This window comes from Dendropsophus ebraccatus, chromosome 13 (genome assembly GCF_027789765.1).
Source record: "Dendropsophus ebraccatus isolate aDenEbr1 chromosome 13, aDenEbr1.pat, whole genome shotgun sequence".
In the NCBI taxonomy this organism is placed as follows: domain Eukaryota; kingdom Metazoa; phylum Chordata; class Amphibia; order Anura; family Hylidae; genus Dendropsophus; species Dendropsophus ebraccatus.
In genome coordinates, this window is record NC_091466.1 from 16,376,584 (window position 1) to 16,448,672 (window position 72,089).

General features: G+C 43.6%; 1 protein-coding gene across 2 annotated transcripts; it reads left to right on the plus strand.

Moving 5' to 3' along the window:
* The first annotated feature begins 5,273 nt into the window (after positions 1-5,273).
* Positions 5,274-47,782, plus strand: BMF (Bcl2 modifying factor). 2 transcript variants are annotated; one of them, XM_069949967.1, is made up of 4 exons: positions 5,274-5,364; positions 23,588-23,886; positions 28,975-29,129; positions 47,517-47,782. In XM_069949967.1, the coding sequence occupies exons 1-4, from the start codon at positions 5,324-5,326 to the stop codon at positions 47,613-47,615; spliced, it is 594 nt and encodes a 197-aa protein (XP_069806068.1). In that variant the 5' UTR covers positions 5,274-5,323; the 3' UTR covers positions 47,616-47,782. The 2 variants fall into 2 exon arrangements, with proteins under 2 accessions (XP_069806068.1, XP_069806069.1); XM_069949968.1 differs by lacking the exon at positions 5,274-5,364 and adding an exon at positions 19,566-19,624.
* Positions 47,783-72,089: the final 24,307 nt, after the last annotated feature.

Consider the following 72,089-nt stretch of genomic DNA (forward strand, 5'->3'; position numbering starts at 1 on the left):
GAGTAGAAGAGAAGCGTTTGTTTAGGGAGTCCTAACCCAATTAATTTAGCAATGTTCTCTGCCGGAACTTTGAGAGAATACTTGTAGAGTGAGAGTGAGCCCTACAGTGTTGAGTGTCCCGTCCTAATAGGATGATACAAGCCTCAGACGTGGTTATCTGGGTGGAGCTAAGATTCCGGGGGTGTCCCAGTTACCTGCATTGCTAGATAGGATACGTAGACCTTCCTTGTTAGCTTCGTCCTATCCAGGCTAGTTCCTCTTGTGTCTCAGGATACTGCCCTGCATTTTTAGACTCATTCCCGGCATGGACTAGGATGTTCCTAGACTCTTCTCCCTTTGTAGTGTTTAGCACTGCATAGTAGAGTAGAAGTACTGGAAGAACTAGTTGTCTCTAACTACATCTGTACACATGTTTCTTAGACTTGACTACACCAGACTAAACTGAACTCTGGTCCCAGACGAGGGTCCTGGCAGAAGCCAGGTCCTGGCTTGGCTACAGCAGGGACGTTTGCTTTGTGTGTCCTTCTCCCACGAGAATCTGGATAAGACTCCTACAAGACTTCTACAAGACTCCTACAAGTAATCTACCCTGTGAGTGGTGGAAAGGAGTGTGTGCAAGAGAAAGAAGAAAGATAATAGGCTGAGAGTAGAGAGCACCTCCTTTAGGTCAATAAGAACACATGGGAAACAATAAAACATTAACCCATGAAAACCTTCAGCTGTGCTTGCATAGAAATTAGAGATGAGCGAACCGGGTTCGAGTCGATCCAAACCCGAACGTTCGGCATTTGATTAGCTGGGGCTGCAGAACTTGGATAAAGCTCTAAGGTTGTCTGGAAAACATGGATACAGCCAATGACTATATCCATGATTCCCACATAGTCTTAGGGCTTTATCCAAGTTCAGCAGCCCCCGCTAATCAAATGCCGAAAGTTCGGGTTCGGATCGACTCGAGGCTCGAGGTTCGCTCATCTCTAATAGAAATATATAATACTGACATCCATTGGTGAAACTTTAGAAACACCTTCATCACCACTTAACCTGGAGTGATAAGCTTTTTGAGGGGTGCAAAAGAGAGACAAAGAATACCCATGGTGGGACACCACATGCTGGTGATCAGATGCCTTCTGGCTCTTCTTTGGTCCCCATCTGTGTTAGGGACCCTGTAGGACTGTGGAGATCCACCTGTGGGAGCTTTATCTCCTCTCCCTTCTGCAGGAGGACTGAGCGTGAGTGAGGCTGTGGCGCCCTCCTACTCCGGTGTTTAGGCAACCTAGATCCTGTGTGCCCAGACTTAACCCAAGCGGTGAGTGCTTTCTCCCAAGGACCCTGAATTAACTCCTTCACCGACACTAGTATCAGCAGGTACCAGCACCAGAAAGTTTGCAGCAACCAGAGGAGTTTTGTGTGAGGGGAGAGTTAACTGATTAACCTCTTCTTTACTGATAGTGTTTTTTTTATAGATACAGAAAACCTTACCTACCTTATTTTTGGTTTCTTTAACGAATCGTCTGCGTTTCAGTTATTTCTTAGCTATAGCTTTGCTATACAAGTGATTTGGATTACGAGCACATTCTCGGAACAAATTATACTCCTAATCCAAGGTTTCACTGTAGCTGACTTTTGTAGTGTAGTGCGGATTACCCGTTCTGGACCACTTTTGTTCCTAGTCAGTCTAGTTGATTTCCGGTTCATTCTTGTTTAGTCCTTGTTTCTGTATCTTAAAGTTTCTGTTGTTTTTCCCAGTTTGATCTTGAGGCATTCGCTCTTTAGTTCACTACTGCCTTGGTTTTTGTCTCTGGGTCCTGGAGTCCTCCAGTTGTTTGTGGTAGGGTCAGCTCTATAGATCTGGGGTTTTATTAGAGATTTTTGCAGAGTCAGTTATGCTAGTGTCAGTGTTTAGTGTCAGGTCTAGGGAAAGATTCAGGGTAAGCTAGTTAGGGTCAGTTTGTGTAGTTTGTTTCTATTCACCATCTGTCTGCTTCAGTTTCTAAATGCCATCTCATTAGTCATCATCTGTTTCCACAGATATAAGGGCCCTTATACACAGACCGATGTGCGCCACAAGCAAGCAAAATTGGAACTCGATTCCGCAGCCTTTACAAGGTTCCATCAATCATGCAGCCAGGCCGCAGGAAAGATCACGCTCGTGCATGCGGCAAATTAACTTCATGATAGTCGCCCACACATTACATGGGAAGTTGTGCGCTGATTACTATGACGAGACTCTGTCAGTAGGTTTATGCTGTCCTATCTCAGAATAGCATAAACTAGTGACAGAGAAGCTGAACAGAATGATGTATCACTTACATTGTTCTGTGCAGCTGATCCAGAGATATCCTCCTGAATAACATGGACAATACGTAGTCCTCTCCATTATGTGCATGAGCCCAGTAGTCCTGGATATTCATGAGAAGCAGAATACTCCGTCCACCAGCTGCTGATTGGCAGTTATCTATCCATGCTGTGTATAGGCAGCCAACTGTCAATCAGCAGCTGGAGGGCGGTGGGAGGGGTGTGGCGAGAATCCTATTCTTCTGCATATTAGGAGAACGGCTGAACAGAATGATGTAAGTAATACACCGATCTGTTCAGCATTTCTGTCACTAGTTTACGCTGCCTTCTTTTAAGGTGGAATAAACCTAGTGACAGATTCCCTTTAAACACCACCCCTAGTTGCAATCAGCTCAGTTAATCACTTTTAGGCCAGTTCACAAAGTGTATAAACAACAGCCTCTGTTTGACATGTTCCTGCGGCCGATATTACCATATATTGTGTGAGCGAAGCAGGTTCCTGCATTACCGACCGCAAATAATTGACAAGTCAATTATCTATGCGTCCACAGGTGAACAACGGCCCTTGTTCAATACAGTGTTTGAAAAACAGCCGTTGTTCCCACAGAGTACAATACAGTGCATTATTATTTTAAGGCAATAACGACCGTTTTTTTTAATCTCCAACAACGGCCGTTCTCATTTTTAAAAATACACTGTGCGAACATAGCCTTACACTGTTTTACATTGACCAGTTATTGACAGTAATGGCTGCTCCCGTATAAAAGCACCCTAAAACAACATCACTATGCTTTATATAGGTAAAACCAGAAAAAAGGTGAACAAGGTGTCGGGGTGAGGAAATACATTCACCTGTTAGAGTTGTGCAAATGCCAGGGAGCCTCATATGTTTTGTGAGCCACTGTTGGGATTTAGGAATGGCGACTGCTATAGATAAAATCCAGTTCTGTAGGAAAGAAGTTTTCACCATCATAACATGGGGATTCTTTACTGTAAGAGCAGTGATGTATTTTTTTTTTTTTTTTCTGCCTTAATAACTATGTAACTTATTCAATAATCATGGTGGTGTTGGTAGCCGCTAAAAAGTATTTAATATTGTTTTTTGTACCTAAGTTCTACCCCCTTGTATCATGCCCTCAGGTGACTAGTAGAGATGAGCGAACCTCGAGCATGCTTGAGTCGATCCGAACCCGAACTTTCGGCATTTGATTAGCGGTGGCTGCTGAAGTTGGATAAAGCCCTAAGGCTATGTGGAAATCATGGATATAGTCATTGGCTGTATACATGTTTTCCAGACAACCTTAGAGCTTTATCCAACTTCAGCAGCCCCAGCTAATCAAATGCCGAACATTCGGGATCGACTCGAACCCGAACCCGGTTTGCTCATCTCTAGTGACTAGTGGCCGTGTCTATGATCTTCAGGCCAGGCTTAGAGACTTGGACTGTAGAACGGGAGGCTATTAAGACAGGGGGAGGGGCTTTACTTACCAGCTCCGCCACATGCACGCCCTGCTTTACTGTGTCGGTAGGTGGGTGGTTGGCAGAGCATTGTCCTACTTGTCGCGGCAGCTGTCGGAGGGGTGGTCGTGGATGGCACTGTGTGAGGAGGTGTTAGAGGTGATATGCAGTGGCGGTCTTTTGCACCAAGCACCCCAAGCGATCGCTTGGGGCCCCCAACATCCAGGGGGCCCCCCACGCCCCGCTCTTGTGCTCAAGACCGCTGGACAGGGGTCGCAAACAAGGGGTATATACTACTGGGGGCAGGACACAAGGGTTATATACTATTGGGGGCAGCACACAAGGAGTATATATTACTGGCGGTAGTGCACAAGGGGTATATACTACTTGGGGCAACACACAGCGGTCTATTGTTTTGGAACGCGTGTCGAGGGGGGGGGGGGCCCAGACATAACTTCGCTTAGGGCCCCAGAAATGCCAAGACCTCCCCTGGTGATATGATGAAGGTGGCAATCCCCTCTCCTTTATATCACAGGGAGGTGGGGCATGGTTGGTGGTGCTTACCGCTTAGGCGGAGGGATACATGGTTGTCTAAGAACCGGGAGAAGCAGTATTGGGCATATTTGCCAGCCCCAAGCCGGCGCGGTGCGACTGGGGACCTATAGTTCATACTGCTGCTGGGCCATCCATGACCTCCCTGATGGGTATGTCGGTAATGTTGGTTGGAAGTTATCGGTATTAAACAATAATGTTATATTTGTCATGTTATTTATTGTGTAATAAAGAGGCTGCTGTGGCCGTTATTCCAACGTCAGCAGGTGTGGAGTCCTCATTTAGGTAAGGGGGAAGGTAAATGGTTGGGAGGGGATAAGAAGGGGTCTAGGTACGGTCTTAGACACCCCCGTAATCTGCCGTACCCCTAGTCAAGACATTGCTGGAGGGAACTGTTACCATCTACACCTGCTGTGCGAGCCCATACAACATAGAGTAACCTTGTGGAACTACTGCACCCAGGCTTCCCACAGGTTCTTCCCTCTACTGCACTGCCATACTACATATATTACATACTAAGCACTGAGATTTACATAGTCAGTGGCTTGCACTGTGATGGTAGGTGAGTTTGTCATCCGGCGCTACGCTACGCTTCTGTATCTGGAGATTACACAACCCACTGCGGTGTCGTAGATGTACACACATCAGCTCTGCTACATAGGTGAATCAAACAGTAAGTGGAAAAGGGGGAAGTAGTGACCACATAAACAATGTATAAGATCAAGCAGGGAGTGTATGCGAGCCATCCGGCAGAAGGCAAGTATCCTCATATTACTGCACACAGTGTGACTGGGGAGGCAGGGGGTAGGACATGATGACTGTAAACGACATTGTTATTGGATAAGGCTGGTTACATACACAATGTACAGGACACAATGACTGGAGGGAAGGCGGTGAGTATCCAGGACACAGTGGGGGAGATGTGTTGATGTCGAAGTGACTGCTCCTCCTGCCAATCACAGCCTGTCCCTCCCCGCAGCAGCAGCAGACACTGCTCTCTGCACTTACATGCACTTTAATGAACACAATTCTCAGCTACCAGGAGGGAGACGCTGAGGAGTGAGTACTCTGCGCAGCCTTTTATTCTTTACACCTGTATAGGAATGGAGGGTGGGGGTGGGTGGGGGGTTTTTCTATTATATTATAAACTCCACAACTGCAATGATCATTGTCACTGCATAGGGTGAGTGCCCACATTGAGGATGGTGGGGTCTCTGCTCTGTATCTTCTCTTCTCCAGCTGTGATTTATGGTGTCTTGGAAGGAGATCTCCAACTGCTCCATGTTGTTTGTGGGTTATTGGAGTTGGCGCAGGGTTTGGTAGATAACACAGGCGGCACTTCTGGTTAACCTGTTGTTGGACTGAAGTTAAAGTGTACCTGTCACTTTAAAAAACTTTTGACATGTTTAAAGTTTTTATTGGTACTCAGTGCTGATTGATGTGCAACAGTCCCATAGAGTTATGCTACGTTTACACGGAACGATAATTCGCCCGATCGTACGATTAACGATGTCGGAGTAACATTTTTTTTGTTCATAACGTTCAGCGTTTAGACGGAACGATATATCGGACGGAAATTCGTTTTGCGATCGCTTTAAGCCTATCTCACACATGTCCAGGCATGATGGGAGCTGTAGTTTTGCGACGGCTGGAGGACCAAAGGTTCCCTATCCCTGGTCTAAACACTAAGACCCCAGCCAGTCAAAACTTTTGACATGTCAAAAGTTTTTTTTTTTTTTTAAAGCAACAGTGCTCATTTATCAGCTGTACACTTCTTAATAAGTGATGTCATCACACTGGAAATGATGTCATCATTAATCTGCATTGTCAGTCCTCTCCACCTCTGGAGCGCAGAAAGGTGATGCTTGTCAGACTGTAAAATTGATCATCAAGGGCAATTTTTTATTTTGGCGATAGAAAGTACAAGATGATATATTTGAGATGTTTTGTATGACCCGCTATACTCTAACCCAGGGATCTTCGGCCCTTTAGCGGTTGCAGAACTACAACTCCCATCATGCCGGAAGCTTCGACTGTCTAGGCATGATGGGAGTTTTAGTTTTGAAACAACTGGGGGTCCAAAAGTTTCCCATCCCTGCGGCACTACAGCTCTTGCAAAACTACAACTCCCAGCATGCCCTGACCGCTAGCATGCTGGAAGTTGTAGTCGGGGGACACTGCCGTCCGGTTATTGTTGGGGTTTGATAAGTGACGGCGAGCGAAGTGACCGGCTGCCCAGGGTTGACTCAGGATAAACAAGCAGCAGATGTCGGACTGGGATCAGCTGTATCCACTCGGCACCAGGCAGCTGTTAATGTTACATCTGTTTTAGAGCTCCTAGCAGCTGATTGGGGTGATTTGCCGTATACTGAGTGCGGGCAGTGAGCCGGGATTATACCATCTACCATTACAGATAGTCATGGAACAAGTATGACGGGTGAACATAAAAAGTTACCAAGGCTTCTAATAAACCTATCACTGCTATCCTGTATACACCTTGGTAGAGATATTTCTTTCATGTTATCATGTTGTCCCATGACAAATTATAATGGTGGGGTTCTGGTCATTGAAAGGAACTTAAAGGGGGAGATTTATCAAACATGGTGTAAAGTGAAACTGGCTCAGTTGCCCCTAGCAACCAATCAGATTCCACCTTTCATTTTCCAAAGCGTCTGTGAGGAATGAAAGGTGGAATCTGATTGGTTGCTAGGGGCAACTAAGACGGTTCTACTTCAAACCAGTTTGATTAGAGGGGCTATGCAGCGCTACAAAAACGGCCACTTTTCCCCCCTCTCTTGTCTCCAGTTTGGGTCGGGTTTGGAACTCAGTTCCATTGAAGTAAATGGAGCTTAATAGCAAACCGCACCTGAACTGAAGACAAGAGATGGGGAAAAGTAGACATGTATTTGTAGCGCTGGATAACCCCTTTAATCTCCACCTTAGTGAAGTCTTCTCTGACTCCTTATTCTTTGTATATTATGCTGTAAACCTCTCCATTGACATCAATGGCATTGTGGACCTTTATATTCTACTAATATGGGGGTACCAGCAGCTCGATTACCGCCATAGCTGACCATATATATACTATAGCTACAGTATCTCTCCTGATCTTGGATGCATGTTGAGTCCGCGTGGGTTCTCAGTGGGGAGACTTAAAGGGGTACTCTGTAAAAAAAAATGTTTTTGAATCAACTGGTGTCAAAAAGTTATTCAGAGCTATACATTTTTCTGTTTAATAAATGTAAGTCTTCCAGTACTTATCAGCTGCTGTATATGCTGCAGGAAGTGGTGTATTCTTTCCAGTCTGACACAGTGCTCTCTGCTGCCACCTCTGTCCATGTCAGGAACTGTCCACAGCAGGAAAAGGTTTTCTATGGAGATTTGCTGACATGAACAGAGATGGCAGCAGAGAGCACTGTGTCAGACTGGAAAGAATACACCACTTCCTGCAGGACATACAGCAGCTGATAAGTACTGGAAGACTTGAGATTTGTAAATAGAAGTGATTTATAAATCTGTAAAACTTTCTGATACCAGTTTTAAATAGATTTTTTTTCCCGGAGTATCCCTTTAACACACAGTAGCTACTTGGCCAGTCCCAGTTAACATGTATGGCCAGCATAATATTGATATCCATGTTATATATTGTTTTCAAGAAGATCTAAATGAATTTTGATGCATCTTGACATGTAATAAAGTTTGTTAGGCCCTATATCATGGATGTCCAATTGTCAGCCCTTCAGTAGTTGCAAGAACTCAAATCTCATCATGTCTGGACAGCCAAAGGCTTTAAAATTTTACCTAGAATAAAGTGTACCTTATCCTGAGGCATTATTGTTGTTCGTGTCAGATAATAAGCACATTACAGCAATCTCCCTTTTACGTGTTTCACTATGGAGTTATTTATATGGGGTCTGCCTCTAGGTGGCGCTGTTTGAGCCAATTGTGATCGTAAAGCCAGAAGCTGGATTATTTACCTTGGTTGGTTATTTGACAGATGGTTCTTATTGAGATGTATGTAAAAACTTGAGACTAGCTTTAAATGGACTGATACAGATGTCAAACGTTTTACTTTTTTAAAGTGACAGTAATACTATAATAAGAAGGGATCCATCCCAACTCTTACACTGTCTACACACATTAGATAAGCGTTGGTCACATCTGACAAATCTCATGTGTATTGCAGCATAAACTAGTGACAGAAAAGCCGAGCAGAATGATGTATCACTTACATTATTCTGTGAAGCTGATTCGGAGATATCCTCCTGAATAAGTAATCCTCTCCATTATAAGCATGAGCCCAGTAGTCCTGGATATTCATGAGCACAAAAAAAACTCCGCCCACCAGCTGCTGATTGGCAGTTATCTATCCATGCTGTGTATAGGCAGCCAACTGTCAATCAGCAGCTGGGGGGGGGGGGGGGGGGGGTGGCAAGAATCCTATTCTCCTGCATATTAAGAGAACGGCTAAACAGAATGATGTAAGTAATACACCGATCTGTTCAGCATTTTTGTCACTAGTTTATGCCGCCCTCATTTAAGGCAGCATAAACAGATTCCCTTTAAGCAGCCCCTTGATTAAAGGGGTTGGCCACTTCATAGTAAAATTGTTCAGTGTACAATGTAAGTAAGTGTACTCAATGTATATACTGAGAGCAGCTCCCTGTGTACCTCATAGAGCTAAAATCAGGCTGTGCTGCCCTGCTCCGTGGTGAATCTGTCCATAAGATGGCTGACATAGGGGAGCATGTGACCATGCTCCGCCCCCCAGTGTCCACCATAGGCATATACAGGCTCAGTGTTGGACACTGGGGGGGCGAGGCATGGACACATGCTACTCCATGTCAGATATTCTACTCCATGTCAGATAGTACACTGAACTATGTACTATAAAGTGGCCGACCCCTTTAAATCTTAAATGGTGTAATGCTTCATTTCACCTGTGGTGGCGCTGCAGAAAAAATAAAAATCTAGTTTTAGCCTTCTAATAAAGTTGCAAGTGTTTATCACTGTCTTTACTCAAAAGCCGAAACCCACAACTTTTTCTTTTCTTTTCGCAAATAAGAAACAAAGCGTCAGAGAAGTCGGAGACAAGAGCGAGCCCCAGCGCCGGGGTTTATCTGCTGTTTTTGTCAGTGATCAGCTGCTCCCACCAGCGTGTTCTGCTCTCAGTCTCCAAACATGACTCAGCAGCGCCTGGCTGACATGTTCACTCCCACAATGCCCTCCTCCTGTAAGTGTTATGGCGTGCAGGGAGAGCTGTGGTCACAACTTAGGGAAGTAAATGATCAAAAAAAAAAAAAATTATAATAACAATCATTTGGGGGGAAAAAGATCAGGAAGTGGCCAAAGAAACAACCAAAACTTGTTAGCCATGCGTGGAAAGAGACGTAAAGAAAAAGAAATCAAAGGTTTATTATGGTAAAGTTTACTCAATGTATGGAACTCTATAATATATCTGTATCCACTCCGAAATGTTCTAGGTCTCCGCTTGTTGTTATTGAGCAGGAACGTTCACTGTTTGCTTACAGAGCCGGATTATCTGTCCCGTCATGTGACGCTCGCACAGGTGCACGGCTTGTTACGAGAGTGTGTGCTGATAAGTGGACTAAGGCGAGCGGTGCACCTGTGCGAGCATCACATGACCGGGACAGATTTTCATTTCCTGGTAGTAAACAATGAAAGCCACAAGGATGATTGACAGGAAAAGAGGCCAGTTATAAGACTCTTTTCCTGTCAATCAACTCTAACAGGCAGATAGCTGTGACTAGTCACAGCCCAGATGACTAGTTCCTGGCTCTCTGCATGTCTTGGTGTTGAAATAAAAGACTTGCAGGGAGATTTATCAAACTGGTGTAAAGTAGAACTGGCCCATTTTCCCCTAGCAACCAATCAGATTCCACCTTTTATTTTTCAAAAAAATCTATGAGGAAAGAAAAGTGGAACCTGGTTGGTTGCTAGGGGCAACTGAGCCAGTTCTACTTTACACCATGTTTGATAAATCTCCTCCTTAGTTTCAGCAGCTAAAGTTTCTACGGAAGACACAGAACACATGGTAAGGGCTTATTCCCACGTCCCGTAAATTACGGACGCTATGGATGGGGAGGTCTTGTAGTGTTTCCTCGCCCAGCATGATGTATCAATATCATGCCGGGATCAGGGAAACTGAAAGGCTGCGGCACATGATCGATAAATTATGCCAGACAGGGAAACACTCTGTTACAGGACTTCCCCATCCAAAGCACCTGAAATTTACAGGTCATGAGAATAAGCCCTTAGGCAGTGTTTTAGCTCGTCTTCCGGACACTGCTAGTAGCGTTACCCGAAGAATCTGAGTGATTGGTTTGTGTTAAAACAGCTGTCAGATTTAAGATGGATTTGAAGCCAGCTTGGAATCGTACAGAGATTGGGACTCTTGTCAACTGACAGCTGTCCCTGCTCCTGTAGATACTGAGTACCAGGCATATACTGTATTACCTTCTGGGGCTCTACACACATTTACTGGGCTAGGCTGGGCGAGTCACTACAAAACAAAATTTGCTTCATAGGAGGCCATGGAAAACATATACAGGAGCAGGGACTCCTGTCAAAGGCCGGGGTCCCTGCTCCTGTACTTCATACCTCACCACAAATAAATATAAGGAGGCAACTTACACACACCATACCAATGCACACACTACTCAGGAACTATATTTCATCATTAGAGTGTGTACATTCCGACTGTGTACATTCTGACAAACACTGACAGTGGAACACAGCATGCATCAGTATGGCGACTGAAAACGGCAAGTTATGGTGCCGACGCAGCTCCTGAACTCATGACATTACAATTCCCTAATACCATACACACAGGAACTACATAGTTCCCCTGACATGCTATTACAGGAAGGAAGGGGTTAATGGAACATATGCCGATTGGGTCACAGTGGGGAACCGCTCTGTACTGACAAAGGGCAAGAAGCCTGAAACTGCTGTCTACATATGAGTACCTTTCCCATCAGGGAGAGATTCTGGCCTGGTGACAAGCTCTGCATGGGTCAAACACTCTTGTGAAGGGATGCTAGATCCTATAGGGGGCAGTAAGGAGCAAGCTTTTTTACATTTGGTTTACTTTTTCTTAAGCTACTTTGCATAATTTCTTCCCATGAATCATTGCAAGAGTCTTCATGCCAGATTGGCAGTCTCTTCAAAGACATCAATCCCCTATCAGGCTCCTGACACTTATATACCTATTGTTTAGCATATGTGTTTTTCTCATATAATGGAGCACTAAAAAGGCTTGAAGTATAAAATATACATTATATAAGATTTTTATTGCAAAGTTAAGTGGCTGTTTTGGCAGGGCAAGTGTGCTCATGTTGAATGGAATCACTTAGCCTGTGTTCACACCAGTGTCGAGGCTTCACCTACTGACAGACTAAAACAGAAAATGGGTTCAAAGGGTCATACCTCTCCAGGCTCTTTCAATGTGCTCGAACAATAGATACTCACAGTACTTTACGAGTACATGAAAACAGTACAGTACTCTTTGTTGTCTCATTTTTTCATTACTATAATCCAAATGTACGAGTACAACAGGTTCCTTGTACTGCCGCTGAGTTCTTAGAGACAGTTCTTGCTTGGAACTTTATTGGACACCAGACCCAGAAGTATAAGATCAAGTGATCTTTTCTGTGTGAATCTGTATGAATCTATATCAGTGTGGATCCACTTTATAATGGGAGATTCAAGTGATCTCAGTCACTTGGAACAAGGCCAGGTCAATGGGGCTAGGCTAGCTAGAGCCAGGATTTTACAAACTGCCAACCATGTGGGGTCTTCTTGTGTAACAGTGTGGAAATTATAGAAAGAATAGTGTGATCGAGGAAAAACATCCCGCGAAAAGGCATCCTGTGAACAGCTCTATATCTTTGTGGAGAAACATGGCCTGGTCTGATGGATCCAGATCTCTGTGGAGAAAAACATGGTCTGATTAGATGGATCCAGATCTCTGTGCAGAAACATGGCCTGGTCTGATGGATCCAGGTCTCTGTGGAGAAAAACATGGTCTGATCAGATGGATCCAGATCTCTGTGCAGAAACATGGCCTGGTCTGATGGATCCAGGTCTCTGTGGAGAAACATGGCCTGGTCTGATGGATCCAGGTCTCTGTGGAGAAACATAGCCTGGTCTGATGGATCCAGATCTCTGTGGAGAAAAACATGGTCTGGTAAGATGGATCCAGATCTCTGTGGAGAAACATGGTCTGGTCAGATGGATCCAGATCTCTGTGGTGAAACGTGGCCTGGTCTGATGGATGCAGATCTCTGTGGAGAAACATGGCTGGGTCATATGGATCCATATCTCTATAGAGAAGCATGGTCTGGTCTAATGGATTTAGATCTCTGTGGAGATTCTTGGCTGGTCAAATGGATATAGATCTTTGTGGAGGTTAATGGCTGGTCCAATTGATTTAGATCTCTGTAGAGGTTCGTGTACTGGTAAGATGGATCCAGATCTCTGTGGAGAATTATGGCCTAGTCAGAAGGATCCAGATCTCTGTGGAGAATTATGGCCTAGTCAGATGGATCCAGATCTCTGTGGAGAAACATGGTCTGATCAGATGGATCCAGATCTCTGTGGAGAAATATGGCCTGGTCTGATGGATCCAGATCTCTGTGGAGAAACATGGCTGGATTAGATGGATCCAGATCTCTATAGAGAAGCATGGCCTGATCAAATTGATTTAGATCTCTGTGGAGATTCTTGGCTGGTTAAATGCATTTAGATTTTTTGTGAAGATTGATGGCTAGTCCAATTGATTTAGATCTCTGTAGAGGTTCGTGGCCTGGTCAGATGGATCCAGATCTCTGTGGAGAAACATGACCTGGTCAGATAGATCAAGATCTTTATAGAGAAACATGGCCTGGTCAGATGGATCCAGATCTCTGTAGAGAAACATGTCCTGGTCAAATGGATTTAGATCTCTGTGGAGATAAGTGACCTGGTCAGATGGATCCAAATCTCTGTGGAGAGACATGGCATGGTCAGATGGGTACAGATCTCTGTGTGGCAGATGAGAAGTATAAAATTTTGTGGGGACAGACATTCCCTTTAATTCTATAGAGCATCTTTGGAGTAAGATAGAACAGGCTGTTCAGAGCATGTCAGGTATTAAGGTCATTGTTATGGCTGCCAAGGGTGGGAGGTTTATATTACTATTTATTAGTATCCTATAATATGCTTCCCGTACTGGGCGCTTTTTCCATTTTAGCTGTTTGTGATAGCTAACAAATAAAACGTGACGTTGTGTTTGTCTATTGGCCTTGTTACGTATCTGTGCTGGCCCTGGTTTATAGGTAATATCTTAATTTATCTCATCTCTGTCATAGTCTTTCAATGTCTTATCTCTGTCCTGCCTGGGTTATTGACATGAGATTAGCACTTATAAATTACCTGGGGATATAGTCTATTATAAAAGGTACTTATGATGTAGTAGGAAAACTATCTGTTCAGTAAAAATACTGTAGTACATAGTGTAGTACATTAGGTCTCCCAGAGGAAGTAGTTGTGAGGGGGCGGCCCAGGAGGGGGCGGACTGGGCGGGCAGAGCTAGTGCTCCAGTCTAAGGGTGACACCCCAAATGCTCCTAAGCCCCTCATTTGCATAGGGGCAATTAAGGGCTATCGTAAGAATGTGGGGGAAAAGATCAGGTAAAGATCTTCTGCGGCATATCAGTAGGCTCACTGGGCTGAACTTGCTGATAGATATTTAAAAAAAAACAGTACCTCTTCTGCCTCAGTTTTACACATTGCCATTTTAATTGCCAACCACATGTGCCTTTTTAAAGGGACACTAAACGTGGAATTGACAGATGAAAGTAAGTTTATCAGACTGTAGGGTTTTCTGCAGCTCCTAAGGGGTGGAGCTTAGCAATCCTTGTGTATCCACTCTGTCCCCAATTAGACGCCAGGCATACTAAGCTCCGCCCCTCAGGAGCTGAAGAAAAGCCTACACAATGACAAAGCTCCTTCCACAACCAGTGAACTTATATCTAAACTTTGGTAAGTAAACAAGTCCTGAATATAATGAGCAGAATGGAAACATAAAGAAAGTTGCTTAACATTCCCTCATACAGTGAGTAATCTTTATTTACACAGAGCTGGAAACCCCCTGCTGTGCGTCTCAGATAAACCTCCTATAATGACGGAGATGCCTGGAGCTCAGTTCAGGTTATGGCCACTTATCTGCTCAGTGTAACCTGCTATAAATGGATATATTTACTTTTTATATCTTTTTTTCCTTTTTATGACTAAATTGTCAGGTTCAACAACAACATGGCCTGGACATGTGTTATCAAGTCTATGTAAATATATAACAGTGTTTCCTTTAATCCCTTCACGCTGCAAGTTGCAAACTCCATTTATATTGTATATTGCATAAGGACACAGCGTGTTCCACAATACTCAAAGAAGAGCATCTCTATAACATTAGGAATTACTTTATCAAAAGGCAACAAAACATGATTAAAGAGGCTGCAGCTTCCACTGTCATGTCATCTGGTCCCTCATTTGTCGCTCTGCTTCTTGCTTCCTGCTAACAGCCTGCTGAGCCAATCACCAACAGGGTTGGGACATTACTGTGACTAGTGATTGGCTGAGCAGAACGTCACTGCTGAGGCATGTTTGTCTCAGAGAAGAGTAAGAGAAGAGGTCAGAGCGGGAGCTGCAGGGGACCCAAGACTGGATGCATAATTCACCAACAGCTATATTGTATAATCACCCCATACATTTACGTGGTCTGTCAATGGTGGCAAGGTAATGGATGGGAGAGGTCATTTTTTGTCCTTCTCACTTCATGCTCACCCTAAGGGCCCTATTCCACGGGACGATTATCGTTCGCATAATCGTTAACAATAAACGATCCAAATGACCGCTATTGCGAAAGACCTGAAATTGTTCACCCATTTACATGGAAAGATAATCATTACTTATGATCATTCTTGCTGTCGTCTTGTCGTCGCTATTGCGTTCGTCACTACTGCGAACGACATCTTATTCAATGCGAACGATTTGCGAACCCGCAACGATAAAAATAGGTCCAGGTCTTAAACGATCAACGATTTCTCGTTTGGTCGTTAGTCGTTAACTGCTATTCAAAAGAACGATTATCCTTTGATAATCGAACAATTTAACGATAATCTGAACGATAATCGGCCCGTGGAATAGGGCCCTAGCCCACACAATGGTGTAGGAACAGAGTTGCTTCTGAAGGTTCATGTCTTCTCTATGAAAAGGAAAAAGCAGCAGCCAGACAACTCTGGTTCCGGCTTATCCCTCTGAGAACAAAAGGGTCCGACAGAAAAAATCTATCACACCAGACTCTTCTGACAGTGGCAGGTTTGTAAGACTTATGTATAAACTGTATGGTGACAGGTTCAGCCAACTTTAGCCTATGTGGTATGGGCACCTTTAGGTTACATGAACACGTGCGTAGAGCTTTCCGTAGCCGCAGACCAGTAGCCAAGTTGTGCGTCCATGTGCACGGACCCATTCATTAGAGAGCCGTACTAGGACCTGTCAGGCTTTTTTGCGGCTTGGATCATGGCCTGTAACACAAATGAATGAGGCCATTCAAATCAATGGTTCTGTAAGTGTCCTTAACCCCAAAATACCAATTGTGTGTATGACCTCAGAACATTGGGAAGAGACCTGACATTGTTACATTGCACTGTAATGTTGACCCAGTAGATGAGGATCATCTTAGGTGAGTATGGGGGTTTGTAAAGCCAGGTGTATAGATACATAGGGAGCTGTCCTTAGGACTCTGGTTATGCTTATTCAGAGTTATGGTGGATTAGTGTAGCCTTTCTGTACTGATTTATTCCTTTACATTGTTTAGAAATATTCATCAGGTTTTGCAAGATCAAATACGACCCAACGTCTGAGCCACCGCGCTTGGACAGACTGTGAGTCATGTAGAGTTGCTCAGTCAGTCACAAGGCCTGATATTGCACAGAGCTGGCACCCTTGCCTCCGGCTCCTATAAATTACTTTCACAATTCTTTCACAATCTAACATGAAGGGTGTGCAGAGTTTTAGTGTTTGATAAATTCCCCTTCTTTGGAAATGGACACATCATAGAGTGGTCTCCAGCTTAGGACCCCTGTTTGTGAACTAGAGCTACGAGGCATCTTCATTCTGAGATCTCGCAACCCATTTAGACCAGAGATTGATATGTATGTAGAATGAGCAGGGAGAAGTGCTCAGCTAAGCACTTCCTTCCTTTTTCGTCTTCTTACTGCCTGAGAAAGATTCTATAGAAAGTCTATGGAGCACGAGAGCTTGAGAAGTGTGGATGGGGCTGACATGTGGCGTGTGTTTTAAAGGGGAACTCTGGATAAGAAAAACTTGTTTTCTATTAAAAGTGCATTAAAAGTTATATAGATGTGTCTATACAATGTATGGCTATGTTCACACTACGTATATTTCAGTGAGTATTGTGGTCCTCATATTGCAACCAAAACCAGGAGTGGATTAAAAACACAGAAAGGCTCTGTTCACACAATGTTGAAATTAAGTGGATGACCGCCATTTAATGGCAAATATTTGCTGTTATTTTAAAACAACGGCTGTTGTATTAAAATAATGGCCGTTATTTACTGTTATATGGCGGCCATCCACCCAATTTCAACATTGTGTGAACACATCCTTTCTGTGTTTTTAATCCACTCCTGGTTTTGGTTGCAATATGAGGACCACAATACTGACTGAAATATACGTAGTGTGAACTTAGCCTATTACTGTATCTGTACGATTCTGCCACACTGGTAGCTGATAGAAATCCAGGAAGTGAAAAAAATGGCCCCTGGGCCAATTCACATTGTCTCCTGCTCCTGCTGCTATCCCCCCTTAGGAGACAAATCTTCCATGCCTCTGTCTCACATTGTGTGTGTTTGCTGAGGACAGACTGATGATGCAGACAGGGGGCGGGGCGTGATGTCACAGGAGGCTTGGCTTGCTAACCCAATCCCCTGAGTGATTCACCATCTCTGACCGAACAGAAGCAGCTGCTGCACTAATTTTACTGATTGTGATGGGTGGGGGCTGTGATGATCACAGGAGGGAAAGCATTGCATTCTGGGAAATGCCAAACCAGGAAGAACAGAAACACAAAACGGAGCAAAAAAACCCCCAAACAAATGGATTTTTGGTAGTTTCAACTGGGATAGACAGGTAAGTAATGCGTTATGCTTCTGCAGAAGTTTCATTTCTTTTTTTTTAACCTCTACCTGGAGTTCCCCTTAAAAGGGAACCAATTGCTGCCAATATGCCCAGGAAACTATACGCACGGCATAATGAAGCTTCCTGAGTTGTTTCCAAATATGTAACTGACACCTTTAAGTTTTGCATATACCCCCAAAAACGAAGTTTGTTAATATCCTGCGTCATATGCAAATTACCCTTAACTAGTCATGTGGGCGTTCCCCAACACTGAACTAGTCACTGATGATTGAAGAAAAGCAACAGGAATTTGGGCCATGGAGGTGAAACCATAACTTTTTTTTTCTGCCTAGAAAAACACTTTAAAGGGGTACTCCGATGATTTCAGTTCTTTAAATATATATTGCTGCCCTTGCTTAGAACACCCTCCCTAGGGGTCCCCCTTTAGCATCTTAGGGTGACTCTCTGAAAACTTCTGCTGTCATGATTTATATAAAAGAGGTAGTTCCAGAAAAATTTGGCGAAAAATCTTGAAATGAGAAGAAGTCTCACATAAAGACAATCCCTTTCATAACAGAAGCTAGACGATTGCCACGAATTTGGCGTCTATTAGTTGACTCTTGAAGCCACCTGCAGGATGAATGTAGCATTACACGTCAACCATTTAGATGAGAGGTGAACTGTGTATAGGTGGGTGGCGTTTATGTTACGAGGTCTGTATACCTCCTAGACTCTCTATATGTCTGCATAATTATCAAATATGGCCAGAGGGGTTAGACTTCCCTTCCCTCCCTTCCCTAACCCTTTTCTTTTTCCAAAAGAAGAGCTCATGGAGCCTCATTGAAGAGACTGGAAACACAGGACTAGCCAGATATGCCTCCGGGAAGGACCCAGCCAAGGGGCGGCCCCTGTAAGGAAACCACTAAAACCACCATATTAAGTGGCCCTATAAGTCAATAAGACAAGGGAAAAACCAAGGCCAGGTATCCATCCACATACAGCTGTTTCGGGGTGTTGTCCCTCATCAGTGTGGAGCAGGATTCTGGCTAGGTGGGAGCAATGCCTAGTAGAGCCATAAGAAAAAGAGATTGCTGATCTCAGGGAGACCAGCCAAATGATAACACTCCCGGCTGCTAGTGAAAGCGTTCAATGCAGTGGAATCCTAGGTGCATTGCCCCCTGGGAAACATGAATATGCAAAAGAAGAGCCCGTGGAGCCTCATTGAAGAGTCTTGAAACACAGGACTAGCCAGATATCCCTCCGGGAAGTACCCAGCCATAGGGTGGTTCTAGTAAGGATCCTGCTCCACACTGATGAGGGGCAACACCCCGAAACAGTTGTATCTGGATGGATACCTGACCTTGGTTTTTCCCTTGTCATTACATTGACTTATAGGGCCACTTAATATGGTGGTTTCGGTGGTTTTCCTACAGGAGCCGCCCCTTTCCTGGCTGGGTCCTTCCCGGAGGGATATCTGGCTAGTCCTGTGTTTCGAGACTTTTCAATGAGGCTCCACGGGCTCTTCTTTTGCATATTCATGTTTCCCAGGGGGTAATGCACCCAGGATTTCACTGCATTGAGCCCTTTCACTAGCAGCCATCAGTGTTATAGTTTGGCTGGTCTCCCTTAGATCAGCGATCTGTTTCCCTTTTGTTTTTGGGGAGATAAATGGAATTAAACCCGGAATTAACCCTACCTACCTAAAAGTCTGCCAGTATTCAGACATCACAGGTGCGCCAGCTCTTTCTGAGTAGCTCAAAAGTGGATGACCTCCCCAAAACTCTTATGAGGTCCATATGGCCTAATAGGGTAATAGGCCATATAGACAAGACACCCCCTTTAATTATTCAAATTATACATGTGCCAGATTATTGACATAGAAACATTTTGTCCATTTCCGGAGCAAACCCGAATAAGAACTTATTGAATGTTCACCTTTCTAGAGTCCTCTCCCTTCCAGAAAGCACATCAAAGAAGCTCGAGCAGATTGCAATCTAGAGTTCACTTCCTCTTGTGTCTGCTGTAAGTATACAGGGCCAGTCATGTGAGGAGAAGCGCAGGCCTGTAGCCAGACAAGCCTCAGAGCGCCGGCCCTCTACAGCCTGACTAAAGTTACGGTATGTGTTAGTGGTATTGGATCTATACATAGCGGACACCACCGTCTGTCTGTGCCGGGATACATAGGCCGGAATCCATAGTAGATAGTAATATGACAGGGTTCATCTTGAAATCTTTGTATAAGTGATGATACTTCCTCGGGCCTTGTATGATGTGGTTATTACAGGTCGTAAGTATAGGAAGTTAGCCTTACATCTGTTCCTATGTATCGTAAACATTATGGCAATAAGAACTGAACTCACTATTGTAGTAATAGAATAAACTTTTACATTTACTGCTTTATGACTGTAGTTGTATTGGTACAATTTTGGATACGTGAGTCTTTTTGTTCCATGTCTTTTGGGATGTAAAGTAGTAATGAGTGAATCTCGAGCATGCTCTGGTTCGGTGCAGAAGTTGCTGCCTGGAAAACATGGATACAGTCATAGGCCATAAGCTATATTCATGTTTTCCAGGACACTTGGGGCTGCATCCAACTATTCCTCTGGGTGCTATATGAGTACAATCATGGCAGCTATGGGGAGTTGCTGCTGCTCTAGACAGTTCCTGACATGGACAGAGGTGGCAGCAGAGAGCACTGTGTCAGAATGGAAACAATAAACCACTTCCTGCAGGACATACAGTGGCTGATAAGTACTGGAAGAGTGGAGATTTTTAAATAGAAGTCATTTACAAATCTATAATTTTCTGACACCACTTCATTTAAAGGGGTACTCCAGCCCGGGGGTATTTTTCAGCTATGGCCGGGGAAGGGGTGGATATGGACGGCAGAGGTCACCCACCTACCCCGTTCCAGCGCCGTGTCCCGGATCGCGGTGCCCCGTACCCCCATCCCACGGCCACTTCCTGGTGTGAGCTGCCGCATGAGACATGACGTCTCAAAGTAGCTCAGCCATTCTGAGGCTTTAGTAGCTCAACCAAAGTAGCTCAACCATTCTCCCGCCTCGGCCGCTGAATGGTTGAGCTGCCTTGAGACGTCACGACTCATGCGGCAGCTCACACCAGTAAGCGGCCGCGGGACGGGGGTAAGGGGCGCCGCGTTCCGGGACCTGGTGCTGGAACGGGGTAGGTAAGTGACCTCGGCTGTCCATAACCACCCCATCAACGACCATAACTGAAAAATACCCCCGGGCCGGAGTACCCCTTTAAAATACATTTTACTTTGGATTACCCCTTTAATGCTAACTATAACAGAAAGTTGTTAGACTACATAGGGCATGACAGCTAGCTTTGTATGGGGCCGTATAGCTTCAGGCCACTCAGGGCGCCCATGTTGATCTATGTCCATTGTTGAATGCCTACAGCACAGGGCAATGTTCTACTGGGAAACCTAGGGTCCTGGCATTCATGTGGGTATTACTGACATGTAGCACCAACCTCAACATTGTACAGACCTTGTGCCCCCCTTCATGGCAGTGACCATCTGTGGAACCTGGGGAAAGGATTTTGGGCAATTTGGGGGAAATAATTTTTTTCCTACAAAAATTTTCATCCACTTTCATGTTACCCACCCATAAGAGATGGACTGATTTCAATGCAGTAATTTTGTTACCAGTGATTTAACTATCCAGTTACTGACTCGCATTCAGACTTATAGTAGGGTATGTATATATCTAATGTGCGGTACCTGAGCTTCCAAAAAATTTCTGACATGGTCTGGGGGCTAGGTGTTCAGACCCCCACCCATCCCTAAATATTTGAGCGTGCAGCCTGAGGTGGCCCCATAAAGTCCATTCTAGTACATGACACAGAGCCGGGAGAGAACACACTCGGCGTGGTCTTTTCCTGGCTTAAGGCTGGGTTCACACTGTGATTTTGCAATGTATTTTTTTTTCTTCCATTTTATGAAAAAAAAAAGGGATGAAAAAACAGATGTATTTGTTTGCATCCGTTTTTCCATTGACTTTCATTATAAAAAAAAAAGGATAAAAAAACAGATCAAAACACATCAGGGTTTTTTTTGCGTACACAATAATGTGGTCAACCAAGTTTTTGTGTACTCTAAAAAAAACAACAACCGTTTTTATCTGTTATAGAATATTAAGTCAAATGGATCAAAATGGATTGCACACAATTGCATCTGTTTTTCCATAAGTTTTTTTTTGCAAAAAACGATAAACAAAACGTTTTTTGCAAAACTTAGTGTGGTCCTAGCCTTATGCTGCGTTTACATGGAATGATAATTCGCCCGACCTTACGATTAACGATTTCGAAGTAATGATTTTTTTTTTTATAACGATCAGCGTTTAGACGGAACGATATATCATACGGAAAATTTGTTTCGCAATCATTTCGCGATCGCTTAAGCCTATCTCGCACATAGGTAAAATCGGTGAACGACTGTTTACACGGAACGATCTGCGAATTTTATGCGAACAACGAACGTCGATTTAAGAACATGTTAAAAAATCAAAATGAACGATTATCGTTCGAATTTGATCGTTATCGTGCAAATTCGCACGATAATCATTCCATGTAAACGCAGCATTACACTGTAAAATAATGAGGGGAAAGCGAGCGCCAGCCTGTCAGGTCAGCGATTGCTTCCCCCTCATTCCCTGCTAGCTGCCTGTGCTATTACACGCACAGGGGAGGAGCGGGAGGGGTCGCGGGGATCTGCAGGAGGGGCTGCCCGGAAGATCCTGAGATCGTCCGGGTGGCCCATTAAAGTTAGTAGCGGTCTGCCCCTATCACACAGAGCATCGCGTAGCAGACTTTTGCTGTCATGATTGGGCCGTTTCAACATGTTGAAAGACCACGACCACCTGACCGTGCATGTCAGCTGATCGTGGTCATGTAACGCTCTATTACACCCAAGTATGCCCGATAATTATTTGGTGTAATAGGGCCTTTAGCCACAGCCTATCCAATGTTTACCTGCCCTCTTACCTGCATACCCATCAGCATTGGTGTAAAGTACTGAAGTCCTATCCCAAGTGAATGGTGCAGCTCTGCAGTAGCTTATCCTTTTCAGCAGCCGTTTTAAGAATTGGACCCCTATCGATCAAACATTGACTTCTAACCTGAGGATAGGCCTTCAGTTTGATATTACTGGATATCCTCTTTATCAAGTTCCTTTACAGAAACCTTGTTCCCCAGATCGGTGAGGGTCCAATAGTATAAGGCAGGGATAGCCCCCCCCCCAAACCACTTGTACTGTTGGATAGCTGCTTTTAATCCAAGATCTGTCCTGGGGTCCATTCGGCAGGTGATGCAGTTGTCCTAAAAACAACTTTTAAACTTACAGCTCTGTCTCAAATTGTCGTTGCCTCTCCATCCCTCCTCCCCGCCCTTTTTACCATTAGGAATGTCCCAGGCAGGATTTCTCCTAATCAGCACTTGTCTGAACACTGCGCATGAGCTGGATCGGTAAGGCCCATGTGCAGTGTTCAAACAAGTGATGAAGAGGAGAAATCCATCCTGGGGCATTCCAAATGGTGTAGAGGGCGGGGAGGAGGGACGGAGAGGCGGTGCAAGCCTAGGACATGGGTACTTTAGGCCACGCCAATTTGACACAGGGCTGCAAGTTTAAAAATTGTTTTTTAGGACAATAACTGCATCACCTGCCGAACGGACCCCAGGACAGATCTTGGATTAATAGCAGCTATCCAGTACACAGTTGCTGTAATTCTCAGGGTCGGTAAAGGATGAAGAGAACAGGAAGCAAAATGTTTTCACCTCTAATTGTAGGAGAATCCCTTTAATGTATACAGCCTACATAAAAAAAATAATAATTGTCCCCATGCAAGTTTCCATGGTAGACAACAGATGACAGACGGCGTGTACACAAGTCTGTGTATTGTGCAACATTGTGCAACCGAATTTCTAGTAATGTTTCCCCAGACATTAATGGTTTATCTGTTGTCAACAGGACTCCTGGAGTTCTTGCAATCTTGCTCTTCATCTTATATGTTCTGGGCTCCTATGTCGAGTACTAATTCATGTATCTTTCACTTCTCCAGGAGGATGGAGCACGAGTTCCTGAGTTCAGATGAACTGGACGACGACGTCTTTTACCCAGACGATTTTGAGTTTCCCGCGGAGCCGTTATCTTCGTCATCTTCGATGTTCCCCCACAGTCCACCCTATAAATGTCTCCTAGGCCGCTTCCAGCTCTTCAGCGTATCTCACTGCTGCGGCCCAGGGTGCAGGATTACCGAGAGCAAAGACAAAGCCACGCAGACCTTAGAGCCCTCATCTCTTATTGGTGATATCATGTTACCATGTGGCGTTTCGGAATCTCCACAGAGACTTTTCTATGGTAAGAGACGATTTGTCCCCAGAGTTGCCTGAATCGGTTTTCCCATTGTAATGGTAATAAAGTGCATCTATTGTATAGTGAAAAGTTGTGTAGGTGTCTAATAGGTTTGTTTTTAGCTGTGCTGGGCCGATCGTACAATGGATGTAAATGGTGACTGGTGGACTTCGTTGACTTGTAATAGGACTTAATAAAATTAAATTTTTTATCTACATAGGATTCCTGTGTAAAATCAGGATATTACAGGGAGATTCTTGCCTTATCTTGCCTTCCCAAATTCTTGCCTACTCTTGACAGCCGTAACCCCCAATCACCTATTGGGCGAGCAAGGGGGGAAGAAGCGCGGCAATGTGACCTCCTCCTGCGTCTAATTTATCATGGGCCATAAATCTTGATACAAATCTGGTTCCCTTATATGTATAAGGGGTCGTCTATCACCAGGAAGCTTTTTTTTTTTTTTGTACTTATGCTGGCTTGAAAAGAATTTAGGGATACTCACCTGCCTGATCTTTTGAGCTGTCTACAAAATCGTTGGGCCGACAATTATCTCCTCTATCATCCCCATACCCATGAATGTTTGGCACAGCCAGACTGCTCTGGCAGCAGCTTATCTCACTGAGAACAAAGGGGTCAGACAGTGCTTTTTTTTTCCATATGACCTATTTGTCAGTGGAGTATTGGGAGAGCCCCATACACTTAATACTGATGGGTAAAGATGCTGCAATCGACAGATTTAGCTGACAGAAGTATAAAGTGTATGAGGTTCTTAAAGGGGTTATCCAGAATTTCATACTTGCAGATTCTGCTGGGGCTGCGGGGGACATGTCAGTAATGTATACTTACCTGTCTCGCACCCCCGCCGCTGATGGATCTCTGGCCACTCATTCTTTCCTGTTGCTGGGGGTTTGGAAATATCCAGTGATGTCCTGCTCCTTTTGGAAATGTCCGGTCAGCATAGACAGTATAGGACTTATCGGGATGTTATCAGGAATCGGGATGTTACCGGATGTTTCCCAAACACAGACAACGGCGCAGATAAGGCAGCCGAGATGCGGCAGGGGAGCTGGACAGGTAAGTATACATTACTGACATTATCCAAAATTATCCCAAACAACCCCTTTAAATGTGCCCAGCCCCAGCTCATCGACACTTCCTGGCCGACTGCTTGACACACAGGAAATGTCCACTCAGCCAATCACTCGCTAAGGCAAGACATTGCTCTGGCTGTGATTGGCTGATTGGGCATTTCCTGTGTGTGAAGACATAAACAGGAAGTGCTGAGTAGTGAAAAATTGACTGTAGAGGATCGAACAGATGAGCCACCCCGAGCCCTTTAAAAAAAACTTACTAGTACGTTCCTTTCCACTATATAAATCATTTTTCTTTCATTTTTTTTCTGGTAGCTAAGATATTAAACTGTTGGGTTTGTTTATTGTATATATGTTTTTTTCATGTATCACAAATTCATTATGTTATTTCTATTGACTTTGTGTAATTTTTCTGCCTATAATTTTGAGTCTGTAAAATTATCATTGGCGCAGGCTGCTACCTCAGCGCAGAAATGGAAAATAATGTGGTTCTAATTAGAGACAATGGCTGTACGCCAGGATCAGTGCTAGCTATGGGCCGTCTACGATGTAGGGGAATTTGTGGCCTGCATGTGTACAGATAGTCTAATACTTTGTAAGATACACAACATATGGAAGACGCTTACTGATGGATTACTTTTCCCATACATTAGCGAACCGACATGATTTTTCCCCGAGCCAAAAGCCATAGTGCGGACTGCGGAGGCCTCATTAAAAATGATGGATGGTGTGACAATGTCTGGGGGGAATTAGCTCATGGGATCACTGTCTTCTGGGTTACCCAGGCTCTTCGGCACACTGGTACTCCAATAATTTCAGTCCCAGGAATAGGTTTCCCGTTATTTGTGTCATGTCGATACCCAGCAGTACAGAGTTCACTATGGCTCCCACAGGCTAGCATTACCTGTTCTTCCCTAAGCTGGGACCCCTGGGGGAATAGATTACATCTTTCTTAAAGGAGCTCTCACAGCTGGCAGCTATTGGGGTCTTAGACTGCTCACACCCTGAACTGTCTCCAACCTTTTTAAAAATTAAGCAGAACAGAAAATTTCCTTTTTCCACAAAAATTCATCCTGATTATGATGGTCTTCTTAAAGGGGAACTATCAGACGAATGTAACCTGCTGATGGCTCCCTATTGTGTACAGGGTGTTGAGGAGGAAGATATGTGTGTAAGTAGTGTAAACTTCGGCCTGGAGCACTGTTAGGAGCGCTGCCCCGCTCCCAGAGCTCCGATCCGGCCCACCCACTCTATTGATTATCATTAGAAGGAGGGGGCCGCACAATGGCGGTGCTCCGGACCAAGGATTACACTGCTTACAGCACAGGAACGGCGCAGAGGAGGAAGGTAAGAGACTTACCCTCTTCCTCAGCGCCCCATGCACAATAGCGGGCTATCAGCAGGTTAGATTCGTCTGACTTACTGATAGTTCCCATTTAAGGCTGTATTACACTGTCCAACCCTGCACTGTTAGCGAGCACCGATCTGCTAGATCATTGCCTGCTTACCGAGTCTATTACACAGCTGAATAATTGATAGGGTGATCTCTCCACACTCCCCCAGTGTCCTCCTGCCGTGTCTGTGCATCCCCCGCCGTCTCTGCAGTGACAACCCGCTCAGCCAATCACTGACCGAGGTGTAACAGCATCCCAGCAAGTGATTGGCTGACCTGGCTGTTGCTATAGAGACCACCTGGGACTGAGTGTTTTTTTTTTTTTTTTTTTTAATTATATGTTTTATTTTTATTAGGTAAAATTCCATGAAATCTATTTTTACCATCAGTCCCTACAGGTGCATGTCCCCTTTTAGGAATATGAGCAGTACGCTCTGGAAAGGGCTTCCACCACAACTGCCAAAAATAAGGAAAGTCCCTGCCAAGCACAAACTTCACATCAAGTTCCTCATGTTTTATACGTTTGTGTTGCACAGTTCCAATAATCAGTGTCAAATGTCGTTAGAATAGTCTCACCATTCTCAGGGTTCTTATATGCACGCATCATAAAAATTGGGACACAGTTTTAGGGGGGGGGGGGGGTCAACAATCAGGATCGAAGTGGGGAGAAGCGCAGTATACTTCCCCCTGTCTGTCTCTTCCACCTAGGCTCTTCGGCTCCAATAGACATATAATGGAGCTGTATGGATGGAGATTGCTGCAAGTTGGTGGTGGAATGTTCCCCCTGCTCGTTCTCTTGCTGGGTGGGGGTCTCAGTGTTCAGCTCAGGGTCAGTACGGTGACAGCAGAGGCAAATTTCTATAAATTTTGTCATGATTTACTACTTTTAAACCCCTAGACCCCTAGAACATTTTAATTTTTCATCTACCTAGCTGTTTTAGGGTTTGCTTGTTTTTTGCGGGATGAGCTCTAGTTTAATTGGAATCACTTTCGTTTTCATGCCACTTTTAGACCATGTTTCCACAACCGGAAAATGACATCCGTCTTTGAGCATCAAAAGGTGACCATCTATTAATTATAACCGCTGCAAATAACGTTCATGATCATTATTTACGTCCGTCATTACCAATAGACAGCTGTCTTTTAATGTTAAAATGATGGCCGTCCAGAAAGACGTATGTGATTTTTCCATTGTGGACACATAGCCCAAAGCTGTGTTTCCACATGCATGCATGCCTTTGAGGCCATGCCCCCTTGCAGTCTACAATAGCCAAGTAGTCTTGCTGAATGTCCCGGCAACATTGTGTGGCCATTGGAGAAAGCAAAAAGGGGTGCGGCCTCAAACGCATGTATTTGCATCCACAACGAACATAGGACGGGGTGCCACCTGTTTCATACCTGCTTAGATACTGCAGTCACTATTGCCCTTGATTTTCACCTACTAATCTTTTTGTTCTCGGGGAGATAATCTACTTTTAGAGGAGTCCTACAGTGACGTACTCCCGTCTCCTTATTAAAAAATCATATACGCTTAAAGGGAATGTGTAATCAAGAATGACTTATTGTTTAAATTATGTTTTTATGTTAAACATATATTTTTAAAGAATTTTTGGTGACATTTTTTTCTAATTTTCTATTTTTCAATCAATATTATAAAACAATCCTGAAATCTTGCAGTTCTCATTCACACCACTGGGGCTAAAACTAAGCTGAGACTTCCTGTTGTGTCTGTGGTGATAAGAGGAGGCTGCTGTAAAGTGATCTGTACAGCATTGCAGCAATATGCAGCAATATGTGACACCAGTAGATAGAGGAGACAATAGCAGCTCCCTGTGGTATGAGCTTTTCAAAGGTCACAGAGCACGCTCAATGATGTTTCACATTCATCTCAAGGGGACAGACTCTTTCTATTTTTGTCTATGTCCATGAGTTTTGCTGTAAAGCATGTCACTAAATGCTGTTAAGAATAGCTCAGGCAAGATGGCCGCCCCCATAACAACGTACAAAAAGTAAAATTAAATAAAAAAAATAGGAATAGATTAGAATAAAAGAACAAGTTTTAATATCTGAATCAAAAGAAAATTTAGGTGACACATTCCCTTTAAGGGTGCATATGTTTGAAACCATTCCCCATTTCCGTTCTCCAATGACCACGCATTGGCCAGGACTTTTGGCAAGACCACACGACTACTGGTTTCAAATGCATGGTCCTAAAGTATCCCACTGCACGCAGAAAAATCTATGCCTATTATAATAGGTTTTTACAATCCTTGGAACTAGTCAGAATGAGCCTAACATGTGGCCTGATGCTTACCTGGTTGTTAGATCAGAAAGAAAAAGTTTATTCCAAAAATCTGGATTTTGGCACTAGAAATTAGGAATAATGTTTAAATTTGTTGAATTTCTGTACAATTTGTTAACAGTATCAGATTAGGATTTATCAGGGGTGGGGAAGCTATGGCCCTCCAGTTGTTGTAAAACTACAATTCCCATCATGCCTGGACCAGGCATGATGGTAATTGTAGTTTTGCAACAGCTGGAGGGCCTTAGGTTCCCTATCCCTGGGATCTATCCTCCTCTTATGTCAGTAATGGTGTCTCTGTCTTGTAGGACATGCAGGATATCTCTTACACCAGTCCACGAACTTCTCCGTGCGGTTCGGTAATGGGGCAGGTCGTGTCAGGCAGGAGCAGACTGCAGAGCGGAGAATTGCTCGGAAGTTACAGTGCATTGGAGATCAGTTCCACAGACTTCATCTACAGAGGGTAAAAATCTCTTTATATTAATAGTCATGAGATACAACCAATACTATCAGTTATCAACAGGTAAATTCTTATGTGCAATATCGATGTATATATCAACCAATATTAGTATACTAATATTACCAATTTTATAAAGGGGTGGTTCACATTTTTGTTTATTTTAGATCAACTGGTCCCAGAAAGTGACAGAGATTTGTAATTTACTTCTATAAAAAAAATCTCAAAGTTTTCCAGTTCTTATCAGCTGCTGTATGTCCTGTAGAAAGTGGTGTATTCTTTTGAGTCAGAGAGACACAGTGCTCTCTGCTGCCACCTCTGGAACTGTCCAGAGAAATAGCAAATCTCCATAGAAAACCTCTCCTGCTTTCCAGATTGGAAATATTGCCACTTCCTGCAGGACATACAGCAGCTGATAAGTACGGGAAGACTTGATATTTTTTTATTAAAAGTAAATTACAAATCTCTGGCACTTTCAGTAACCAGTTGATTTAAAAGGCAATAATTTTTTAATGTGCTAAACCTATTGCTAACCGCTGGCTTCCTCCAAGTTATGCATACAACCATCACACCCATGTGTCATCAGAATTGACCTATTGTTTAAAGCAAACTTTTAGGAATTTTTTGTGATTTTTTTTTTTTGTATTTTCTTTTCTATTTCACTATTTATATTTTAAAATAATCCTGAAATATTGTATTTTTTACTGTGGCTGCCAAGGGCCCTTTTATGTTGCTGAATGAGAAAATGCTTGTAGGCCGGCTGATCGCATCTTTGTGCAACCTATAAAATCATTGCTATGATGAAATTAAAGGGCCGCACAAACAATCCACCCATCGTTTGTGTAGCCTGGCTAAGTATCTGATTGAGCCTTGTGAAGGCTGTGTAAACGAGCACAGATCTCAATGATCGACACTTGTTTGCTGCTTATTATTAGGCCCTAAGCCTAATAATAAGCGGACACTTCCTGTTCTGTAGAGAAAACTCTTCAGCAGTCTCCTCCTTATCATCTTAGACCGGATTACAGTGAAAGGTAACAACAGTATATAGATATGACAGGAATAGGCTGTTCAAAGCCTTCCCCTTCCTGCACAATGACCTTCACACAGGTCACAGAGCATGCCTACAAAACTCTCCCATAAAAGTCAGTATGGTCCCCTTCTACTGTGCCTATATCCATGGGGCCGTGCATTTCGCCTATACATCTCCCATACTCCAGTTCACACTATCCCAACATATCAGACTGTTTCCTACTATCGAACTCTTTAAAAGCAAAAAAACAAAAACAAAACATCTTTTCTGACAAGCCTACAACCTTCGATAACCCTGCTGTCACTACACTACCATATGAACAGCAACACCAGCTGTGAACCATCACTAAGACTTTAATAGCGTTCGGGCAGCCGGTGAAAGCACTCACCTTGTATACTTCTTTCCAATTTTAATGCCCTTTAAGAAATTAAACAAAAAGTTGTAGAACTGGTTTTGCAAAAATGTAATTGCACAATATCCTAATGAATTTTGGTTATGGAGGCCAGGAGGAGAGCGAAGGAATGGAACAAGAATGGGGGGAGGGGCAAGAATACAAAGGAGAATAGACGAGCGTCCACCATTACATCTACTTTCTATGGGCTCAAATAACAAAGGAGTACTCAACATTTCACTGGTCCTAGAAATCAGATTTTTGTCTGTAGGTTCACGGACAATCCAAGCACTGCCATCATGGGAAGCACGGGGCAGCCAGGTTATCTATTTGGTCATTCACCATGGGCAGAGATGGCCTGAGCGGGCTTATCCTGAATGCTGGGACATCATCAGGTAGCGGGAAGCAGCAGGGACCTCATTGAAAGCATTCAGATAACCCCTGGACAGTTCCTGACATAGACAGAGGTGGCAGCAGAGAGCACTGTGTCAGACTGGGGGGATTTCTATGGGGATTCATAGAAAACCAAGACAGAGTTCCTGTCTCGGCCAGAGATGTCAGCAGAGAGCACTGTGTCAGACTGAAAATGAAGCATTTCCTGCATGACATACAGCAGCTAATAAGTATGGGAAGACTTGATATTTTTAAATAGAAGTAAATTACTAATCTATATAACTTTCTTATATCAATGGATTTGAAAGAAAAAGATTTTCGCTGGACAACCTCTTTAAGCGATCTCAAAACGATCGCAATGACGAATTTTCCAAACAATATTTTGTTCAGTCTAAACGCTGATCGTTACTTCGAAATCGTTAGTTGTTTGATTGGGCAAATTATCACTCCATGTAAACGCAGCACAAGGGTATAAACCCACACAACGTATACGCAGTGTATTTACTGCTGCGATACGCAGCAAATACGCAGCAAATATACAGCAGATTAGATCTAAATAACTGAACACAGCATCAAATCTGCTGCGTATTTGTTGCGTATCTGCTGCGTATACGGTGTGTGGGTTTGTACCCTAATGGTGCGTTCACACCTACAGGATCTGCAGCTGATTTTCTGCAACAGATTTCATTTAAATAACTGAACACAGCATCAAATCTGCTGCAGATCCTGTAGGTGTGAACGCACCCTATGGCTAGGTTCACACTCTGTATCTGTGCGGCTGTATTGCGGGCGGTAAATCATCGGCCGGATTTTTCCGCCTTATGCGTACGCTGGAAAGTATACAATATACGGCTGCACAGTGCACACTATGTATGAATCTACGGCCCGATCGTAAACGGACCCGTAAAAAATGAACAAGACCATTGTTTGCGGCTGGAAATGCGGCCGTGGATTGACAGGCGGTCCGTACTGAGTACTTCAAAAATAGCCGGCAATTATGCCGAATGCCAATGCCTCTAATAGTTAATATATTAAATTAATAAAACAAATTTTCGTTGTAATAAAGTCCCTTTCGTTGTTCAATAATTTAATTCTAACGAATCCATCATTGTGCAATTAAATATACTGTTAAAATAAATATATATATAAATAAATGTATATTTATATGTATATTTATTTTTTGACAGTATATTGAATTGCACAATGATGGATTCGTTTAAATTAAATTATTGAACAACGAAACTGATTTTATTTCAACGAAAATGTGTTTTATTAATTAAATATTAATTAGTACAGGAAGCTCCATTAAGCCGTTAATTCATATTGCCGGCAATAGAGCTTTCTGTACTAATCATCACTTTACTTTAATGAAAACATCAAATGTTTCTTCTAATTATGTTATCACAATAGCATTATTAGAAGAAACATTTAGAATTATATGTGCGCTCAGCTGATTGGCTGTTCGGCTGAGCGCACATATAATGAGCCGGTCCGCAGTACAGTGACTTCATTGTGCTGCAGACCAGCGAAGAGGACACATCAGGGTGAGTATAGAGCTCTCCCCACCCCCTCCCCAGCACTGCACCCCTCCCAGCAAGGAAGGGGGGTCACTTAACCCCTTCCTTGCTGGGATGGGTGCAGTCTGACATCAGTCTGGCCCCCAAGGGGTTAAGGGGACACAATGCATCCTCCCTTAACCCCTTGGGGGCCAGACTGTAAGCAGCAATCTGTAAAGATGCTGCATACTGTAAGGAGCACAACACCGCTCACAATGATGGGTGTTGTGCTCCTGTTTGTGTGTTTTTTGTGTGTTTCTCCCTTTTTGTTTTTCAGATATCGGTATCCTGTGGATTACGTCGGATTCCGTGGACTACGTCAATGACCAGCGGTTGTTTGTTGTTTTTTTTTTATAAAATGGTCAATGAGGGGTGTGGGGGTGTTTTTATTTAAATAAAAAAAAATTTAACTTGTGTCTTGTCTTTATTTCTTTACTTTATAGACTTAGTAGTGGAAGCCTTCTAATAGACGGAATCCATTACTAAGTTGGGGCCTAGTGTTAGCAGGTATAAAATGGCTAACACTAACCCCCCATTATTACCCCAGTACCCAATGCCACCAGGGGTACTGGGAAGAGTCGGGTGCCAGTGGTCCCGGAGCGTCAAAATTGGCGCTCCTGGACCGGGCGGCAGCAGGCTGGTAAGATTTAGGCTGGGGAGGGCCTAAACCAATGGCTCTTCCCACCCTGGTGTTACCAGGCTGCTGTCGTTTGGTTTTTAACCCGGCTGGTTATAAAAATAGGGGGGACCCTATGCGTTTTTTTTTTAAATAAATAAATAATTAAAAGAAAACGCATAGGGTCCCCCCTATTTTTATAACCAGCCGGGTTAAAAACCAAACGACAGCAGCCTGGTAACACCAGGGTGGGAAGAGCCATTGGTTTAGGCCCTCCCCAGCCTAAATCTTACCAGCCTGCTGCCGCCCGGTCCAGGAGCGCCAATTTTGACGCTCCGGGACCACTGGCACCCGGCTCTTTCCAGTACCCCTGGTGGCATTGGGTACTGGGGTAATAATAGGGGGTTAGTGTTAGCCATTTTATACCGGCTAACACTAGGCCCCGACTTAGTAATGGATTCCGTCTATTAGACGGCTTCTACTACTAAGTCTATAAAGTAAAGAAATAAAGACAAGACACAAGTTAAAAAAATTTTTTATTCAAATTAAAAAAAAAAACCCACACCCCTCATTGACCATTTTATTAAAAAAAAAAAAACAACAATCAACCACTGGTCATCGACGTAGTCCATGGAATCCGACGTAATCCACAGGATACCGATATCTGAAAAACAAAAAGGGAGAAACACACAAAAAACACACAAACAGGAGCACAACACCCATCATTGTGAGCGGTGTTGTGCTCCTTACAGTATGCAGCATCTTTACAGATCGCTGCTTACAGTCTGGCCCCCAAGGGGTTAAGGGAGGATGTATTGCATCCACCTTAACCCCTTGGGGGCCAGACTGATGTCAGACTGCACCCATCCCAGCAAGGAAGGGGTTAAGTGACCCCCCTTCTTTGCTGGGAGGGGTGCAGTGCTGGGGAGGGGGTGGGGAGAGCTCTATACTCACCCCGATGTGTCCTCTTCGCTGGTCCGCAGCACAATGAAGTCACTGTACTGCGGACCGGCTTATTATATGTGCGCTCAGCCGATCAGCCAATCAGCTGAGCGCACATATAATTCTAAATGTTTCTTCTAATAATACTATTGTGATAACATAATTAGAAGAAACATTTGATGTTTTAATTAAAGTAAAGTGATGATTAGTACAGAAAGCTCTTTTGCCGGCAATATGAATTAACGGCTTAATGGAGCTTCCTGTACTAATTAATATTTAATTAATAAAACACATTTTCGTTGAAATAAAATCAGTTTCGTTGTTCAATAATTTAATTTAAACGAATCCATCATTGTGCAATTAAATATACTGTCAAAACATAAATATATATATAAATATACATTTATTTATATTTATTTTAAGGGTACAAACCCACTTGACGTATTTGCTGCGTGAATCAGTCTTAAAAATAAGCCGGCAAAACGCAGGTTGGCTTTATACAATTGTTCTGCGTTAAAATACGCAATTGCGTATTTTTGAAGCGTGAAGCTACATGCGTTTTTCGCACAGGTTGTTAACAACTGATGCTTTGCTAACAACAAGCTTCACGCTTCAAAAATACGCAATTGCGTATTTTAACGCAGAACAATCGTATAAAGCTAACCTGCGTTTTGCCTGCTAATTTTTAAGACTGATTGACACAGCAAATACGTCAAGTGGGTTTGTACCCTAACGGTATATTTAATTGCAAAATGATGGAATCGTTTAAATTTAATTATTGAACAATGAAAAGGAATTTATTACAACGAAAATGTGTTTTATAAATTCAATATATTAACCATGAGAGACATCGGCATACTGCAGAGGATCGCAAACCCCGGTAATAGCAATTCATGTAAACTGTTTCCCTGCTTTCCCAGATGCATCCAGAGGTGTTTGCATCACTTTCTTAAGATTTTATTTGTTATTTTTAGTTGAACCAAATTTCCAAGTAAATGACCGTATGTTTTCAGCCGCATGTCTATTTTTCCCCACGGCCGTAGTTTCATCCGCACATTTCCAGCCGCATAAAAAATACAGCCGCACACATACATAGTGTGAACATAGCCTATGGGTACAAACCCACACAACGTATACACAGCAGATACGCAGCAAATACGCAGCAGATACGCAGCAGATTTGATGGTGCAGATTTGATGCTGTGTTCAGTTATTTAGATCTAATCTGCTGCGTATTTGTTGCGTATTTGTTGCGTATTTGCTGCGTATCGCAGCAGTAAATACGCTGCGTATACGGTGTGTGTGTTTATACCCTTATGCTACGTTTACACGAAGCGATAATTCGCCCAATCGATCGTTTAACCATTTTGTAGCAACCATTTGGTTTTCATAACGATCAGCGTTTAGACGAATAAATTGTTAGAAAATTCGTAAGAAAAATTGTTATTGCGATCGTTTTTAAGATCGTTTCAGCCCATCTTTTATATAGGGTAAATCTTTCAAAGACTGTTTACACGAAGCGATCTCCAAATTTTTACGACGAACGATGATTTAAGAATATGTTAAAAGATCAAAATGAACGATTTTTCACTCATCGCTTGATCGTTTGCTGTGTTTGCATGGAACGATTATCGCTCAATGTGATCGTTTTTGTGAAAATTCGAACAATAATCATTCCGTGTAAACGCAGCATAATGGTGCGTTAACACAGACAGATTTATCTGACAGATCTTTTAAGTCAAAACCAGGAACAGACTATAAACAGGGATCAGGTCATAAAGGAAAGACTGGGATCTATCCTCTCTTCAAATCCATTCCTGCCTTTGGCTTCCAAAATCTGTCAGATAAATCTTTGTGTAAACGCACCCTTATGGTACTTTTACACGGAGCGATAATTCGCCCGATCGCACGATTAACGATTTTGAATGAACGATGTTTTTTTTATAACGATCAGCGTTTAGACAGAACCATACATCGTACGGAAAAATCGTTATGCGATCGTTTTGCCATCGCTTAAGCCTATCTCACACATAGGTGAAATCGTTGAAAGACTGTTTACACGAAACGATCTGCGAATTCTTTGCGAACGACCAACGATAATTTGAGAACATGTTGAAAGATCAAAATGAACGATTTCTCGCTCGTTGTTTGATCGTTCGCTGCGTTCACACGTACGATTATCGTTCGAATTCTACCGTTATGGTGCAAATTCGAACGATAAATCGTTCCGTGTAAAAGGACCATTAGACACATCCATTACATGAACCCAAGTTTGAAACCTCAGACACCTGTTGTGGATTTAGCTCATGTTGTTTACCTGCTGTCAGTCTTACCTGAACAATTCACCCCCGCACCTGCACTTGAACTTCTGAGTGAACCTGCACTTGCCCCTGGCTAGTTATTCTATATCTTCACTCATTGTTCATATTGTGATGTCTGTCTAAGCATCTGGTACATTTCATAAAGTCCTGGGGGAAGATAAGCACGTAGAGTTTAAAGAGAACCAATCAGCTCGATTGTAATGATAAGGTTCCCTGCAGCAGTGTATAGATCTACTGTGCAGCTTGCCGAGCATACAAGCCGTGGCTGCAGCAGGAGCTTTAAAAAGGGGGAAAAGAAGTGTTATTACGCCGTGCGAGGCAGGTAGAGGAGCAGCAACTAGTCATCTGGGCCGGGAGCCTCCCCTGACTAGTCACCGCTCTCTGCCTGTCATCACGCAATGCGGGGATTATTGACAGGCAGAGAGACCCGTTAGTGGTTCCTCTGCCTGTCAGTCATTCCTGCACTGCGTGCTGACAGACAGAGAGCGGTGACTAGTCAGTGGAGGCTCACCGTCCAGATTTATTGAACATGTTTAACAGGAAAGCCAGAACATGGCAGAAAACTGACGTGAGCGATTGGGCACATGTGACTTTTTTTTTTCTTATACGGGGGGTTACGGTTTTCTGTAAACTCCAGTTAGATGTTAGAGCCCTATAACACGGAAAGATTATTGGGGGAGATTTATCAAACATGGTGTAAAGTGAGACTGTCTCAGTTGCCCCTAGCAACCAGTCAGATTCCATCTTTCATTTTCCAAAGAGTCTGTGAGGAATGAAAGGTGGAATCTGATTGGTTGCTAGGGGCAACTGAGACAGTCTCACTTTACACCATGTTTGATAAATCTCCCCCAATGTGCGAAAAATCGTTAAATCGTTCGGATTTAAGCGATAATCTTTCCGTGTGTATGCAGGCAACGATCAAATGACTCATTCCTATGTCGTTGATCGCATCTTCTGAGCCGACCATAAAATCATTGTTCATCGGTCAAAAACATTTTTGTAATCACTCTGCCTTAACATAGTTCACCCTAAAGGGGTTTTATGGGACATACAGAATAATGGTTGACCCTCAGAATAGGATATCATTGTGTGATCAGGGTCTGACCCCCTAGGGTGCCAACTACATACAGTATTGGTGTGCGTGTGCCTGGTAATGCAGCTTAGCTCTATTCACTTTAATGAGTTTGTACAGAAGAGTAGCTGAGTCTGTGTAACAAAGTAGTCAAGTGGGTGGTGCTAATTAGTGATTGACAGCTCTGTGTATAAGTGTGAATATAGTTAGTCACTGAGTAGCACCGCCCACTTGTCTGCTTACTTTTGAATTTCCATGAATCAACGACAAGTCATCCTTCATAGTCTTCTCTATAACATGCTGCCTGCAGATTGGATGCATTTTCATTGTGAACGGTTCCAATGACATTGGTGTATATATAGTATTGTTATATTGTATGTTATAAGCTAGCTTCAAACATAACAAATATTACTCAAGAGGTTACACAACGTCTATACATAGCAAAAAGCACTGCCCCATTCTAAATGACCAGACAGTTGTATTGCACATAGGGGTTTAACTTAAAGGGAACTTGTCACTAAGACAATACTATCTAATCTATAGACATAATGTTATAGAGCAGGAACAGCTGAGCAGATTGATATATATCATTGTGGGAAAAGATTCAGTATAATGTGTAACATGTTGAGGGAAATCCCTGATCATTCTATGTTAGGAGTCCAGTGGGCGGAGTCACTCAAGGGACTGGACTTTTAGCCTAGAAACATCAGAGATTTCAATCAATTTTCCCATAAAGATATATATCAATCTGTTCAGCTCCTTCTGCTCTATAACATGATGCCGATAGCTTAGGTAGCATTTTCATGGTGACGGGTTCCCTTTAATTATATTAAATAAAATCCTCTTGAATTATAGGGTGAATAACAGCCTCTGGTGGTGACTTTAGATATCGGAACAGCTGATCTGGGTCTACAAAAGATTTAGAATCTCTGCCATGCCAGAAGGCACCTGGTGATCATGTGAGCTTTGTTTCTGCCTCAACGCTCTCTGATATAAGGTGCAATGTTGATAAACCGCATCTGTCCTCTCTTCAGGGTCCCCATCTGTCGCAGCTAGATATCACCCATATCTATATATGACTAAAGTCATTGTGCCCACTGCATCCTGGTTAGCAGGGAAAAAAAGCAGCTAAAAAAAAAAAAAAAAGTTATGTTTTACCCTATGTATTATTTGTTATTTGTTTCTGCTATTGTGATAATGTTTTTATTGCCAGGCTGTTTCTTATTGTGATCAGCATGTCCCGTATCTGAAATGATGGACCCCTAAGGGCCATACTGTAGCTGCATATTTGATATGTAAATTCTTAGGCAACCAAAATCAGTAGCGGAGGTGACCGAGCAAAACGATATTGGAAAGATTTACACAGTTTCTGTATTTTCAATTTTGGTTGAAAAAAGACTGACCAAAAGATTACCGGAAATACTATGTGTGAGCTAAAATAGTATTTTCTACAGCCTGTACTGTTTGCTCTATTTTCTCTCTTTACTTGAACACAGGCTATATGATTATGTCATGTGCAGACTGCCTTGTCTCTGCTCTCCTCTCTCTTTTCAGCCTGTATATACTGTCCTCCTAGGTTTCTTTCCTCCCTGTTCACATCTGAGCTGGTGTGTAACTCACTCTGCTTCTGGCTCCAATCTATAAGGCAGCATTCACACGTTTCGTGTTCTGCACAGAACACAGACGTGGAAGGCCTGAACCGGAGTCTGTCCCCCATCTCTGATATGCTGCTGGGAGCGGGGGAACTGTATGGATATACGCCCCGCTGTAACGGCAGATCAGTGGAAAGGTGTCCATAGCCCTTAAAGCATTACTGTCATTTGTATTAACTCTCGACTTGTCAAAAATTAGGGGGCATTCACATGTTCTGTAATTTCAGTATGTGCACGGACAGCAATTCGGAACTTCAGGCATCATCGTTCATGATGCCAGGAGCTTCGCAACTGTTTAAATCTTTGCGCTACTGTACTGACACACTGTGTTTCGGAGCTCACAGCATCATAATGAACTACAGTCCATAGCACATTGTCCCTATTTATGGCCCATGCACTGAATGTGTGAATGCCCCATTACTGATCACAGTGGGTTTCTCTCCTGAGACCCGTTGCGATCCTAAGATACAGCCAAGGGGAGTGCGCGGAAGCATGCATCCTTCCCCAGCTGTCAAATCTGACTTTTTCTATAAACCAAAACAGTCAACCGGGGAGTGTTGTGTACTGCTACGCACTCCTCCTGGCTGTATCATGGGATCACAGCAGGTCTCAGGAGTGAAACCCACTGCGATCAGCAACTTCTGACATGTTAAGAGTCTATATACATGACAATAACGCTTTAAAGTCAATGGAGTCTGGCAGCACCATGGATCATGTAACAAATCGGCCGCCACAGTTATACTTATTCTACTCCTACGATGCAGCAGAACAACAAGAACAAGGAAAGAGACGTGAACCAACCCAACCACAGTTACATTCATATAGCACCAAACCCCCCGGCCATAGATTTCCAGGTAAAATGTCATAATACACATCAGGACTGTGAATGAGGGGGGAGAGGGCACAGTGTTTTTCTCCGTCTACCAGTCTGACAACTTTGCAGCAGTCTTTAAAGGGGTTGTACTGGGTGACACACAACATAAGAGCATGGTGGGGTGGTGGGGGAGGAGGTGGAGGCATTGCGTGAGGAGACAACGGACAGCAGGGCCGTGTGTGTTTTGTGGCTGCAGTCCCCTCCCTGTTTATATCGCTTTCTATAATTAGCTTCTGAGTCATGAGATATGTCACTACCCACAATGCACTGCCAGCACCTGACTACTGCCTTTTTATGCATTTCCAGCGAGCTGAATTAAAGATACCCTCAGGACATTGAATTGGTTTCATGGCCTCTTCTTCTTTTTACTTAGTTGAACTTTTCGTGCTCGGTCTCTTATGTAAACACTTACTGCACGTCAGGACACAAAGACCGAGGAAAGAATACACTGTAACAAAAACACTGCTGTTACGTACAGCTAGTGACTGGGGAAAAGTTCTTCAGTTGTCCTATGTGTGCTTGCTGTCAGTGGATGGAAAAAGTTGTAGTCATATTTAGGGGTTATCCAGCTTTAGAAAAACATGGCCGCTTTCTCCCAGATACAGCACCACCCTAGTCCTCAGTGTGGATGTGGTATTGCAGCTCAGTTCCATTGACGTGAATGAAGCTAAATTGAAATACCGCACACAGCCTGATGGCAAGGGTGGCGCTGTTCTTGCAAAAAAGTAGCCATGCTTTATCTAATCCCAGATAATCCCTTAAAAAAACACACACACACACACATTTTGCACACTAAATTTTTTTTTTCAACAATTTTTGTTTGTGGGAAAAAAACCTCTAACCTCATTTTTACAATAAACAACAGAAGCTTTTTTATATAGTATATAGTTTTGGAGAAGAGTATATATCTTTTATATCTTCCATGATCTATCTGAAATAATAATGTTCTAAGGGGATTTGCCTCTGGTCTGAACAGTTCCTGACATGGACAGAGGTGGCAGCAGAGAACACTGTGCCAGACTGGAAAGAATAAATCACTTCCTGCAGGACATACAGCAGCTGATAAGTACTGGAAGATTTGAGATTTTTAAATAGAAGTCATTAACAAATCTATATAACTTTCTGGTATTGTTTTTTTTTCACCAGAGTTCCCCTTTAATTCTACAAAAATATCTGTTTGCTGAAACGGTAACACCCTGCAATAACTTTTTACAATATAACGTTATAAGATGTGTCATCTTTGCTTATCTCGTTCCAATTTTTCCTTATTGTGATAAGATGACTAAATCTCATGTTTATTTCCTTGCATAGTAACAAGTCTGGCGGTCTTGCCTAACGCTTTATCTGGTTGCTGGGTGACCGGCGGATTTCCTGTCTAGTAGGAACATGACAAAGCAAGTTTAGGCTTTGACCTTTGGCAATTTCCTAATACTTCTCCAGTAAACAACTAGTGATTTACGTAATAATGGTGTAGTAGTGTAATAATAACATACGCTATAAGCTTATCAGTACCGGTGGGGGTCTATCAGGTCCTGGGTGTATTCTCTCTCTGCTTAGTTCTTATAGCAGTTCTGATACTACCTATAATGTCAGCAGACTTTAGTATAAGGGTGGTATTACACGGGCCGATAATAACTGTAAACGAGCGCTCGGCCCGATAATCGTTTAACAAGGGCTGCATGGACATCGTTACCGATGTCCTTGCAGCCTTTGCTTAAACTGCATACATTAGCTATCCATGCTCCAGGGCTCCTCTTGCGGTCTGCTTCTCACCGGGTCCCACGTGCTGCAGCTTCAGAGCGACCTATCTTAGCTGACAGGCCGCTCAGCCAATCACTGGCAGCGGTGGTCCCGGCCTGTGATTGGCTAAGCTGTCTGAAGCAGAAGCGTGCGGGACTCGGGGAGAAGCAGAGCGCTAGAGGAGCCCTGGAGCATGGATAGGTAATGTATTCTGTTTGCATATCTTCAGCACGTAGCGATGCCCCCGACAATTATAGGTCCAAACCTATGTCAATGATCAGCCGATGACAACGACCATCAGCTGATCGTTGTGTTTATTTCATGGAATGATAATCGGCCGGACAGGACCGATTCAGCCGATTATTGTTCCGTGTAATAGTACCCTAAGGTGTATGGGAACCTTAAAGGGCAGTGAAAGGTTTTTTTTCTTTTAAATCAACTGGTGCCAGAAAGTGCCATAGATTTGTAATTTACTTCTCCTAAAAAATATCTCCAGTCTCTAGTACTTATCAGCTGCTGTATGACATAGACATAGATATGTAAGACATACAGCAGCTGATAAGTACTGGAAGACTGTAGATTTTTTAATAGAAGTAAATTACAAATCTATGGCACTTTCTGATACCAGTTGATTTAAAAGAAAAACATTTTCACTGGTGTTGCCCTTTAAATGATTGTTTACTGGTTTATTTTTTAACGGTTGTTCCACCATCAACCTACTGACCATGAAGCCGTAAAAACTTTTACCACTCAGGTAAAATACATGTTGAATCATCCCCCCTCCTAGAGACTAACAATTGATTCCATACATGCCATTACCTTTCATGTCTCCTTCCCTCCGTTTGAGTTGCTGCTTTCTGCTGAAGACACAAAAAACGGTGTGAGCTGTTCACTCCATCTCTGCCTTCTCTCCCCTCCCTTCCGAGACGGCTCATGTAAACAGTTTTCTTGGCTGGCTGTCACTGTGTAATGCGGGAGAGTTAATCTAAGGTCAAGCTACTTGTGACTTTACTGTGATTGGCCCTCCTGGCCTCACAGAGTACAGAAACAGCCAACTTCTTTACATGAGCCATCTAAAGGGAGGGGGAGGCGGGGGAGATGGAGAGAACAGCTCACACACAGTTTTTTGTGTCTTCAGCAGGAAGCAGCAGCTCAGAACTGGGGAAGGAGACAGAAAAGGTAATGACATTTATGGAATGAATTGTTAGTCTCCAGTAGGGGGATGATGTAACATGTATTTTACCTGATGGAATAACCCCTTTAAAGTGTAATTGTCATTTGTATCAATTTTGCAGAAATTAATAGTAATTTATAGTTATAGCTTTTATTAGGCAAAACAGCTTCCTTCTGTACATTGAGGTTCATTATCAAGAAAAAGCTGTGTACATCACAGAGAAGCCGAGTAAAGATGGGTTTGCATTGCCCATTTTAGTCTATGGAGGGGGGAGGAGCTGAGGGGGATGAGTGAGCAGGAAGAGGAGACAAACAGCCACTGTAATATGGGAACTGGCATGTGGCTCCAGCCTTGTTGCTCACTCAATAAAAAAACTTATTGTTGATACAGCCAGTTTATCAATGTTAAAGGTGCTGTTTGTAATTTGCCATTATTATTGGCACATATATAAACAAAAATATTCAGCCAATAAAATGTGGAGTCGGTAGGTCACCCTGCACAGTCTTTCTGGGTCTGCCAGTACTTTCTATTTTGTATGGCCAGCATAAAGACCATATTACAATCGCTAGATACAGCTCAGTCCCATTGAAGTGAATAGAGCTGAATTGCAATACCACAAACAACCTGGAACAGGAGTGGCGCTGTTTTTGCAAGAAAGTAACTATGTTTTTTTTCTAATCCTGGATAATCCCTTTAAATCCTACAATGGCTACATAAGCAGGATCTATTTTATCTGTAGAGATTTGCTTCCTTGATCTCCTGCATTTTATACAAGAGAGAAGGCGATTGTATAGAGAAATAGACTTACACTATTTGACTGATCCGGTGTCACTTGATAGTGACTTTCCTTCATATTCAACACTATTGAATATATATATATATATGTATATTTATATATATATATATATATATATATATATATATATATATATATATATATATAGTCAACATCTACAATGAATCTAGATCCCAGGTGGATTATAATTTATAGCGCAGAGCGATAAGTAAACTCCACAAAGAGGTAGTGGTATTATCAGGGTGCTGGCGGAGTGAGGGGGAGGAGGAGGACTCTCCTGTTTTCATACTGTAGAGAACCCTCTTTTGCTGGCTCAGCAGTGCGGTTTCAGTTAAAGATTAACCCTGTGACCTGCGCAGCATAAAATCACTTACAGATGGATCCTGCTCACCCTCCAGCCCTTCAGCCTGGGATTTGCAGAGAACTCTGCAGCTGCACATCTGAGATACTCACTGATTTATCTAATAAAAGAGCGTTTTACTTGAGACTACTCGGCTTAGTGCAGACAAGAGGTTTGTTAAATGAGGGAAGGAGGTAAAAGCTGTTTCAACATGTAGCTGAGGTTTTTTGGTTTTTTTCAAACACGTGCACCTTCTAAATCCCTTTATTGCTCTCATATATATAACGTTTGATAGGTTGCTGCTCATGGTGAAACTAAGGGCCCTATTCCACGGGCCGATGGGGGCCCGATCAACAATGTAAACGAGCGCCGATCTGCTAGATCGGCGCTCGTTACTAGGTCTATTCCACGGCCCGATAGTCGTTTAGCGAGGGCTGCTGGGACATCGTTACCGACGTCCTTGCAGCCCTTATTTAAACATCATACATTACCTATCCACGCTCCTGGTCTTCTCCTGCGCTCCTTCCCCCGGTCCAGCGCACAGCAGCAGCTTCAGAGCGGCCTGTCTGAGCTGACAGACCGCTCAGCCAATCAGTGCCCGCCAATGATTGTTCCAGGCCAATGATTGGCTGAGCAGTCTGTCAGCTCAGACAGGCCGCTCTGAAGCTGCTGCTGTACACGGGATCGGGAGAAGGAGCGCAGGAGAAGACCTGCAGCCTGGATAGGTAAAGTATGATGTTTTTAAATCGTCGGTCACCGCTATTCCACGTAGCGATGCGCGGTCGGTGCGTGATGATTTTTGGTTTGCACCTAAATAAACGATGAGCCAATGACACAATCATCGGCTGATCGTTGTCTCTATTCCACAGAGCGATAATCAATTCGGTCGATTATCGCTCCGTGGAATAGAGACCTCTTATTATCTCTTCAGTCTCCTTCCTCCAGTTGTTGGCTGCTGCTTTCTGCTCAAAACACAAAAAAAATGTGGGTGAGCTTTTCTCACTGTCTCCCCCTCCTCCCCCCTCCCTTCTGAGACAGCTGACGTAAAAAAAAAAGTCCCTGACTGACTTTATCTGCAACATTGTATCTTCTTTGTAATGTCGGGAGGAATAATCCCAGTGAGTTCATTAGCAATTCGACCTCAGAATAACCCTCCCAGCCTTACAAAGAAGCTACAATGTTGCAGATAAAGCCAGCCAGGGCTTTATACCTTTTTGCTTTTTGTATACAGTGTTTAGTGTACTGATGCTGTCAGAGAGGAGGTGTCATATTAATGTATAGGCAGTGATGACACTGCACAATGGAGGTCATGGATGCCCACACCACTTTCTTGCCACGTCAGATGCTTTATAGTTTTTGGAATAGGTACAGGGAAGAACATCACTACTTTAAGCCCCTAGTACACGGGGTGATTCAGAGAATGTTGCAGATAGAGCCAGCCAGAGACTTGTTTACCTCAGCTGTCTCAGAAGGGAGGGGGGAGGAGGGGAGACAGAGAGAAAAGCTCACACACAGATTATTGTGTTTTTAGCAGAAAGCAGCAGCTCAGAACTGGGGGAAGGAGGCTGAATAGATAATAAGTATGGAAGGAATTGTTAGTCTCACCATGGGCAGCAACACATCAGAAGGTATCTTCGAGTGGAATATCCCCTTAAGGTAGGGTTCCCCAATCTGTGGCCCTTCACCTGTTGCAAAACTACAACTCCCTTCATGCCTGGGCAGCCATGAGGGGAAAAGTTCATTTTTCCCGGAATACCCCTTTAAGTATAGGCACCTCCGCTCTCCATGACATGTCAATTCTTTCAGCGGAGAGCTGCGGAGACAATTGTTTTGGTTGGAATCATTCACTTTCATCATCTTTGATGCATGGGCACATTTGATCCACCGCCTATTTGCTGGATTGTCCGTGCCAACAATCGGCCTTTTGTAACGTGTAACATTATAACATGACGATAAATAAGCACTTTAATCTAAAGTAGTAGTTTAGCAGATAGAAAAGTGAGGAGAGGTTGAACCATGATGTGACCTACAAATTGTTAGCGTATCATCTTCAGATTGCCTCACTTTCCTAACACCTTGGTATACATCTACTTTACTGAAAGCAGAGAATGGCGATGTAAGTGGAGCTCGCTAGGCCGACAGCATGGGCGCACATGTCAGACTTGTAAAGTGTCTCAGGTGTAAGTCCTAAATAGGTTTATTAAAGGGGTTTTACAGTCTTTAAAAATGCATGGCCTGTCCTGGGCATAGGGCATAAATATTAGATTTGATCCTCTTTATTTATAATGAAAGTCAATGGAAAACTGGATGCACACAAATGTTTTTTTTTTTTTGAAAAACGGATAATAAAACGGATTGCAGAAACATAGTGTAAACAAAGCCTTAAAGGAAATGTGTAATCAGAAAACGACTAAAGCCCCTATTCCACGGGCCGACTGTGAGGAGCAAACGAGCGCTGTCAGCTCCTCGTTTGCTCCTTGTTCCCCCGCTCGCTGTGGGAGGGGCCGTGGGAAGCTGCAGGGGGGCTGTCCGGGTGCTCGCTAGATCGTCCAGACAGCCCATAGGGGATTGTTGCGGTCTGCTGCCGCCGCCCCTGTGGCGGCAGATTGCTGCTATCACAGTCGTTTGTGTTTCAACATGCTTGTAAGACAAACAACTGCAACGATCAGCCGACATGAACGATATGGTCTGATCGTTGCCTTCTATTCAATGGGACGATTATCGGCCTTAAAGGCCGATAATCATTCCATGGAATAGGGCCTTTACTCTTTAAATAATGTCAAACATATTTTTTAAAGAATTTTTGGGGACTTTTTTTTATAATTTTCCATTTTTCTAGCTAAATTATAAAATAATCCTGATATCTTGCAGTTTTCATACTCTCCACTGGGGCTAAAACTAAGCTGGGACTTCCTGTTGTGTGTGTAGTGATAAGAAGAGGCTGATCTACTGAGCATTGCATCATGTGACACCAGTAGATATAGGAGACAATAGCAGTTCAAAGGTCGCAGAACGGCCTCAGTAATGTTTCACATTCATCTCAAGAGGACAGAGTCCGCCTGTTGTCGTCTATGTCCATGAGTCTTGCTGTAAAGCATTTCACTGAATGCTGTTAAGAACAGTCCAGACAATATGGCAGCCCCCATAACAATGTACAAAAAGGGAAATAAAAAAAAATAGTCAGAAAATAGAAACAGATTGGACTAAAAAAAACAAGTTTTAATATCTGATTCTAATCAGTAAAAGAAAATTTGCCTGTATGCGCTCACGGCCGTGCGCCTTTCCGCCGGCTCCATAGACACTATTCTATGGGCCGACTCATTCCGCCGAAAGAATTGACGTGACAATTCTTTCGGCGGAATGCGGAATTAGCCGGCCCATAGAATGGTGTCTATGGAGCCGGCGGAAAGACGCGCGGCCATTTATCCGTGAGAATGTCAGTCCCACCACTTGGATAGATTTTCTTTCTGAATGTATCGTATGTTTACTTTGTGCAGATCCAACAAAACCGAAACCAAATCTGGTTCCAGATATTGGCCTTCTTCCGTAACTTGGTGGTACATCGCGAGAGAAACAGGGGTGGTTTCCAGAGGTGAATCTCCTCCGTGGGTCACGAGCCACTCTGCCACACTGGACGATTCTGTGGTTGGTTACAGAAGAGGATGTTCCAGCATCATCAGGGATTTCTGGTCAAACACTGTTGGGACTACAACTTGTGTTAACATCTGCGGACTTAACCAGAACTGAGCAGCGTTGTGGGTAACTGAACGTCTGACGTCTGACGTCTTGTTCTTTCTACAGATGAGCCGCATAGGTTTTACACAACCAAACTTCTAACTATTGGAGGAGAGGATATGTTCAGCAGGTACAGAGGAGAAGAAAATAATTCAGGACCTACCTCCAAATATCTACATAAAACCAGAACTTTAATACTTACCCCGCTTGAGCAACATCAATGATCATGTGAGAGGAGGAAGAGCAGGTAGAGCCGATCTAGAGTATCCGTTATCAGAAATGTCATCATTTTATGGAGAAATTAGAACAAAAACATATAAAGTGTATATATATACTTTTTATATGCATTATCCTATATCACATACAGAGATATTTTTCCGGGTTATATCGAAAACAATGGGTAGGAGCAGTTTATAGGCCTCAGTGGAGGCTAACCCAATTGTGATAGTCACAGCTAGAAGAGGAAACAGCAATACAAATACACAATGTATTGATGGTGGGGAATTCTTATGGGCCGTGTGAGTGTGTACAAGGGCCTACCACCATTGGATGATGGTGGGGAATTCTTATGGGCCGTTTGCGTGTGTACAAGGGCCTACCATCATTGGACGATCGTGGGGAATTCCTATGGGCCATGTGAGTGTGTACAAGGGCCTACCACCATTGGACAATCGTGGAAAATTCCTATGGGCTGTATGAGTGTGCAAGGGTATACTACCATTGGACAATCGTAGAAAATTCCTATGGGCTGTATGAGTGTGCAAGGGTATACTACCATTGGACAATCGTAGAAAATTCCTATGGGCTGTATGAGTGTGTACAAGGGCATACTACCATTGGATGATGGCCTGGAAGAGTGATAAGTTCCAGATGTGAGGATGGAAGACCTGGATTAGTGACTGTTGGGGTCCCTATACTTATTTTTCTTATGGGGCTTCCAATGCCCTATGTTCATTCCTGATATTTAGGTTTAAGGCTTTCACCTTATAAGTAGGGGCTATCTCATCTATCAATAGTCAGATGGCTTAGATATGTGTTGTGTATGATGTCTTCCTTGCTATTAAAAGAAATGAGAGCAATAAACGTTTCAAGAAATTCTAAAAGCGGAACTGCACTCACTAAAGTTGTGGGTCTAAGGAGGCTGCATTTGATCCATTTAATTTCTTTGTGTATGGTCCAAAACCATGGTCTACTGTCTTCTTCAGTCCTGTACAAATAATGCATACATTTAGCAAATAGACTAAACATAATCCCTAGTAGACCACCCTCGGTCCGTTAAATTTAATGGGCCTTTTGCAAGGCCACCACTTTATACGTCAGCACACCTTTGGCCAATATCCCGACATTCAGAGGCATTTGGAAGATGTGATGTGAATGGGGCCTACATAAAGTATTTACATGTATGTAACTATACAGTACTATGTAAGTATGTGTTCAAAAGTGGCGTTTTCCATATTAATAAAATTAGACTATTGGGATGTAATTCTTTAAAATATACTTTCATTAGAACAATAGTGCGTGGATTAAGAAATTAATGGGGTTGTCCAACAGCAGTAAAAAAAATTTAAATCTGTGAAATAAATGCACTTACTAATATACTTAAAGAGAAACTTCCAGGAAATAAAATACAGAAAATACAGGAAAAAGAAAGTATACTTACCAGTCCCTGCGCCCCTGTAGTGCTTATTGAACAATACCAGTGCTTGAACAAGAAAGTATACTTACCAGTCCCCGTGCCCCTGTAGTGCTTATTGAACGATACCAGTGCTTGAACAAGAAAGTATACTTACCAGTCCCCGTGCCCCTGTAGTGCTTATTGAACGATACCAGGGTGCTTGAACAAGAAAGTATACTTACCGGTCCCCGTAGCACCACTCGCAGGTCTTTTGGACAGCTGCCAGATGTCATTTTCATTCGGCTTCCTCCTACATCATGGCCCCAGCTCCTGCTGCTGGAACATCACAGAACAGCTGATGCATTGCCCACTCACTCCCAGTCACTGATTGGGTGAGCAGGCAGTTCTTCAGTGGGATACGTGACTTCCAGCGGCAGGAGATGGGGCTGTGACGTAGGAGGAAGGCGAATGAAAATGATATCCAGCAGTAGTCCGAAAGACCTGAGAGTGGCGCTACAGGGACCGATGAGTATACGGTCTTCTTCATGCACCCCAGTGCTGTTTAGGCAGCACTACGGGAAAGCTGAATGAAAATGACATCCAGCAGCTGTCCGAAAGACCAGATCTTTGCGCTACAGGACGGGTAGTATCATTGTGAACCATATATAAACCTATTTTACAAGGCAAAGACAGTGCTTATTTTTTTTTAAGACATCCTGTACGTGCAAACAGTTTCCCCTTCCCCACTTTTCTTTTATATTTCATTTGGCAACCCGCTTAAAGACGGCTTCTGCACATTGGAGCTGAGCAAGTAATCCTCTGTAAGTAGAGAGATTGGCCTGCTGATAAACCCAGGGATTCACTTCTTGACAGAGCAAGATATGTACCATGGCACCCGAGAGAAGAGCCAGAGAAGCTGAGGACAGTCCCAAAGTGAACTTTGTCTTAGAAGTTCACACTGAGGAGACGGCCCTGCCCCATCTAGGTGACCGGAGACGGCCCTGCCACACCTAGGTGACCGGAGGCGGCCCTGCCACAACTAGGTGACCGGAGACGGCCCTGCCACAACTAGGTGACCGGAGACGGCCCTGCCCCATCTAGGTGACCGGAGATGGCCCTGCCACAACTAGGTGACCGGAGACGGCCCTGCCACAACTAGGTGACCGGAGACGGCCCTGCCACAGCTAGGTGACCGGAGACGGCCCTGCCACAACTAGGTGACCGGAGACGGCCCTGCCACAACTAGGTGACCGGAGATGGCCCTGCCACAACTAGGTGACCGAAGACGGCCCTGCAACAACTAGTTAACCGGAGACGGCCCTGCCACAACTAGGTGACCGGAGACGGCCCTGCCACAACTAGGTGACCGGAGACGGCCCTGCCACAACTAGGTGACCGGAGACGGCCCTGCCACAACTAGGTGACCGGAGGCGGCCCTGCCACAACTAGGTGACCGGAGGCGGTCCTGCCACGCCTAGGTGACCGGAGGCGGCCCTGCCACAACTAGGTGACCGGAGGCGGCCCTGCCACACCTAGGTGACCGGAGGCGGCGCTGTCACAACTAGGTGACCGGAGACGGCCCTGCCACATCTAGGTGACTGGAGACGGCACTGCCACAACTAGGTGACTGGAGAGGGGCCTGTAACAACCAGGTGTCTGTAGCCCTTGTGTATGACTGCAGCCCATTGTGCAATATTAAACAGGTGAAAGGGAGTCCCAGTTAGAGATAGCACAGATCCTAAGGAATACTAATGCCCCCCACCTCAGTGACCCCAGGGAAACAGTTTCAACTAAACATAGGTTTAAAAGCACACAGTCTCACTTGCCCCTTTACAAATACAGGATAGGAGGTAGGTATATGATCAGTGAGTAACTGCTCAGACCTCCTAGGATCTCAATACCAGGACTCCCAAAGCTTTTGTCTACATACTGATTCAATGGTTTTTATTAAGGTTTTTTGAATAAAGAAAACAGTAGTAAACAATCAATACGATGAGTACATTGTCACTTCAGAGGCAATAAACGTAGCAGTTTATAGATAGAGCTTTCCGGAGTTCTGAAAACAAGACATATTACATGAGGAATCAGGAGCCGACTTATTTGAATCGGAGTCACTGGCTGTATGAGCAGACCGGAGCAGCCTGTGATAAGTATTGCCCCACGCTCTCTTCCTGTAGTCAGTCTTGGTGTTTCTGTTACTAGAGACAAACTGACCCTAACAACAGGCAGTGAACTGTAAATTCGGTGGAAGTAAAACCCTTATATGGCAGTGATGGAAGGGAAGATGTTTTAGGCTGCATTCACACATCCCATAAAATTATTGGTGGTCGCAGATCTGCCCGGCAGCAGAGATGACAAGAGCGCATCATGTGCGCTCCTGTCATCGCATCTACCACTCACTCACTCTCACATGCTGACCAGCTTCATGTTCACCAGAAGTGGCTTGGACTACACTGTCTTCTTCTCCAGGCCACTTTCGGTGAGCGTGTGAAGGCGGCCTGCACGGGGGAATGGGTGAGTAGTAGTTGCGATGACAGGAGTGCATATTATGCGCTCCTGTCATCTCTGCTGCCGGGGGTGGGTGGAGAGGATCTGTGCCGGGCGGCGGAGGGATCTGTGCCGCGAACCTCCTCTGGATCACGGCACGGATCGTGTGAATAAGGCCTTAAAGAGTTTCCTTTGAACAATTATGTTCCCTCCCCATCATCTGACCCATGAAGGAGAAAATCACTCTTTTTACCCACCAACACCCAAGGATATGAAAATGATCCACCACAGATGACAACACTTAAGAACCCAATGCAATCAGATCTGTGTGCACTTTCTCCTTATGTCCCTGGAGACAACAAAATGACTTTACCGCATGGAATCTCTAAGTACTGGAGGTTTGTTTTTACTCTTCTTTATTTTTAAGCTGTTTTTGCACATTTTATGTCAATCATTTCTTTTCTCTTTTTTTTTTTTTAAATAACTTTTAAGCACTGTCTTAAATTAATAGTTTTGCCTTGTTGTCCTGGAAGACCAGAATATAAGTTCTTTCCTGCCCATATGACCTGTTCACTCGTGTAGCGCACCTGGTACTAGTGAGTATGTTGGGTGCAGTGGTGGGAAGCAAGAGGTCAGAATGGTAAAACAGGCAGGATGGGAAGATGGCAGAGGCTGGTTTATTGGGTTATGCCAGGTGGGGGCTATAGGCCAAGTTTAAATGGCCACTGTCATTACCAATAAATAATGGTAAATCAGCAGGGGAGGGATATACTACCTTTTTGCAATTTACTTCATTTATTTATTTTTTGCCTGTTCTATATGAATTACAGTTCTATAAAATCGTCCACTAGGTGTCTACTAGCTGTAACAGCAAACAAAGAGACCAAATACAGGAAGTGATGTCAGTTGTGACCCTCTTTAAAGAGACTCTGTCAGTAGGTTTATGGTGTCCTATCTCAGAATAGCATAAAGTAGGGACAGAGAAGCTGAACAGAATGATGTATCACTTATATTGTTCTGTGCAGCTGATCCAGAGATCTCCTCCTAAATAACATGGACAATACGTAGTCCTCTTTATTATGTGCATGAGCCCAGTAGTCCTGGATATTCATGAGAAGCAGAAAACTCCTCCCACCAGCTGCTGATTGGCAGTTATCTATCCTTGCTGTGTATAGGCAGTCACCTGTCAATCAGCAGCTGGAGGGCTGGGGGAGGGGTGTGGCAAGAATCCTATTCTCCTGCATATTAGGAGAATGGCTGAACAGAATGATGTAAGTAATATACCAATCTGTTCAGCATTTCTGTCACTAGTTTATGCTGCCCTCATTTAAGGTGGCATAAACCTTGTGACAGATTCCCTTTAAAGGAAAAAAAACACACAAAACAGGTTGCTCTATGGTAACATCTTACAACAGGTTGTCTATATGAATCCATGTTACCATGCAGCTTCATGGTTGTTGTTTTTTTGTATATATGTATTTATATGCCCTGGTTTTGTGGCAATTTTCGACGCAGTTTTGTGATAATAAAGGGAACCTGTTACCTGTTTTGTGCTGCCCTAAGCTTGAGTAGTATGAAACATATACATGCAGTGGGGTGGTGGGACACTATGATTTACTTTACTATAGGTTTCCGAAAATGTATAGTTTACAAAAAGCACATGGACCTGGAGGTAAGTAGTCACCTGGGGTATCCTAGTTGCTGCTTCCCACCCCATTAGCTTTGGGAAATGCATTTCTTCTTAAATACTTCTAGAAAAGGGGGGATAGGGAACCTTCACTTTGTGGTGTAGCATCCCGACACACCGCTGGCAGTCTCTGTTGTATCCATGGTTTGGGCAGCATGAAACAGGTGACAGGTTTCCTTTTAAGCAAAAAGCCACAAAGGTTAATAAAGCACAACCACAAAGGGTAATAAAGCACAACTTTATAGGCAATCCATTGTTATGTTCACCTGTTATGTCTACGGTACCAAAACGATCAGGTACGGCCCAACTAAGCCATAAGCATCTATAAAATGATATGGGATATCTTCTATTGAACATCTTATCTGAGCAGATTGATATTTTGTGGAAAAATATTTAGCTGAATTTGTTTATTTAAATTCTTGCTCAATGTGGGCTTAGGGGTCCAGTGGGCGGTCCTAATCAAGTGTACATAAAGAGAGCGATAACTGTTACTTACTGATTAGGACCGCCCACTGGACTCCTACTTCCAACATGGGAAGAGATTTAGATTTGTAATTATTTCTACTAAATCTTTTCTGACTCAACTATATATATATATATATATATATATATATATATATATATATATATACTCGTCTCCTCTTGCTCTATAACATGATGCTGGCAGACTAGACAGCATGTTTAACATGATAGGTTCCCTATAACTTGAAAATGTAATGTTAGCAGCTTGTTCTGAATAATTACTGCCTATTGGGCAGTGAAGCAATTATCAGGGGTGCCTAGAGTTGGGAGCCACATCTATGAGACAGTTATAAAGTGAGTTATAGCAACAAAGGGGAGACATCAATAAAGTAGTCCCCAAGGGATCTCTATTCTTGACATAGGTGCAGGTCCCAGTGGTGGAACCCACGTCTATCAGGCCTTGGGATATGCCATAAAGGCCTGACATGAGAATAGGCCTGACATTCATCGACTTGAATTAAATAATTAAATAACGTTAATCTACTACTAAAGGCAATTTAAATAAATGAGAAAAACCTACAAAGTTTTCCCCATATGTGTCTACAAGTAAGAAGTGAGTGAGTGTGAGGGGTAAGTGATTGATGGTGATTTATTTTCTCCCTTCCTTTATATTTCTATATTTATAGGAGAATGCGTGTGATGAAATGTTTATGTAATGGTAGTTGGGTGAATGTGTATACATAGGAATACTTTTATGAATAGGAATGTATAAGGACATTACTGTAGTTGATCAGAAATGTACGTCCAAAAGAGACAGTAGGAAATGTAAATATTTATTCATAAACTTTCTTTATGATTGACAGAGGTGCAACATTTGGAGTAGAAGTCGGTTTAGCGGGTGGGGGGAGGGAAGATGCTAAATAACAGGAGAAAGATGCATTTCTGTCCTATAAGATATATTATGAAGTCTATTTGCATTTTTGTCTAATAAGATATATTACAAAGTGTATTTCCCCATACTATCGATCTATGCAAAGTTTGTTAAAACAACAGTTAAAGACACCTAGATATTTCCTACAAAAAAAAAAGAAATTTTGATATATAGCTCCATTGCAGTATATAAAAATAAATTAGTCAGTATAGATTATATATGTGTAGTCTTACTTTCATACAGTGGAAAATGACGTCATTACCGGCAAGTTGCTGGGTATAGCCTTTACACTGTGGCCCAATAATTGTATGATTTTTTTCATTATTCTTTGATCAAAAGGTTTTTGTATATAAAGGATGACCTGACTTTTTGTTACATAGCTAAGGAATATTACTCTTAAAGAAGCAAACATAAATGGAAGCTTTGCCATGAAAATGCTGTCAAATCTACATGCAGCAAATCTAAAGTTTGATCGAAATCTCTGCCCATTTTGGGCTTAGGAGTCTGGTGGGTGGTCCGACTTAATGATTGACAATTATAATCACTGAGAAGGCCCGCCCACTGGACTCCTAAACCCAGAAATGAGGCCATTAATAAAAACCCTTTTAATATGGATTCCTTAGTCACAGCTGTGAGATCTGATTTGCAAAATAGGTATATGCTGTAAAAATTATATCACACCAAGTATATCCAGGAGGACATGTAGAAATAAACATGAGTTCATACAAGGGGGGGGGGGCATAGGACAATAATCAAGACCAATCAGATTCCAGCTCTCATGTGTCCAATGAAATAAAAGCTGCAACCTGATTGGTGGCTGGTGGCAAGCACTCCATTTCTCTTACTCACATCGGTTTTGATAGAACTCCTCAGATGTTATTGGCTTTGGTAACCCTGACATGCGCAATCTTGTATATATATACATGCTGTATATAAATATCTTGCCGTGCCTGTATATTGTATATAATGCTGAAGACAGGTTTTAACTTGGTTAAATTCATAAAAAATAACAATAAGAATAAAAACATGAAAATGCTGGCTGTATATGTCTATGACCAGCTTAGGGGGCTTCCTCCAACTGGACAAAACCTACAGGGGCATAGAGATGTCATAGACTGTTTTCTTCCAGGTGCAACCATGTATTGCAGTTTTTCCTAACTTTTTGCCCTCCAGTTGTTGCAAAACTACAACCCCCAGCATGCTGTTACATGCTCCAACACTCTTAAAGGGGATATTCAGGATTAGAAACAGCATCCACCATATCCTCAGGTTGTGTGGGGTAGTACAACTTGGCTAGTTTAACTTTAGTGGAACTGAATTGTAATAACGCACACAAACTGAGGACAAGAGTGGAGCTGTTTCTGGAAGAAAGCAGACATTTTTGTCTAAGGGCCCTATTCCACCGGACGATTATCGTTTGCATAATCGTTAACGATTAACGATCTCAAACGACCGCTATTGCGAAAGACCTGAAAACGTTCGGTCATTTCCATGGAACGATAATCGTTACTTATGATCGTAATTGCGATCGTTTCTCTTCGCTATTTATTCGCTATTGCGTTTGTATCTATTGCGAACGACCGAACGATGTCTTATTCAATGCGAATGATTTGCGAACGAGCAACGATAAAAATAGGTCCAGGTCTTATAAAGCGATCAACGATTTCTCGTTCGGTCGTTAATCGTTAACTGCATTTCAACCGAACGATTATCGTTCAGATTCGAACGATTTAACGATAATCTGAACGATAATCGTCCGGTGGAATAGGGCCCTAAGCCTGGATAATGCCTTTAAAGGGGAAGTTCACAAAAAATGTTTCTTACACATCAACTGGTCTCAGAAAGTGCTAGAGATTTGTAATTTACTTCTATTAAAAAAAAAAATTCAAGTCTTCCGGTACTTATCAGCTGCTGTATGGTATTCTTTCCAGTCTGGAAGGCAGTAGAGGTTTTCTATGGGGGTTTGCTATTGCTCTGGACAGTTCCTGACATGGACAGAGGTGGCAGCAGAGAGCAGTGTGTCAGACTGGAGAGAATACACCACTTTCTGCAGGACATACAGCAGCTGATAAGAACTGGAAGACTGGAGATTTTTAAATAGAAGCAAATTACAAATCTATTAGTATCTATTAGTATCTCTTAACTATAGTGGTTGGTTAACTGTCTAATCTATTAGACAGGCAGAATGTCCTTGAAGGCCAACATAATCCTGAACAAACCCTGGGCCGGTGGGATTCATCAGCATTTCACACTTCATTAGGTAAAAAAAAAAAAAAACACATGAAAAACTGTGGACTGCTCTTTATACCTTAGTGTTACTATATAATTAGTTTGATTGACACCGATAGACTTGAGTGTAATGCAATATTTTGATATTTTCATGTATGGTAATTATGAGAATCTAATGTATCTAAGCACATATAGGGGGAGATTTATCAAACATGGTGTAAAGTGAAACTGGCTCAGTTGCCCCTAGCAACCAATCAGATTCCACCTTTCATTTTCCAAAGAGTCTGTGAGAAATGAAAGGTGGAATCTGATTGGTTGCTAGGGGCGACTGAGTCTGTTCTTTACACCAGTTTAATAAGTCTCCCTCATAGTGTTGGGAGGAACGTTTGGGTTCGGTATTGTTCTCCGAATCCAAACGCTCAGCATTTGACTCCTGGCGGCAGGAGAACTTGGATGCCAACGTAGGGAGTCCCCGAAAACATGCATACCGCCATAGGCTGTATCCATGTTTTTCTGGCAGCCCTAGGGCGGCATCCAAGTTCTCCTGCCGCCAGGAGTCAAATGCTGAGCGTTTGGATTCGGAGAACAATGCCGAACCCAAACAGTTCAGCAAGTCCGCTCAACACTACATAGGCGTTTTCTGAGATCAGGAAAAAAAGAAAAAGCACCAAAATGTCCATCAATTATCTAAATGCAATTGCACTGCAATACCACACAAAGCCAGCAGGCAAGGACGGCGCTGTTACTTGTACAAACCCAAACTCTTTTTTTCCAATCTCAGAGAACCCCTTAAAGAACTAGATTGGTGTGCTGTTCTCGGAGGAGAAGAGGCTGAAGTAGTTAATCCTGTGTGACCTCAGGTGTATATTGTTTTCTATGTTTCATATGTATATTATTTTCATTCACACTGATATTTTTGATATTTGTTACTGAAACCATTTGTAATAAAAAAAAGACAAATATAAAATGTTTATGGTGTTGTCTTTATTGTTTACCTCTATTTTATACAAGGACGTTGGTGAGTATGCCGGGGGAAGAGAAGTAAGACATCCCTCAAAAATAAGACAGGGGGAGATTTATCAAAATGGCGTAAAGTAGAATTGTCTTAGTTGCCTCTAGCAACCAATCAGATTCCTGTTTTCATTCCCCACAGATTCTTTGAAAAATGAAAGGTGGAATCTGATTGGTTGCTAGGGCAACTGAGCCAATTCTACTTTACACCAGTTTGATAAATCTCCTCGCTAGTGCTTCTTTGGGACCAAAAATTAAAGGGGTACTCCGGGCTGGGGGGCTTTTTTGCATATGGCCGGGGAGGAGGTGGATGAGGGCAATGATGTCCCCTTACCTCCCCGGCTGACTGACTGGCTGAGCAGACTTGAAACGTCACGCCTCAAGCCCGCGTCAGTGACCAGGAAGCGGACGGGCAGTGCGGACCGGAGCAGTGCGATGCAGGACACAGCGCTGGAACAGGGGAGGTAAGGGGACGTCATTGCCCTCATCCACCTCCTCCCCGGCCATACGCAAAAAAGCCCCCTAGCCTGGAGTAACCCTTTAATATAGGGCACTGTCTCATTTTCGGGGAAACACGGCATATTACAGTCATGTCCCTATAGCTCAGACTCCTGTTAGTGGGTTCCATCAACAGTAGAAGGTGATTCTCCACTGACAGGTGATGTTGGTGGAGATAGGGGTCAGGTGTGATGGATTGTCACTGCCTAACCCCTTTGTTACTTGAGGGGTAAGCCAGCACCGGAGCTGTCTGGCTGTGGCTTACACCCCAAAGGTTCATGTGTATAGGGAAGCCGGGAGAGATATTGAAGGTGCATAGGCATCTATACTCTATGCTGCTGTCTCCTGATTTAGGTAAACAGCATAGCTAGTCATACTACAATACTTACCTAACCCACATTATTCTCTATGGGATGAGTTATGCAGACTGTGTATAACAGGGTGTTTGGCTGGCTCCGCTGCTGCCGCTTTCCACTCAAAGAAATGACAGTTAGCAGTCGCGTGCGCGCCCTCTTCTCGCGTGAGACACTGAGCACGGCGGGATTCTTGCTGCAAAACAAAGCTGAACTTACCAGAAATCCAGGTCCAGTCTCCTGAGGGCAGATTTTCTGACTTGTGCTGGTTGTAGAAAACAGACTAAACACAGGAATTCCGGCCAGTACAGAGAGTCAATGTGTTCATCAATCACATGACTGCCTTCTCTCTGTGAGCGCTCAGATGGCCTGGCCTGTCCTACACAGGACTTTTCCCTGATAACTAAAAAAAAAAAAAAATGAATGTAAATTGAAAACTTGCTTTATATCACATCTACTGTTGATTTAGATTTTGAAAGTTATAAAGACAGTGACACTTTAACTCTATCTATTCTTGTACCTTATGAAGGGACTGTTTGCATGGACAGCTGCAACGCCTGTCAGGGCCAGACTGCTTATCATTACAATAGCTTGGATGAGCCGTCCATTGACAGGTTACTGCATTCTGGAGGGAAATGTCGGATAATCTGGAGTTTATTATAGCACTGCAGGACTATTGTTGGATCCTTCAGGGTTGTAATGTGAATAACACGGAGCGAGTAACAAAAAAAAGATCAGGCACATATATGAAATGACAAGATATAAGTAAACAGCCAGTCTCTTCTGTTGACATTATATTATGCAGCACAAAGCCATCAGTGTTTGCATTCCCTGTCTGGGAACGTCATGTGTGCCCTCCTCCAAAAAGTCACATAACAGACCTCGGCTTCACCCCTTGTGGTTTGGGCTGACCTTGTTATTGTCTGCAGGAAAAATCATAATAGCAACAGTAGTGAAGACTCCTTGAGACACAGAGACACGTGTGCACGGTCCCTCCTCAGATGTCAGACTCCGTGATCGTGTAAGATGTTCAGAGAGCCTGAGGCCAAAGCGTGCACCAGGGATACATAATCACAGGCCGGCAGGGCTTCAATTTCACTAACTCAAAGCAAAAGGAGCTAGCCCAAAGCTGCGAGGTCTGCTTACACAATCAGGGTATGTTTACGCTGAGGAATAGGCGTGGAATTGAAGAGGAAAGTTTTCTGATTTAAATTTCCTCTTCTTCAGCTCTGGCGGAATAGGTGCAGAATTCAAACGAAAAGCAGAAATTTAAAGCCCCATTGACTTCTATGGGATTTCTCTAGCGGAATCTACCCAATTCTATGGGCGGAAAGCGGGTCCGCGGTAAAAAAAAATTCTGTTTGTAAATTCCGCCGTGTGAACAACAGATTGGAAATCCCATTGAATACAATGCGACATTGCTCTGTACATATTTTTGGGCGGAATTTCAAGCGGAATACATTGCAGAGGATGGGCCCCATTAAAAGTCTATGTGGCGAGCCAGGGAGTAAAGCGCAAAGCCGATCACATCTCCCATCTATATCTAGTTCCATTTTCTAGCTACCCAACATGATTTTTGCATGAAATCTGTGCAAAACCATAGGAAAAAGTGACATGTTAATTTTTTTCCTGTGCGTGAATTTACAAATCTGTGTCATAAACACCTCAAAAAACTACAGTGCTGATATCCACGGAAAGAAATGGGAGGGGCTGCGTGGGTTTTGGCGAGAAATGCGCACAGATTCCGCTAAGAGACCCTGAGCATGTGATGAACATTTACACCTCTTATAACTGCGGCTCTTGGCCAGCGCGGAAACAAACTCACCTTTATTCAAGATATTTCTTGTGAACGTCCTCAACCTGCTGGCTCCCAAATAGACATGGTTACAAAAATCCGACCCCCTCTAGCCCAAGGTCATCCCTAGAGATAAGCGAGCCTCAAGCACACACAGGTCCGTCCAAACCTAAACGCTCGGCATATGATCACCGCTGGCTGCAGAAGTTGGTGCCCCCCCACTCTCTTCCACTCATTCTCACTGCAGGAAGCAGATGTATACTGAACTTTTCCCCCTCCTTTTTAAAACTAGTGAAATACCTGCATTCAATGACTTTAAGGGCCCGATTAGACAAGCCGATGGCCCAATCAATAATGTACTGGTCCTATTAAGGTGCGTTTACACGTAACGATTATCGTGCGAATTTGCGCGATAACGATCGAATTCGAACGATAATCGTACGTGTAAACGCAGGGAACGATCAAACGACGAACGAGAAATCGTTCATTTTGATCTTTCAACATGTTCTCAAATCGTCGTTGGTCGTTCACAAAAAATCCGTGTAAACAGTCATTCGTCGATTTAACCAATGTGTGAGATAGGCTTAAGCGATCGCAAAACGATCGCAATACGGTTTTCCGTACAATATAATGTACCGTCTAAACGCTGATCGTTATGAAAAAAAATCGTTACTCCAACATCGTTAATCGTACGATCTGGTGAATTATCGTTTCTAGTAAACGCACCTTTACACTGCTCGATTGTCGTTTAGCAAGCCGATGAGGGAGCATGGAGAGGGGAAAACCAGCCCTGTAGGAAACAAAATCCTGCAATCTTCTCTTATCAAGATCCCAGATTAGCACTGACCATTCTGACCTGTAAATCCAGTGTCTTATGTGCCCAGACAGTCTCCAAATGGCAGGGCTGCTTCTTTCCTCTTCCTGCTCACTCATCCCCCTCAGCCCCTCCCCCCTCAATAGATCATAATGGACACAGCAAATCCATCTTCACTTTACTTCTCTGTAATGTAGACAGCTTTGCCTGATAATGAACAGATAGGAAGTGAGGGGGAGGCTGCAAACAGCTTTTTGAGTACAGAAAGAGACCTTTTTTGGCTAATAAATGCTACGTGCATTGCCTCCTGGGAAATACAATTATGCGAAAAGAATCTGTGGAGCCTCATTTAAAGGGGTATTTCATACAAACATAACTTTTGACATGTTGCTGCCCATGGTTGAAACAATTCATTTCATACTTGTTATTATCTATTCAGTCTCCTTCCCCCAGTTCTGAGATGCTGCTTTCTGCTGAAAACACAAAAATCTGTGTGTGAGCTTTTCTCTTTGTCTCCCCCTTCCTTCCGAGACGGCTGATGTAAACAAGTCCCTGACAGGCTTTATCTGCAACATTGTAGCTTCTTTGTAATGCTGGGAAGGTTATTCTAAGGTCAAGTTGCTGATTAACTCACTGTGATTATTTCTCCCTTCATTACAAAGAAGCTACAATGCAGATAAAGCCAGTCAGCGACTTGTTTACATCAGCCTTCTTAGAAGGGAGGGGGGTGGAGGGGGAGACAGAGAAAAAGGCTCTCACACAGATATTTGTGTCTTTAGCAGAAAGCAGCAGCTCAGAACTGGGGGAAGAAGACTGAATAGATAATTACACATATGGCAGGAATTGTTATTCTCACCATGGGCAGCAACATATCAAAAATTATGTTTGAGTGAAATACCCCTTTAAAGGGGTACTCCGGCGGTGGGGCATTTTTTTCCTGACACCGGGGAAGAGGTGGCTGAGGGAAACTACATCCACTCATCTCCCCGGTTCCAGCAGCGGGTCCCGCATCGCGGCGCTCCGGTCCCCGGCCGCTTCCTGGTGTCTGACGCGGGCCCGAGACGTGACAGCCAGTCAGTGACAGAGGCGGGATCTGAGTGGACTTGAAACGGATCCCGCCTCCGTCACTGACTGGCTGAGCGGACCTGAGACGTCACGTCTTGGGCCCGCGCCAGACACCAGGAAGCGTCCGGGAACTGGGGACCGGAGCGCCACGATGTGGGACCCGCCGCTGGAACCGGGAAGGTGAGTGGACGTCGTTACCCTCAGCCATCTCCTCCCCGGTCCCAGGGGAAAAAAATGCCCCCCCCCCGTCGGAGTACCCCTTTAAGAGTCTCAAGACAAGCAAGATATCCCTCCAGGGAAGGACCTAGGCAAGGAGTGGTTCCTGTAAGGAGACCACCAAAACCACCATATTAAGTCGCCCTTTCGGTAAATATCCAACTCAATTCACGAGTCTAAGAACATGACAAGGGAAAATTGGGAAAATTATAGGCAGCCTTTAAAACTGACATTTGGTCTGAAATCGTATACAAAATCCATGAAATAAGATCCAACGTAACATGCGTAATAACAACAAACAGTGATATCTGCATGTTTGTCATGTGCTCAGAATAATCCTTCTAATCCAAGAAAGTTCTGGGCCAAAACAAAGAGGCTGCGGCCAATATCCTGGAGTCGTGTATTGATCTTGTTGCCTGTACAGTTCTGGGGTTTTTCTTTAATATCCAGCAAATATTCAATGTTATTTTTAGTGACAATAAAATCGACCTCAAATGAATTGTGTGGACACCCCCCCCCCAGCCAAAAAGTAGTAGAATACCAAAAAGAGGTGGACTTAGACTTTCCACCCTTTTAGTCTCAGTTTACTTTAGCGTCATAGGTCATGTTGAGATATGATGGATCTAACCTGCTAGTATGTCCCTATATTTGTAGGTTATTTCATATGTAAATGAGGCGTTTTGGTGCTTTGGAGGGGGGGGGGGCTAATACCCTTAGTGCACCGACCCGCCTTTCCTATTAGATATTAGCAGAGCAGAGTGTTGACCCAATGTTCATTGGGGGGGGGGGGGGGGGGGGGAATGGTCGTTGGTATTGGGTAATGCTCTTGGTGTTACAGTAGGGCAGGTGTGATTGGGTCACCAGAAGGCAGGAGAACTGTTTTTTTACACAGTGACGCAGTTCTGTTTTTTAAAATGCCACCTGGTGCCCAAGCTCGGCACTGTTCTATTGCCGTGCACTGGCCCAGCTCAGAGCACTGGAGGCCCGCCACCCCCCTAGTGTGACTTGTATATAGTGCAGGTGAAGGTCAGAAGGTCGACGGCCGGGCCATTACCTCCAGCAGCATCTCCTAACTTGCCATAATGGATTCTCCTTAGGGTACGTTCACACTGCGGAAAACAGGCAGAAATTCCAAGCAGAATCCCTGCCGCAGACTCCGCTCACTTCCTCAATGTTAAAAAGGATGTACCACCAGGTACATCCTCCTTAATCTGAACTGACGGATCGAATGGTGCCGTCACAGGGAAGCCGATGCCGCGGTCCATTTTTCGGACCGCGGCCCGGTTCCCATGCACTGTTCTATGCACCGGAACCGGCCGGTGCTCAAGCACTGGAGGTAGGCCGAGCCACGGCTCCATTCATTCTAACGGAGCTGCGTCATACAGGGGAGGGAATTCCCTCCCACTAGGGCGGCCCGGCTTACCTCCAGTGCTTGAGCACCGTCCGGTTCCGGTGCATAGAACAGCGCCGTGCACGGGACCCGGTCCGCGGTCCGAAAAACGGACTGCAGCACCGGCTTCCCCGTGACAGCGCCGTTCGATCTGTCGGTTCAGATTAAAGAGGATGTACCTGGTTGTACATCCTCTTTAAGTAACGGGTACTTCCACTTGGAATTTCCGCCTCTTTTCCACAGTGTGAATGGGCCCTTATGGTTCATTATCTATAAGGGAAACAAGGCTTTGTGCCTTTCAGCATATATCTTATTATACCCCAGTATTTAGGATGGGTCGGGCAGTTGTGACTGTGCTTTATTTTCTCGGCACAGTCTTACCAGTGAATTTCAGGTTTCACGCTGACTCTGTCACCTCCTTTACAGCTGAGGGCTCCACATGCCAAGTCTGTCTTGGCTCTGTCTGCTAATAATTGTTGGTGGCTGAGAGCCAGGGCCTGACGCCAGGTTCTGTCTCACTTGACTGAATGCGAGGCTCAGAGTTTATTAATTCACGGTGAGCCCTATTGTCTGGGCTCGGGCCTGTGTGTTTATTTACTTCTGCAGGCCCTCTATTGACTCAGGCACAGCACAGCCTGGCGCATTGTTTAACTCTACAGCGACCTCATCTAAACTCTTGTAAGATTCTCGCAAAAAGCCAGTCAATGTGCAGGAAAACAAGCAGGAATACAGTCCTTTCTGTTTGTTTTGATTTTAGTTTGGTTAAAGTATTACTATAAAAAGTGAATAGAATCATAATCAACTAGCATATGGATAATAAAGGGAATGTCCAACCTTAAAGGGATAGTTCCCAAAAAAAACAAAACTTTCAAATCAACTGGTCCCAGCAAGTGCCAGAGATTTGTAATTTACTTCTATTGAAAAATCTCCAGTCTTCCAGTACTTATCAGGTGCTTTACGTGTAGTGTCCCAGCACAGGTGTGTCATTAAGTTCTATACGCCTGGGTAAAGTAAACTTATGGTGCTTTTAGACGGAGCGATAATTTGCCCGATTGCACGATTAACGATTTTGAATGAACGATGTGTTTTTTCTAACGATCAGCGTTTAGACGGAACGATACATCGTACGGAAAAGATCGTTTTGCGATCGCTTAAGCCTATCTCACTCATAGGTTAAATTGGTGAACGACTGTTTAGACGGAACGATCTGCAATCTTTTTGCGAACGACGAACGACAATTTAAGAACATGTTGAAAGATCAAAATGAACGATTTCTCGCTCGTCGCTTGATCGTCCGCAGCGTTTACACGTACGATTAACGTTCGAATCCGATCGTTATCGCGCAAATTCGAACGATAATCGTTCCGTCTAAAAGCACCACTACTCTCTAAGGTTCACACAAAAGGGGATTATGTGTTTTCCCCCACTAAGGGCCCTATTCCACCGGACGATTATCGTTTGCATAATTGTTAACGATTAACGATCTCAAACGACCGCTATTGCGAAAGACCTGAAAACGTTCACTCATTTCCATGGAACGATAATCGTTACTTATGATCGTAATTGCGATCGTTTTTTCTTCGCTATTGCGTTCGCATCTATTGCGAACGACCAAACGGCGCCTTATTCAATGCGAACGATTTGCGAACGTTTTGCAAACGAGCAACGATAAAAATAGGTCCAGGTCTTATAAAGCGATCAACGATTTCTCGTTCAGTCGTTAATCGTTAACTGCATTTCAACTGAACGATTATCGTTTAGATTCGAACGATTTAACGATAATCTGAACGATAATCGTCCGGTGGAATAGGGCCCTTAGTGTCACTCTTGTATTTATTATACTATGCACAGCTAAAGGTTTTATGGGTTAACTACTGTTTGTGACATGTTATGTTTCCTCCTGTCACAGGTGCAGGCTTGTTTCCCTCACTTTTCTGCCTATCCTCTTTATTCTCTCTTACCCACACACAGCCCCACCAATCAAAGGCTAGCTGAGTTGTCCCTATAAAAAGAAGCTAGTTCCTGGTGTCCACGCCTGGGATACCTTCTGCAACACACAGGGCAATCACATCAAGTCAGGTACTGACCCCAGTAGGACAAAGAGTGCATATGCCGACGTATCCTTCTGCAACGCACGGCTGTTCTGGGAAGTCTCGGAAAGTCTGCACAACCTAGCATAGGCACCTGGAACCTTGTAATAGGGCAAAAGGCAGTCAGATTAGCCAATCTATACGTGAGTATGAGTATTTTCTTCTGTTACTTCTATTCTCTACTACGCTATCCCAGCAGAGTACATTGCTACATTAGACAGGGCCCTCAAGATGTTCCTCTACGCTACCCTGCTGTTACAACTCCTACTACTACCTCTCGCACCTGCAGTTACCAAAGTGTTCTTAAAGGGAACCTGTCACACCCCCCCGTGCCGGGGTGACAGGCTCCCGACCCCCCGTTAGAGCCCCCTATACTCACCTAATCCCGCCGGGTCCCGCTTCTGGAGGTGGTCGGGTAATGAAGATCTCAGCCGCTGCAGCCCGGCGCGCGCGCTGAGAGATGAGTCCAACGCTCATAGAGAATGACGGAGCGCTGGACTCTCCTGTCATTCTCTATGGGTGTTGGACTCATCTCTCAGCGCGCGCGCCGGGCTGCAGCGGCTGACATCTCCGTCACCCGACCACCTCCAGAAGCGGGACCCGGCGGGATTAGGTGAGTATAAGGGGCTCTAACGGGGGGTCGGGAGCCTGTCACCCCGGCACGGGGGGTGACAGGTTCCCTTTAACCTGTATTGCATGGAAGTTCTTACAAGTAAAACAAGTTATCCTGGTTAAGCTACTGGACTCTATTACTGTAGCACCTGCACCTATACACCTGTTCACTCTTGGGTTATGCTCAAACCTCATGTGCAATGCCCGTTCGTCCATGGTTGTGTTCTCACACCACTCCTGGCTACCGAGACAAGTGCCCAAGTGACCCTACACCCACGCAGCAGCCACAACACCACATAGTTACCCCGCCATATGTCCTGCAGGAAGTGGTGTATTCTTTCCAGTATGACACACTGCTCTCTGCTGCCACCTGTGTTTACAAGGGTGTGGTTACTATTCACCAGATCACTTTATTCTTATAACTCTTATAACTCTTAAAGTGGGATTGCAGTGAGTAATGTTTATGTAACACTGAGCTCATGTCCGGAACTGTCCAGAACAGTAGTAATCCCCATTGAAAATTCTCCTGTTCTACAGACTGGAAAGAATACACCACTTCCTGCAGGACATCCAGCAGCTTATAAGTACTGGAATAATTTTTTTAATAGAAGTAAATTACAAAGCTGTATATTTCTCTGGCACCAGTTGATTTGAACTACCCCTTTAAGTTTAAGAGTGGGCTGGTTTTGTGATTCAGACACATTATTAATTTTTTTAGTCCATGTAATTGGGACTGACATATTATTCCCAGTTACAGGGGGAATACAGCTCACTGGCATTTACTGCAGGGCGGGTCTGGGTCTGCTATGCCCCAAACGTTCCAGCAGCTGCCCGGCACCCTCTGTGATCGGGAAGACGGCCATCTCTGCCTTCTCTCTGACAGCTGGCTCTTCCATCCTACATCTCTATGCAGCTATAGACTTTGCAAGAGCATTCCGGAATGTCCGTACAAAGTCGCTTGTACAATAGTTGGAATTTTTTGTTAAAGGGGTTATCCAATTTCTATTACAAAAAAAAAAAATAAAAATTTAAAAGTCTACGGTTTGGTTACATTAACCCTTCAGAGATGGTGGTAAGGTGATTTTAGCAGTCTCATTGCTGTTACTGAGTAGCCTCATTTTCTCAATTTTCTCAATTACTGAGCTTTATTACGCACATGGGTAGGATATCCTTTTCCATACATCTCTGTCTGATCACAGCACAGCACATACGCCTCTCTGCAATGCAAAAAGTGCACTAAATAGACTAGCACTGTGCTGGGGGATTTATGCAGTACAGCTCTGTAGATGACATGTAGATGATGGAGAAGAGGTTACTGATGCACTGGCTTGGCAAAGTGCTATGTGAGCAGAAATGAAAGGAACAGCACCTGTTTTTAATGCCGATAAATAAATAGTGCTGGTAAAAGTGCACTGTGCTGGGGGATTTATGCAGTACACTACTATAGAAGTCATGTGCGGGAGACGTGATACCGAAACAAGACTGCAGTGCAGCAAGAAGGGGGTTACCCTATGTACTGAACTGTTGCTGAGAAAGGGGAGAAAGTGGGTACACTGGTAACTGGTATACTAGGGATAGCTGCCCTGAACTTTATTGGTGGGGAGAGATGAGGAAAGCCTTGAATTACCTATAGTATAGAATAGTATAGATCATCCTTAGGCCCATTTACCAAGTTTAGGCTTTCAGAGCCTCTCCTTCCCCCTTGCACATAGTATGTACCAAAACTTCCACCTACTTACTGTATTAATTCCTGATCTAGTTGTTACTAAAGACATACTTCTCCTAACAACAGGCAGCGGGCAGCAGATGGCAGAGAAGTGAGACACCTAGTGGCCCAATTGTTTTTCAGGTATTAGGTATATATTTTTGGGGGGCTATAACATGGCAGAAAAGGCTCATATCTGACTTCATACACTCAAGATGCAATTGTACTTACCCTATGTATCTAGGACAGGAAAAGTGATGAAGAGTTTGGCACCATGTAGTATTTGTCTCATTGAGCAGTCAGGCCAACAAGTGGACGTCCTGTAGCAATTCATTCTGCATCTCTGCTCACGCGTTTGGATGGAAACCAGATTTTCCTGCCATAAAGCAGGATGACTGCTGTACATTGTCAAGGTGAACGAAACTAAATGTGTCAATCGCTCGCTTAGCCGCTTTCTATCAGCATTGGGCAAACACTACCGCCTTCACTCTCAGCCTGTTGAGTGTTATCACTTTATCGCCAGTTTACGGAATGAAAGACTGAACATTAGTGGAGACACTAACATACATTAACCCGCATGCAATTTGGATTTTCATCAATCATTAGTCAAGCTGAATTTTAATGGTAATTCCAAAAAAAAACGTTCATTATATAGCTGCCATACATTTCAGATAGCTGTCAGACGAATGCTTGTTCGGGCTTTAAATTTCTCTGCTGATACCCACATTGACCAGGCATGTAGGTCTGCATAGCAATATAATTCGGACACTGAAAGATTTTATTATTTAGGTACTATAGGGTTAACCATAGAAATTCTTGCACAGCTAACCTAAGACTGGCATTGGTTCAAGCACAGCCTGTCCAGGGTTTTGCAGGCTTTTATGCGACAGAGCCTCAGTGGGCCCATGCACCCATCATCCACACACCCCAGTCCACTATGCACCCATCATCCACACCCCTTAGTCCACTATGCACCCATCATCCACACACCCCAGTCCACTATGCACCCATCATCCACACACCCCAGTCCACTATGCACCCATCATCCACACACCCCAGTCCACTATGCACCCATCATCCACACACCCCAGTCCACTATGCACCCATCATCCACACACCCCAGTCCACTATGCACCCATCATCCACACACCCCAGTCCACTATGCACCCATCATCCACACAATGCACAATTACTTGAAAAACCACTAACATATACAAACACACATTACTGACTAACACTGAGTGACTTACATTAACTAACAATAACACTGAGTGACTGACACTAACAATAACACTGACTGACTGACTGACACTAACAGACTGACACAGACACTGATTGAGTGACATTGACACACTCAAGACACTGACATACTTACAGCTCAGTCTTCTCCCTCTTCCTCTCTGTCGGGCTGATCTCCACACTGTAAGGTTCAGGACCTGCAGGTCATGTGATCAGGTTCTTCACCCTATTCTATGTGCAGGTCCTACTCCTTTCACTGGTGTCTTATGGTGTTCAGCCCCCCCCCCCCCCATTTTGAACTACAGAGAGCGGGCTGAAGACTAAAACACCGGGCCCCTCTCCCTCTCTGGGCCCTTAGAGGCGCTGTGGGTCCCAGCACTTGGGCCCTGTCCCTATTACATATTATGGGCCTGTAAGATGGCCCCAACAGATGAAGTAAGATCAAATAAAGAAAAAAATTATTGGCGTCATCAACTATAAAAATCTCATGTAGTACTTTGTCATTTCATGAAGCCTGGACCCACATCCTACATCCAGTTACTTCCAGCTTTCTCGTAGGGCGGTGACAGATCAGCCTTGGCATGGAGCAATATTTGACATTTCCATTATAAATTTTCATTCAGATTTAGATCCATTTTATTGGCCGGCTGATGCGCCTTTCCTGAAGAAAAGCTTTAACTCTCTTTACAAGATGGATTATCATCCTGAAAACCACAACTTTATAACCTAATTTTTTATTGAGAAATGAAATGGGAACAATAAGAATTTTACCAATTCATACACATACACTCTCCAATGCCACCGTGGGCGACACTAGTGTCTATAACTTCAACGATTTCCTTATACTTCTCTAGTAAGGGGTGTTAACCCTCTGTTTCCCAAGGGCACAAGACCACAGCAAAAAAAATTAATAGAAGTAAATTACAAATCTATAAAACTTTCTGACACAGGAAAAAGATTTTGACTGGAGTGCCCCTTTAGGTGGGTGTTTCTGGCCATGGTAGACATCATGCACAGCTACATACAGTGTATAACAACATACAGAACAAAAATGAAAACATTTGTATATAAGGCTTCAGAAGTGGACTCAAGATGGTGGATTCCAAGATTCTTGAAATAGAAAAGGTAATAACTGGCCGGGCACAGCTCAGTGTGAAAATGTAATCCAGCAGCTTAGACGACTCTCATGCCACTTAGAGGTACAGAGTATGCCACACAACCCGAGGCAACAACTGAAATGCCAGTCTTCTCCTTCTTTACACAAATTTTAAAAAGACAATGTGTACTTTGGAAATGCAAACATGAAGCTGCAACCTAAACAAATCTACCGACTATGTACATATAACTTATTAAGAAGTCTACATCAAACAACATGGTTAAGCTTTAAAGGTACCCATACACTTTATTCTATAGTTGTCCAACCCCTCCCCCACACACACACACACTGTTAACACAAGGTGTATGGGGGCCTTCAGACTACCGACAGATGATGTTGGTGGAGACAGGGGTTGGACATGATGGATTTTTCACTGCCTGACCCTTTTGTCTAGCAGCAGCTTACCCTTCCCGATAGGGAACACACATAAGCATTTAACCAGACCAAACATTCAGGTGTATGGGGAGGACAGTAGAGATAATGTTTGACTGAACGATTTAAGGTTTATTAAGACTACAAGAGTAAGTCCATCTTCTTTTATGTAAATAAAGAAGAAAAATTTGCACATTGCCCTGATTTTATATGTATTCTACAATTTTATGTATACTGCTCCAGTGCTGACTACGACTACGACTAAGTCTGGTGTACTCAAAAGGTATACTTTTGGAGTTAATTGTCGAATTAATTATTCTTTTCCTTTTTTTTTTTTTTTTTGGGTTCCATCAGTGCATTTATTTTTCCACATGTACCATTTAGATGTGTAATTTTATTAAACATCAAAAATTTATACCGGACAGGCATCTGGTTAAGAGGCATCATCACATTTTCCCTTCAAAGTTAAAGTGTTTATTCTAAGATTAACATTATCACCAATCTACATGATAGATGTTAAATATCTGACCAGAAAGATCCAACGCTGGGAGGTCAAGCATGCACTTTAACTCTTCATTTTCCATAGAATTGTTAAAAATAGCTAATAC

Excerpts from the sequence above, each read along its gene's own strand:
- BMF (XM_069949967.1), top strand. The coding sequence starts at position 5,324 with ATGAACACAATTCTCAGCTACCAGGAGGGAGACGCTGAGGA. Across the intron at positions 5,365-23,587 it reads CAGGAGGGAGACGCTGAGGA|GAGGATGGAGCACGAGTTCC; the intron begins GTGAGTACTCTG and ends TCACTTCTCCAG. Across the intron at positions 29,130-47,516 it reads ACAGACTTCATCTACAGAGG|ATCCAACAAAACCGAAACCA; the intron begins GTAAAAATCTCT and ends TACTTTGTGCAG.